This window comes from Mustela erminea, chromosome 12, assembly GCF_009829155.1.
Source record: "Mustela erminea isolate mMusErm1 chromosome 12, mMusErm1.Pri, whole genome shotgun sequence".
NCBI classification, from domain to species: domain Eukaryota; kingdom Metazoa; phylum Chordata; class Mammalia; order Carnivora; family Mustelidae; genus Mustela; species Mustela erminea.
This window is the reverse complement of record NC_045625.1, coordinates 26,698,536-26,770,624: the sequence shown is the minus strand read 5'-3', so window position 1 is coordinate 26,770,624 and position 72,089 is coordinate 26,698,536. Positions and strand designations below refer to the sequence as shown.

General features: G+C 40.8%; 1 long non-coding RNA gene and 1 other non-coding gene across 2 annotated transcripts; both read left to right on the top strand.

The window, feature by feature from the left end:
- Nucleotides 1-17,617: 17,617 nt before the first annotated feature.
- LOC116571100 lies at nt 17,618-53,645 on the top strand. The gene is made up of 3 exons (XR_004277708.1): nt 17,618-17,771; nt 52,043-52,213; nt 53,331-53,645. It is a non-coding gene; the product is annotated as an uncharacterized LOC116571100 (long non-coding RNA).
- Nucleotides 51,196-51,302, top strand: LOC116571198. The gene has a single exon (XR_004277767.1). It is a non-coding gene; the product is annotated as a U6 spliceosomal RNA (small nuclear RNA).
- Nucleotides 53,646-72,089: the final 18,444 nt, after the last annotated feature.

Genomic DNA, 72,089 nt, shown 5'->3' with positions numbered 1-72,089 from the left:
GAACTTGGTGTCACTTAGCACAAAACATGGTTACCTACATGTATCTCTTCGTTAAGGCCTGTGGCCCAAGCAGATCCCCCAAAGAGCCAAGGGTATAGCATATTCATTGTCTAACCTGGTTAATATGCTAATAAAGTATGAACAGTCACGGGCCCAGGGCCAATGCCCTACAGCAGCCACTGGGGATCGGATTCCTTATCACTATCCATCCATTAATTGGCATCCACTGGATACAGTTACGAAGTCACTGCATGATATCTGTATCCAGCCCATCTTCCCACGTCTTGCCTTCAACAATGTCACAAGAGACACGCCTTGCTGTCATCTGGATATTCTGTGCTCATTCCACATCCCTGCTCAGCCATTCTAACGGCCTTAATCAAAAAAGGAAATTAGATTACTCTGGCATGACCTGTTTTGCTGAAACACTACTGGCTTAGAGAGATTGCTGCTTAATTTGTAAGCGCTCATAAGCCATTAGTAGAATAATCTTTTACGGAATTTTGCCTAGGACTGGTGCCAAACTCACGAATTCCTAGTTGGTGGAAATGAGGAGGGAAAAATTAATTGTATTTCCTAAAAATCAGGACATTTGCCCACCCTCAGTCCTCCACGATGATTCCTATTTTCTGAGTCCCTCAGATGATCAACAGTGGTCCTATGGTCTCACCAGCAAATCTCCCAATAGCTTGAACAGGGCTTGGTTTGGTCCAGGAAACATGGTCTCTTTGAGGACAGCTTTTACACCATTTCTCCCCCCTCAGGGGCTTTAGTTCCCTCTATTAGTTTCCCCCAGTCTTTTTAGTCAGAATAGCCTTGTCCTTAACAAAGAAGAAAGAGAAAAATGAGTTATCCATTAATCTTTCTGGTTCTTTCTTTTGCTCCATTTCTTCAACAGCTGTTATGTGTTCTTGGTGACTACAAATTTTTTTAAGCTTTGCCTGGCTCAGAGCATTAACTCTCATATTCCATACATTTTGTTTCAATGTTAAACATTCTCCAACATTTAAAATGCACAAGACAAGCACTTCCAAAGAGACAATTGATGGACCCTGAAACCAACCATTTGAACTCAGTTGGAGTCACACAAGGGATTTAGTGCCTCACGAATTCTCTCAGAGGTTATACATCATGAGGAAGTCTACAGGGGAAAGAACCTTGCAAATCAGCCTTGACAGGAGAGAGCCTTTGAACTCATCCGCTTCTGTACAATTCCACTTCAGTATGTCTCCTTTGTATTAACAGAGTATAAAGATAAATTTAGAGTTAAAAAGATAGATTAGCTCTATGAACCTCAGTCTCTTAATTTGGAAAATGAAGAATTCTAGAAAGATGACTTCTAAGATCCCTTCCAATTGAAAAGTTCCACAGCCCCAGAAAACTGAAGGGAATAAGAGAATTAAAATTCATGGAAGGTCGCTTTTGTGAGTGCTGTGAAGTGTGTAAACCTGGCGATTCACAGACCTGTACCCCTGGGGATAAAAATATATGTTTATAAAAAATTAAAAATTAAAAAAAAATTCATGGAAGGTCTATTATAGACCGGGCACTGCACTAGACTCAACATCTGTGACCTCATTTAATACAGACAATAATCTTATGAGCTGGCCCTATTTGACAGATAAGGAAGCTGAAGTTTATAGATTTATGTAGCTTGTCTAAGACCACATAACTATCAATCCTAGAAGGGTTGAGTAAGAATTGAGAATTAATCCATTCACATCATTCTCAACTGGGTTGATTTTGCTCCACAAGGAATATTTTGCAATGTCTGCAGGCATTTTTCGTAGTCACACCTAAGAGACTGAGATGCTGATAAACATCCTACAATGCATACACAGTCCTTAAAACAAGGAAATATATGGCCCAAACCCAGTGTGCTGAGATTGGAAAACTTTATAGCAGACCCAAGTGATATGCAAATAACTAAATTCACTTTTTGAATTCAGAAATTATTAATTAGTCATCGCTACACACAAAGTTTTCTATTTAAAGACCCCCAGCCACAGAGAAGAACAAACACATATCCCCAGAAGAGATGTAGCTATTGTCCAAATTTGAGAATTTTGCACCATATTCCATAAAAGGTCCACAATTATAAAACAGAAAACACAATTTTTGAAGGCTTTCCTCCCAAGTCTTTGCATAAAATCCTGGAAAATACACCATTCTTATCCTATGGCTTCATATATCCACTAATCTAAGACTCATACGCCGTGAGTGTGGGAGTCCCACCTTGGAAAGCATGGCTTTGGGTGGTAAGAGGGAATAAACTACCTACTGACAAAACTATCCACCTCCTAAAGGTCTCTGACAGCAAATATGATAGCTCTGAATATAAAAGAGAGAAGAGATAAATGAATGGGATATGAGGAAAGACCTCAAAATCATCTACTTTAGCCATTTCATTATAGAGATATAGAAGCCAAAATCTAGAAAGATCAAATCACTTGCCAGAACAAACAGCAAGTAATGGGCAGACTCAAAGATCACACAGCACTTCACACTAATGAAAAAATTACTTTTTGAGCAAAGAAACAAATGACCCCAGACCAGAAGCCTGGTGTCCATTATGGCAGACCCTGTCCATTTCTATCCAAAAGCCACTGCCACACACCTTTTCCTTGATACAAAACTCAAATTTTTGTTCAGGTATTTAGCAGAAAGCAAAGTACTCAGAAAAGGTAGGATTCACCCTCCTCCAGGTGACAAATCATTTAAGTCAGTCATGGTAATCCCATTCCTATTTGTTGGTGATAGGTTTAGGGGAAAACCCATTACACAGCTATAACCATTGAGACTTTTAAAAGCCAGTAAGTTTATGGAAAGAAGACTCCGTTTTGCAGTCATACCCAACTTCCTACTCTGGAAGCAGTCTTGAAAGGACAAGATGCCTGCAACTATCTAGCGCAGCCATTTTGTCAACCTGAGGCCAAAAATCCAATACTCTGTAGCTGTAGAATAAAGATACAAAATCCTAGGTCTATGATAATATGGAGATACTCAAGCAGACTGGGAACACTTTACTTCCTGTCTTCTTGTTAAATGACATAACAAATACGTGTAAGATGTAAGGCACTGCTTCTTGAGGTTTCTACTGTTTGCAGCCAAACGCATCCTAACCAGCACAGCCCAGTACTTGGTTCCTTGTACCTGCCACCTGATAATGTAGTGATTTCAAGGGTGTCTTCTTGTTCCACTTAATCTTTCAAATTTCAAATCCATCTATATTCCCACTTCCCCTAGCCCAAGTTAATCATTCTCCACTCCTTTACTCATTGAGGGCAGACTCAGGCATGGGATACAGTTTGGACTGGGCGGACTATACGCCTATACAATGAGCTTCTCCAACAGCAAGATAGTTTAGGATAGTTATGGAGAGAGTCAAATTTGGAGTCAGACTGGCAGGGTTCAAAGAGCTGCTCTAACCCTCACTGGCTGTATGACCTTGGGACACTTTCGCTTCCATTTCCTCACTAGTAAAACCAATCATTTGTAAATGAAGTATTTGTGTAAAGCACCTAGAAGGATGCTTGGCACAAAATAAAGGCTTACTATGTATTTGTAGAACAATTTTTTTTTTAAAGATTTTATTTATTTATTTGACAGAGAGAAATCACAAGTAGACGGAAAGGCAGGCAGAGAGAGAGGGAAGCAGGCTCCCTGCTGAGCAGAGAACCTGACGCGGGACTCGATCCCAGGACCCTGAGATCATGACCTGAGCTGAAGGTAGCGGCTTAACCCACTGAGCCACCCAGGCGCCCTTGTAGAACAATTTTGCTGCCATTGCATAACCTTTATTTTGAGGTAATTAGTTACTTATTTTAAATAGAAGAAGGAGCTTTCTGTTGCTTGCAGTCATGCTATAACAGAGAAGTGGTATATCATTTAGGGATTTTAGTTGCAAACAGAATCATTTGAGCTAGTTTAAGCCAAAAAGAGAGTTATTAAAGGCTATTAGGAAACTCACAGAATTCCTGGGGGGTGCTAAATGTTATATCTACAGGAATAACCCCCAAATCACAGTGTAGAGCTGCCCCCAGGAGACATAACTGCGGCACCACTGGGCAGAGAGCCCAAGCCCATCTCAGCAACATAGGCAGAGAGATGCCGAGTCTGCAGATCACTGGCAACATTCTTCCCTCTAACTCATGCAGAAACTGCATCTACCTGTGACCACCATCATTCAAGTGGATTCTATGGCACCTCTTCTCTGTGTCACTTAGGCTCCAAAAAAAATTCTTTTCTTTTTAAAGATTTTATTTATTTATGTGACACAGAGCAGGAGCACATAAGCAGGGGGAGCGGCAGAGGGAGAGGGAGAAGCAGGTTCCCAGCTAAGCAGGGAGCCCAATGTGGGGCTCGATCCCAGGACCCTGGGATCATGACCTGATTGGGAGGCAACTGAGCCACCCAGAAGCCTCTCCAAAAAAAAATCTTATCTGATTAGTGGAGTTGGATTCCTGTGTCTAGCTACTGGCTGTAAGGGATGCTGGCAAGTTTCTGGCTTTCTCTTGGGTTGGCATGGTGGGGAATTCTTCAAACCAGGAAAGTATTTAATTTAAGGACAGCTAGATTTCTAAAGAATAAAACTGGTTTAAACATCATCCTGATGTTATCAAGAAGTAAAGGAAAGGGAGATACAATTTGGGAGGTCCACCATTTACTCAGTTACCCAGCAAGAAACCTCATTCCCCGCTGGTATCCTCTGACCTCTCATGTTAAGTCCTCCCACTTTTACTCTTGAACTCTCTAGTGTCTGATCCTTCTCCCCAGCCCCTCTGTTGTGATCTAGGTGCTGGACTGTTGAAATAGCCCACCTCACTGGTATTCTCACCTCTAGTCTGATTTCTTACACTGCTCCAAGAATGATGTTTGTGCAACGTTAAGTCAGATCATGTCACACTGCTACTCATTTCTCACAGGATAGTATGCAAAATCCTTCGTTACCAGACTGTGTCCATTTGTCCAGCTTCATCTCCTACCATATACATTCTACTGTAGAGGTCACTTACCCCAGCCACAGGGAACTTAGCAGAATCCATTATATTTTTTGTTCAGATTGCTTTCTTTCTGTTTCCTTTGCCTGGAGTTCAATAACTAATTGAACTAGGTTCTAATAACTGGGTTAAGTGTCATTTCCTCTGTTCTCAGAGAATTTGGGACTCCTTTCTCTATGTATTCACATTTTGCATATAAGTCCTCTATAACATATCTCGAAGAGTGCCTCTGGCTTGATTCCGTGGATGTTCCTTCTCTAGGTCATGAGCATCTTTGGGGCATGGGTCTTATTTCAGCACTCACTGAGCTCCCACTGTCTGGAGGAATGGATGACGGCTGTAGTGTATAACCACATGGGGAGCAACCTGGATTCAATCTGACCTCTCTTCATAGAGTATTCTAGGTTTTTGAGGGAGGTAGGGAGGGATGAGTTTAATTGTAATAAGTGACTTAAATTAGTTAGGTTTGATGTTATCTGAATTAAACAATCCATTAAAGATAGAGGCCTGGTAGATCAATAGAGCACAAAAAGGATCCCTTTCAGAATATCCCAGTTTTAAGACAGAGGCTTTAGAAATTTGACTTTTCAACCTACTCTTTTTATGCAAACACAAAATCAATTAACTTAACATTTTAGAAAAACTATTGTGCTGAGTGACATTTTTAATACTTCATTGTGTCAGCAGCTGGACACATGCCCACTACCAGGAAGCAACCTACCTAAGCAGTTCTGTAAAGTGCTTTGCGTTTGAGAGGGCAAACTTCTCCTAGTGTGCAGGGTTAGGAAGATTAGAATTAAGACTGTGTTCGCCTTAATGCTTAGGACCCACATTAGTGATTTTTGCTTATTATGTTCACAGATGTACCCTCAAGTACCTAGAGTAGTGCTTGGTGCATGGTAGGCTCTCAGTAAATATTTACTGAATGAGTGAATGAATTAGGGGCTAGTCAAGATCGAGACTTTCTCTAAATCCATTAAACTTAACACGACTTCACAATCCACTGAAACTCAGGTATAGAATTTCCACGTTGAGGAGGAATTAAAGTAGACTGATTGGGATTGGTATAGTAGTTCTACTAGTCAGAGAAGGCTTCTCTAAGGAGGGTCCATCCGAGCACAGACCTGAATGATGGGAGGGAGGAAGGCACAAGTGTCTGGAAGAAGGGTGTCTGGCTTCCCCCCACCACCCTGCCCCACCTGCTGCCCCAGCAGCTAAATTAAGACATAAAAGTGCATCTTATTCTTACTTCCACAGCTTCCCTGGGAGATTTGCTTTAATGTCTAATATAATTCAGATACCAGGGGGAAGTTGATGCTCCTCCAATAAGTTGGTCTCAAAGTCCCCACTCAAGTCCCTGCAACAGTTCAAAGGCCTCCCTGGGGAGCCAGAGGCTTCCAATATTCCAAGGGTCTCTCCTGAATCTTGTTTTCACACCTGTGATCTCTAAGTGGCCCCAAGTGTTCAACAAAGTCCTTTCTATAATGCCGCCCTCCTCAGAGGCACACACAAACCAACTCACAGTAATTCATGAATATTAATAGACTTTACTAAAGATTGAGAGGTTGGGGGGAAGAGGTTGGAGAGGTTTGCCTCACTTAAAAATGAACAAACAAACCTGACATTAAATATGTGGCCTCTCGTTGCTGGAGGGGAAGTGGGTGGGCAGAGGAAGTAACTGGGTGATGGCCATTAAGGAGGGCATGTGATGTAATGAGCACTAGGTGTTATGTAAGACTGATGAATCACTGATCTCTACCTCCGAAACCAATAATACATTATATGTTGATTAACTGAGTTTAAATTAAAAAAAAATACAAATAAATAAAGAAAGAATATGTAGCGGGACGCCTGGGTGGCTCACTTGGTTAAGCGGCTGGCTGCCTTTGGCTCAGGTCATGATCCCAGTGTCCTTCAGTTCCACATCCGGCTCCTTGCTCAGCAGGAAGTCTGCTTCTCCCTCTGCCTCTGCCTGCCACTCTGTCTGCCTGTCCTTACTTTCTCTGACAAATTAAAAAAAGAAAGAAAAAAAAAAAGAAAAAGAAATAATATGTGGCTTCTCTATTTCGAATGCCTTTTGGGGACCCACCAGAGAGGACTCTGTCCATGACTGTCACCCCACAGAATCCTTTACATCATCTCCCCAGTTCCTCTCAGTCCCTCCCCGACAACCCACTTCTTTCTCTGTTCCTCATCTCTTCATCCCTCCCATCTCTTTGCTCTTAGAATCAAAAAAACAAATTCTTCCCCTTGTCTCATGCAAAACAGTTCAGCCAGCAGCCTTTAAGTCTTAGTTCCTGCTCTCTGACATTCCACCCAGGCATATTCTCAAGACATTTCTAGAAAAATGTCACCCAGGAGCAAACTTACAGGGTCAGCTGTTTAATGCTTTTTTTTTTTTTTTTAACTTTGTTACACCAAAGAATGACAGTATCAGTTCTACCATCAGGACAAACAGAGAGGAGCACACAGGAGGAGCCCTCATGTCCATCTTGGAGGCGGTGCTGAGAGCGAGGTCTGCAGAGGAGGTGATGCTGAAGTGGGAAGAGTGAAGGGGGCAAGAAGAGAAACAGCACAACTCATGGCACTTGGCAAACTTAGCATTTGATAGTGTACAACATGCATGTGGGGAGGTGAAGCTGGAGAGGGTGGCAAGGGCCAACCTAAGAAGTTCAATGCCTTGGCTAAAGGTTTTAGTTGCATTCAGAAAGCAATATGGAGCCAGTGAAGGATTCTTAAAGTTAACACAAATAGATTTCCACTTTTTTTTTCCTTTCTAAACATCACTGCAGGGACCCCACTGAGGATGGATACTGGAGGAGGGGGGAGAGCCTGGAGCCAGTGTCTGGGGACTGGGGAAGGAAGACACAGTGCCAGAGTGCCAGCTGTGGAGACAGAGAACAAGGGACTATTAGAGAGTTACCTAAGAAGTAACAGACCAGCCAGTGAGGGGAGGGGCTGCAAGGATCACAGTGAGTACTCAAGGTTCAGGAATGTAGCAGGTTTCCAGCTGGGCAGCTGACAGATGGAGGGGCCATCCCCCGGGAGGCAGGGCTCAGAAAGAACCACAATCAGGTTTGGGGCAGCTGATGGCCTGATAACATCTCGCCCTCCCCTGATGTCCTCCACATCAAGTGTCGACTTAATGTGCTCCCAGTTGCAGGACATGTGCTCCTTGCCCATCCCTGCCAGCTGCAGGGGGAACCGCCATCCCCTCTCCCCACAGCCCTCCAGCTCAGCCATGCCCTCTCCTCACAGCCTTCTCTCAGCAGCAGTTGCTGAGCAGTTGCTCTGAGCACTTCCTCCCCTGGCTGGTAGCCGGTGGCCTCCCCTCAGAGACAGAAGGCTGGAGCAGCTGAGTTTTGGGAAGAAAGCACAGAGGGTCTGTTGAGAAAGTTTCAGCTGCTTAATGACCATACGACCCCAAGCAATTCATTTGCCCTCTGAACTCTTAGGTTCTCTATCTACAACTTGATAATGGGAGGGAATAGTTACTTCAGACCTGTGTTTCAAAGATGATTCTGTAAAAAGTAAAATCCTGTAGGGGAGTGAGGGAAAATAATATTGGTGGCTATATGAACTGAGATTCTCCCCCGGCAGCCAACTCCACTCAAGGAAAATCTGGGGAGCATGGAGGTTTCTGTGGAAGTTGCAACTATCTGCATTGACTCAGGGTCCTTCTGTAGTGAAAACAGGCCTGAGAGTAGTGTGGACCATTAGCATGATAATGTCAAGACTAATACTTCACAACACGTAGGGTCAAAGTCACTTTAACTGGAGGAATTTCATGTTATACTGAACTGTATGCTCTTCCTAAGAAAAATATTCTTGTACAGACATTTGCCTTAAGATTAATCAGAAGAAAAGTGGGCTTAGTCATCACTGACAGAGAGCAACTAAACTGAAGTCCAGTTCCCACCCTCCCCTCCCCTGACAGACCCAGGAAGTCTGTCTTGCATGTCACCCATGCATGCTACCCCCTTCAGCATTTGCAGGAGCCTGGGCAGAGATGTCTGGTTGCCTCCAGAGGCAGCTTGCAGTGCATAGTCTGCAAAACAAGAGGGACAAGGTACTGTAACTCTGCAATGTAGGGAAGAACACAGTGTGTGGAGGAAGGAGTCATGGGAGGTCCTACGGGTGTTGGGCGGGAGGGGGCGGCAAGTGAAGGTTGGGAGAATGTTGAGGGAACAAGGGAGCACCAGGTAGACCTTCTTCAAATATCTAAACAGAAAAATTTGTCCCCAACCCTGATTCAATTCAAGGGATGGCTTAGCCAGAGTCCCACACTTCTGTCACCCATCCTGATGCTCTTTGCAAGAATTTATACATCCTTTAGTAAGGGAATAGCTCAAACCTCCAGCAGAACTCAATGCAGATTTTGTTTTAGAAAGCTAGGCCTCACCTGTACGTAATCTCCTGGCAGAAGCTTCCCTGCTGCCCTTGGGGATCTCAAGGCAGAAAAGATTAAGGAGCAGCAAATGCCAGTTCCAGCCAGGAGATGCTAAGCCAGTCTCCTTGTACCCCCACCTCCTTGCCCCTAGGCAGGAAGGCTCTCTCCCAGTCTACCCAGGATAGTCCAACACACTGGTGAAAGCTGCTCCCTCTAAGGATAAAGCAGCTCAGAAAAAGAGTCCACATGAGCACCGTCTCATCCAGAGAGTGCAAGAGGGAACAAGAAGTCAAGGCCACAATCTTCTGTGTACAGAACCTTCCTGACACACCAGACCAGCTGTGTACACATTTGCTAAACAGGAGAGCCAACCTGGCACGTTTGCCCCTTTCCAGACTGGGTTGACTCTGGATCCCTTTCTCCTAAAGCTCATTCCCCTCCCACACACCACACACTACACGAACACCACACACACACACCATACATTCAAACACACATGTGTATGTACAGCTCCCGCGGCCACCTCCACCCACAACACCAAGTTCCAGCCCAATAACTGGAAATGGCCTTCCCTAAGGAAACATGACCTTCCCCAACACCATCCCTGGCTCTGGCCCTGTGCTGGCTCAGGGAAGGGGAGGCGCTGAGCCGCCTTACCCAGAGCAGTTCTCAGTGCAGTAAGAAGACAGTCTTAGAGGCATGTGACAGTGACCTGTTCTCAAAAAGCATCTCAGTTTTAGAGTTCTGGAACTCCTCCACAAAGACCCTCCCTCCTGGGAAGCAGGCACCTGGGAAGAAGGAATGTTCCCAGGTAGCAAAGGAGATACATGGGGAGCACTAGGAGAAGGAGTAGAGAATATCCCTAACACCTGATTATCTCCATTCGACTAGGGGCCTCAAGCTGCCCTCCCCCAGCCCAGCTGCCTGCCATCCTAGGGGCCAGTGAGGACTCAGGCACTGAAGACAGTCAGTGTGGCCGGAGGGAACCCACAGGGTGACCACTAGTAACCCAGCTGCACGTGCTGGTGGCCAGCTGCCAGTCGGCTTCCTCCAAGAGGCTTCCAGCTGGTAGCAGCTCTGAAATCAGACAAGCAGGGGCCTACGCTGTCCCAAGAGGATGTAAGTCTGGGGCCTACATACCAAACTGGCTTTTAACACTCCACCTTTATAAGAACTAAGTCCAAGCAGCACTTCCTGAAGGCCTCGAGGTCTCAGGCCAGCTGGTGTGTCTAGACTAGAAAAAAACAACACAGAAAGCTTACCCACCCCTGGCTGAAGCAGGCAGAACAACAGTTCACAAAGCAGTTTCTATTCCATCATGTCATTTCATCATTACACCTGCCTAACGACAACCTAGTGCCAACTCTGACACTAGGCACACCGCTCAGCTGCTCTCTGCCTCAGTGGCCGTCTTTGCAACATGAGGAGAATAAAAACAACTATGTCACTTTCTAGCTCTGCATCCTTGGCCGTGTACTCAACTTGATTGTGCTTCAATTATTCTCATTTGTCAATTGGGGTCTAAAACAGAACCAATCTCACGGGATAGTTGGGGAAATTAACTAAGTTAGCTCAGTTAAAATATCAAATACATTAAAACAATGGCTGACTGCATAGAAAGGGTTCAGTAAATGCTAGCAACTGTTACTATTTTTGTTATTATTAGTCATAAGATTGTTATGAGGATTAATAAATAACAAACAGCAGTGTTTCTTGCATACTGACCATATGTTTCTGGCACTGGGCTCAATCTTCCATAGGAATTACCTCACGGATAATGTTGCGAGTACTAACACAGCGAGAGCCCTCAAGATAGGCAGCCACTATCATAATCCATCCTCTCCCTATTCTACAGAGGAGGAAACTGCTCAGAGGTTGAATGACTTGCCCCGAGCTACAAAGCAAATAAGTAGGATCACTTTGACTTAAATTCAGGTCTTCTGGGAAATAGATCTCCATGATCCTATAACCCTCACCTCCTCCTCCTACCTGGTCCTCAACATGTGCTTGTAGCTACAACTGGCTTCCCTCCAGGAAAGCTGCCAGAGGACGACACATTGGCCACTCCGTTGGAAGGCGCCTGGGCTGCTCTGCACACAGTTGCTCTCCGTGCCTCCACCTCCCTTCATGGCTTTTCCCCTTCAAGAGCCAAGAGGCAGGCGCACATCCATGCAGAGAGTGAGATGGGGTTGTGAACACTCCCAGGGAGCAGACCTAACCCCAACTCCAGCTCTCGCTGTATACCCAAATGTCCCTCTGCTGAGATTCTACGGTAGAGCCCACCAGAAAAGAGCTCTGAGCCTCCCTAAATCAAGCAAAACCAGTCCACAATGAGCAGCAGCCTGAGAAGGGATGACAGGAGTTTCTCTGCATATTACATCTCAAAGGCAATGTTTCACTAAAGATATGGCTTTTGGACTTGGGCAAATCACTTCCGCTCTTTAGGCCACAGTCTCTTGGTCTGTAATACTGAAGGACTAGCATGCATCCAGCAGGGTCCTTAAGAGAGTAAGTGTCAGAGCACAGGGCGTGACACCCAGTACAACAAGCAGGAAGGAAGTTAGCACACAGTTTGCACTGCACAAATGCTCACTGAAAAGCTGAAATCTGATAGCCCAGCACACCAGGGCAGTACATAGTAAAGGGAGCACAAACATCAGGGGCTAGAGGATATGGGGATGTATGACCTCAACCTCTACTGAAGAATAAAAGCATGAGCCCAATGCAGGTGTTGCCGACCTAGAAAACACTTTCCAAGAATTTATAAAACCCTACTTACCACAAAAGGCAGAGACACTATGTGGCAGACAACATAAGATGGCAGCCATAAGGAGATGTGAGCAAGGGAGCCATCTTTACATTTGATACCCAAGTATTCATGGCATGAGCTGGTCTTTGTCTAGGAACAGGCACACACTGAGAAGAACCCAGAAGGGCCACGGCAGGCTGGCACTGTGGCACTCTGCACACAAGAGGCAGTTGTTAAGTTTTCAGAACTTTTGCAAACTGGTATTAAACACTATTAAAAACTGTATAAACTGGGGCACCTGGCTGCTCAGGCAGAAGAGCACGTAACTCTTGATCTTGGAGTCCCAAGTTTGAGCTCCACATTGGGTGTAGAGAACACTAAAACAAAACAAAAAACAATCATATAAACTTAGAGTTATATAAATTATATTAAAAACAATGATAATAAACCCTCAAAACTCACCACTTTCTAACGGTTTTACTATCTGTTATTACCATCTATATTCTTGAGGTTATTTACATCAAAGATATCTGTATGAAGAAAATATTATATCATACTGCGTTATTGCATATCTCTTCCCAAGCCCACCTTCAGTGATATCACATTTTAATTTGAAATCATCCACAGAGTCTTTAGACCACAGAAATGGTGCAAACTTCCAAATCACAATCCTCTCTCTGCCTTAGAGAGCCAACTGCTAGACATTTTCCAGCACACCACTGACAAACAGCCTCCCCACTGTTCCAATGCCTCCAAGGGAATGGGACTTTGTGAGACTCTGAGTCGTGCTGTGTTTAATGCTTAGGTTGTATTTTCTCTGTTAATTAAATCTCTTTCCACATCTTTGCATTAAGAGTACTTACCAGGCATTTCATGAAGCTAATAGTCCCATGAGGACTTATGAGGAAAGGGCACATTTCCACGATGAATTATATGATATGGGGGTGCTTCATGAAGTGTACTATTAAAATGAAGTTACATAGGAAGACACGAAAAAAAAGAAGATAAACTTAGAGCCTTTTCTTGTCCTTCTTTAATATTCTTGCAAGTGTTCAATAAGCAGTTATTCTATGATGACCGGAGTTGAGGCATTAGGCTTGGGAAGAAGGGAAAAGAAGGAAGACACATAGTCCTATTCTCAGGAAATTTGCCGCACGCTGAGGGAAGCATGCTCTCTCACCATCAGACTGAGGCCTATGCTGACGTCCCTATTTTAAAGATTATTTATGTACTTATTTATTTGGCAGAGAGAGAGAGAGATCACAAGCAGGCAGAGTGGCAGGCAGAGAGAAAGGGGGAAGCAGGCTCTCTGATGAGCAGAGAGCCCGATTCAGGGCTTGATCTTGACCCTGAGATCATGACCTGAGCTCAAGGCAGAGGTTTAACCCACTGAGCCACCCAGGCACCCCCGATCTTTCTATATTAAATCATAGCCTCCACCCTGCACCAGCACATCTAATCTCCCTCACTTCCATAACACTTGTCGCTTTCTAGCATACTATATAATTTCTCTCTCATGATTGAATTTACTGTCTTTCTTCCCCCTCTAGAATGTAAGCTCACAAGAGCAAGGACTTTGGTTTGGTTTGTTCTAGTGTCTCACACATGGTAGGCCATCAAGAAATTTTTTTTATGTTTATACCTAATTACAGGAAACCCAACTAAGTTAAATTCTGACTTCTATCTTTTTTGGTGGGAATTTGGCAGAGATAAAGAGTACAAGCAGGAGCTGGAGGCAGAAGGAGATGGAGAGAGAGATCTTAAGCAGGCTCCACACTCAGTGGGGAGCCCAACTTGGGGGCTCCATCTCACAACTCCGGGATCATGACGTGAGCCAGAAATCAAGAGTCCAATGCTTAATTGACTGAGCCACCCGGGGACCCCAAATGCTAATTCCACCACTTACTACATGACTTTGGGCAAGTCCCTGTACCTCTCTGAGTTTCAGATTCTCATACATAAACTATAGGATTTGGACAAGGCTATGTCTAATTTGCATAATGAAAAGTCCAAAATTCAATGAGTCTCTACCAGATGTGCCAATTAAAGCATGTCTGCTACATCATTGTAACTTCTATAGGAAATTATCTTTCTGTAGCCCCCAGCTCCAGGCAGCCATGCTCTAAATTCCATCTTGAGGCCGTCTGGCTTCCTTCAAACTCTCAACTCCTCCCTCCTGCCACACCAGCATGAGCGCCTGACCCCGGGGTAGCCAGAGGCTTATCATATGGCCCAGGAAAGAGACCTGCCCAGATAAGGAAGACTGGACCAACCCACTCTACTCCCAAGAATTTAAATTGGTAAATATAGAATATAGAATAATATATTTAATAATATAATTCTATAATTCTTTTATTTTCGTTTATTTATTATATTTTATAATAAATATAGAATATAGAATCAGGGAGTATACAGAAGCTTAAAGGTCACACGTTTGAGAGAAACTAGAGAGGCCATGCATGATAAGCCATAAATGAACCAAGTTAGAAATCAGCAAAAGATATGAGGTAGAGAAATGACACAGAAGGTAGAGAATTTAGTTTGTAGAAGGAACACAAGTAGACAAAGAGAAGAAGACCTAAGAGGCAATGTGTGTGCCATTTCCTGGGGAGCACTTTAAGGACAACTAATGTTTATTTAGCTCCCACTGCCTACCAGGCACTATGCTACACTAAGTGTATTTCACTTTATCTTTGCTACAACCCTGTAAGGTGGGTATCATGCCCGCTTTCCAGAAAGTGATTTTTTGTGTTTCTTCTTTTCCACTGAGAACTCTGAAATTCTGCTGTTATTCTCCTGTTGGAGTTCCAGTTTTGATCCCAAGATCCAGTATGAAATAGAAAATACGGGGAACTCCCCAATAATGTCCCTCCCTCTTTTAGTCTTTGGGAGCCCAGGAGAGACTAGAAGCTGGCAACAAATTTGGCCCAATGAACCCAAGCACAACTGAGAAGATCCCCCTGGAGAGTACAGGGACCTACCTCCCAGGACCCACTTGAAGTCTAGGCCTGGGGGTGGGGGGTGATCTGATGCCATGACTCCAAGACATACAGACAAGGTGACTCAATCCAATGGAATGTAATTCTCTGTGAGCTGTCACTCTACTCTGCATCAGATGAATAACTCTTTGACATTAAAATGCCTATGACTCTTCCTTATGCCTTGCATGCCCACAGACCGCCAATATAGGCCAGGATGGAAGTTTGAGAAAAAAAAATTAAATGAACTAGCCACATGACACTGACTATCCACAAAAGACAAGAAATCACACCCTTCCATATTCTTCCAAAGTGGGAAGAACTGGATATGGCTGAGTAATTCTACTACAGCCAGTATCACAGTATGTGGCATTACTGTGTGATGACTTTCTTACTTCAAAATTTATGTCAATCTGACAGACTAAGTTTACATTAAGCTGGGGGAAGGCTCTGTAACTTGTACAACTGCTCGTCAGAGAACTGCATTCCCACTTCTTTCATACCCTTAATGCCATTCCCAATGAACCAGCTCAGTTCACCAGCTTGGACTTATTGTGTCCATGGCCCTTCTTCTTAGTCAGTATTGCCCTACTGTCCTGCCTGATTTTCTAAGCTCCACCTGCAAGTTTGGGCCCTGCCCTGAGAAGAATCTGTAGGACTGGAGGCATTACATCTTGTCCTCCTTTTGTCAGTTCTCTTTAAGACCAGTCAATCCATGTTTTTAGCAGTGACGTTATCTTGGACCCTCAACTTCTAAGGGGCCAAGGGAACAAACAACCCACAGTCATAATAAATCTACTGCTGAAGATATAAGCTGTCCTAAAGAAGTGACTGGGTATGCAGAGAAAGATTGTGTACAAAGATGCTTATTGAAGCCCTGTTTATAATAGCAAAACATTGGGAATAACCTAAAAGTCCAGCAAAGGAGAATGTTTATAAATCATCTACTGATGGATATACTGGTTCTGCCTGCCAAGTTCATCAGAATAAAAAGAAAAGGCAAGCTCAGATTACTCACCGTGGTGGATTAAACTGGGAGTTTGCTTATCACTGTGGGCCTCCGTGTGACCTGTTCTCATTTTGTTTGCCTTGCAATTATACTTTCCCCAGCAGATTTTTATCAGCTTATCTTGGGGTCATTCTATAGTGAACATTTCTACTGGGAAGCCTATATATGGATGGACAACCTTTGCCAGTACCTTGGTCTCCAATCCAACCAGCTGTGTTTAGGGGAACACCTAGTGCTCCTCCCAAGAAGGTTGCTCTGATCTCAAATGAATCTCCCTTCAGTCTGTCTAACTCAATGGAATATTATGCAGTTTTTAAAAATGGTATTTACCAAAGGCTTTTAAATACCTGGGGAAATATGTAAAAAATATTACAAAGTTTAAAAATTTATAAAAATTTAATCTATAGTCTAATACGTGCTACAACATGGATGAATCTTAAAGCCAATATGCCAAGTGAAATAAGCCAGTCACAAAAGGACAAATAATGTATGATTCCACTCATATGAGATAGCTAGAACAATCAAAGTCATAAAGACAAAAAGGAGAATGGTATTTGCGAGGGGCTATGGGGGGCAGGTAATGAGGAGTTATTATTTAACGAGTCTAAGGTTTCAGTTTTGCAAAATGAAAAAAGTTCTAGAGATGAGTATTTGTTATGGTTGCACAACAATGTGAATGCACTTAGTACCACTGAACCATATGGTTAGAAATGGTTAAATGGTAAATTTGTCATACCTACTTTACCAGATTTTTAAAAATTGAATCTACAGTATTATCTTATGTGTGTGTGTGTGTGTGTGTCTGTCTGTCTGTCTGTGTAGGTCCAGTGATCCATCTTTGATAATGGAGAAAAGATGCTAGTTTCTTCCCAAATGTTCTTCCTTTAGCTAGCATAGGGCTTGAGAAACTGTGGCCCTGCAGCCAAATCTAGCCTCCCATCCATTTTTCTAAAAAAAACTTTTACTTGGGGCGCCTGGGTGGCTCAGTGGGTTGGGCCGCTGCCTTCGGCTCAGGTCATGATCTTGGGGTCCCGGGATCAAGTCCCACATCGGGCTCTCTGCTCAGCGGGGAGCCTGCTTCCTCCTCTTTCTCTCTCTCTGCCTGCCTCTCTGCCTACTTGTGATCTCTGTCTGTCAAATAAATAAATAAAATCTTTAAAAAAAAAAAAAAACTTTTACTGGAACACAGTCATGCCCATCATTCACATACTATCTATGTATGCCACTTTTGTGCTACACGCAGTTGAGTGTTAAGACAGTGTTGTTTAGAAAGCCCAAGATATCTACTATCAGGTCCTTTACAGATAAAGTTTGCCAACTCCTCTTACAGTGCATTTAGAGCCCACATGGAGGCCAGAAGAATGATCAAACCTTTAGAAGGTTTCCAAGTCTTATATTTCAAACCGAACAGAATCCACAAGCCTCGAGATTCCAGAGTTGGCATCTCCTCTCTATTCAATTGTTCTTCAACTTCTCAACAGGCTCAGAACCTTCATTCTAGACTCTCAGGACACCTGATGTTACCCTGGACTCTATAGGTGAAGGAGGCAAAAAGAAAAGAGGGTCATGTGGTGGATCTGATTTGTTCTCTTCCTGGAGTTGCATTGCCCAACACGTTCTTCAGTTACCCGAAACTTGGACTATAGTAAGAAGAGGGGAAAAGGACATCACGTTACACTTGCAAACATAGATCGAGTTTAGAAATCTGGAAGGGTGATTACCAACAAATTTACTGTGTTATCTTTCAATTATGGGATTTAGATAATTTAAAAATTCTTCCTTATAAATTTTTATATTTTAGGATTTATTACAGTGAGCAAGTATTGCTTTTATAATCAGAAAAAATAAGTTATTTTCATAATTTAAAAATTATTAAAAGAAATAAACAGAAGCATGGCAGGTTGAAACCCAGGGAGAATCATCACATGGGAGATGTTTCAGCAGGGTCAAAAATCTGGGTAACAATTAGCCAATCTCAGTTTGTTTTCAGAAAGAGCTGAAATCTGGCAAGCTCATATTTTCATGGCATGTTAGCCACATGGCTCAGAAATTTCATTTGTCCTGGCACTCTCTGGTCCTCTGAGAACTCCTGTGCCTTGCAGGCCTTTATTTATAAGCAGCCTCTAAGGAGCCATATCTTTTCCCTCTGTGTGGCTACAGGTTCTCTTTTCAAAGACCGCAGACATTGGTTCTGCGGAGCTGAAAACATCTAGACAAACCTGGGTTGAACATAGGTTCTGCTGCTTAGCTGAACTTAGACCAATTACTAAACCTAATATCTATAAAAGGGAAGTAATCCTCCTTTTGAAAAAGAAGAAATCGTCCACTCTTCTGCCTACTTACCTCCCTCTTCTCCCTGGAGGACCAAACACTAATCTGAATTGTGAACAGTGACTAGATGGGTTCAAAGCTCATTGAGACTGATGGCTCTCTTTTTCTGCTCTTCTTTTCCTGACTTAAGAGTTATCAGAGGAGCAAGACCTTCTCTGGAAGGCCTTCTATGGAAGGAGGCACAGCCATCTTGCACTCATTCCTTTGGTTCCTGTGAAGTAGCTGGTTACAGAAGGTAACATTCTACAATTTGGATTTAAATCTAGGGAGAGGAAAAAAGACTTCAAAGACGTTGCCTTTCCTACAGCACAGAGGTTTGCACTGGGTTTTTGACACAAGGTTAGAGGTTTTGTTCATATTATAAAATCAAGACCTGTTTCTTACATAATTTGAGAGACTGTTATCTTAATCCATTAAACTCTACCACCACTCTTTCCAATACCTTCCTCAGAGAGAACTAAATGAAACCAAATGGGATAAAGAAGCTCATAAAAAGGGGCACCTGGGTGGCTCAGTGGGTTAAAGCCTCTGCCCTCGGCTCAGGTCATGGTCCCAGGGTCCTGGGATCGAGCCCCACATCGGGCTCTCTGCTCAGCGGGGAGCCTGCTTCCTCCTCTCTCTCTGCCTGCCTCTCTGCCTACTTGTGATATCTGTCTGTCAAATAAATAAATAAAATCTTAAAAAAAAAAAAAGCTCATAAAAAGCCAGGTACATTGCAAAAGCTTAGCATCAAGCTTATTCACCATTTAATTCCCAATGCCAAGCATAATGCCCAGTATAGAGTAGCTACTCATCTAATATTTGACAATTTGGAGAATGAATAAATGGAAAAAATAATGATTCTACTCTGAGATCAGACCTAAGCCAAAACCAAGAGTCGGACACCGAACCAACTACAGCACCCTGGTGCTCCTGACCAATATTTTTTTTCTTTTTTTTTTTTATTAATTTATTTATTTTCAGCATAACAGTATTCATTATTTTTTCACCACACCCAGTGCTCCATGCAATCCGTTCCCTCTCTAATACCCACCACCTGGTACACCCAACCTCCCACCCCCCGCCACTTCAAACCCCTCAGATTGTTTTTCAGAGTCCATAGTCTCTCATGGTTCACCTCCCCTTCCAATTTACCCCAGCTCCCTTCTCCTCTCTAACACCCCTTGACCTCCATGCTATTTGTTATGCTCCACAAATAAGTGAAGCCATATGATAATTGACTCTCTCTGCTTGACTTATTTCACTCAGCATAATCTCTTCCAGTCCCGTTCATGTTTCTATAAAAGTTGGGTATTCATCCTTTCTGATGGAGGCATAATATTCCATAGTGTATATTTTTAAAGGATCACTCTAGCTGGTGTGTTAGAAACGGACTTTAGGGGGCGCCTGGGTGGCTCAGTGGGTTAAGGCCTCAGCCTTCGGCTTGATCATGATCCCAGAGTCCTGGAATCAAACCCCACACCAGGCTCTCTGCTCAGCAGGGGGCCTGCTTCCCTTCCTCTCTCTCCCTGTCTCTCTGCCTGCTTGTGATCTCTGTCTGTCAAATAAATAACAAAATAAAAAACTTTAAAAAAAGAAAGAAAGAAAGAAATGCACTTTAGAGGAGATACTGGCTGTCAGTGATAGTCACAGTGAAGGTAGATGTTTGCATTCTGGATATATCTTGAGTCAACTGGATTTACTGATGGATTGGATATAAATTATTAGAGAATGAGAGAATCAGGATAACTCTATGTTTGGCCTGAGCAACTGGAAATACTGAATTACTGTTACCTGGGATAGGAAATAGTACAGGAGGAACAGGTTTAGAGAATCTTGGTTTCAGCTCAGGTCTGATCTCAGGGTTGTAATATGGAGCCCCGTGTGAGGCTCCGGGTTTGATATGGAGTCTACTTGAGCTTCTCTCTTCCTCTTCCTCTGCCCCTCCTCCCTGTGCTCTCTCTCTTACTGAAATAGATAAATCTTTAAAAAATAATAAATAAAAATATTGGTCATGTCAGGCTACTCCTCTGCTCAAAATGTTTCAGTGGTTTCTCACTTCACACAGAAGATGAGCCATGTCCAGTTTCAGAGTCCTGTCTGAAAATCAGCTTTCTATGACCACTGTAGATACCAAATGTCTTACTCTGGTTTCCCCATAAGAAGCAGACCCTAAGATAAGACCTGGCAGGGAGAGAGAATGAGGAGCAAGAGAGAAAGAAACAGAAAAAGGAAAAGGCCAAAGTGTTTTTGAGTTGGTCACCACTTGCAGCAACCAGAGCTGAATCCTACCAGGACCTTAATCCTACTAGAAGGCATATAGAATGCAACACAGAAGAGGGAAATTGCCTGAGAGTAGAATGGGGATGTGGCGTTTATCCATCAGCTCCCACCACACATTGTCAAGGATTGCCACATAGGGTATTAAGGACTTGCACATTGAGGCTGCACACCGGTGAGTGCCAGGCAGATTTCCATGGGCGGGGGACTGGAGGGGGGAGGGGGGAAGGAATGTGGAGGCAGAAAGCAAGGGATACTCAGTGCAGCTGAAGTCAAATGCTGTCAGGTTATACCTGTGTCAAGCTCGCTGCCACAGCAATTTGATAAAGAGTGAGTTAAGTCGGCTAACTTTTTCTGTACAGGGCCAGATAGCAAATAATTTAAGTTCTTCAGGTTACATATGGTCTCTGTCACATATTCTTCGTTACTTGACAAATCCTTTGAAAAATGTAAAAAAAAAAAACCAAACTCTAGTTTGTGTGTCTTATGAAGGTAGGCCACGCTCTGGTATGATCTACTGGTGGAGAGGCCTTCCATGACTACGTTATTTATGAGAACACCTACCCCTCATCCCTTCTGATCTCCCTTCTTGCTTGATTTTTCTTTTTAGCATTTATCACTTCATAAAATGTCATCTATAATAACTTCCATATTCATACAGTTTATTGTTTGGATGTTTCAGTAGAATATAAGTTCATGCATGCAGCATTTTTATCTGATTTGCTCACTGCAGTAGTCCAACAGTGCCTGATTAGTAGTGCCTGATTCATAGTAAATTCTCAATATATTTTGTCAACTAAACTAATACAGTAGCATACTTTTGTTTACAACCTTAAAAATGACCACGTCTTTGACACACAGTTTCATACCCATCTTGCTTACTTTCACAATCACCCTTCAAGGAAAGCAAAGTAGGTATTATTACCTTCATTTTAAAAATAAAGAAAGGTTAAGCAAAAAGACAGCATTGGAATAGAAGAAAAATTAGGGACTTTGAATTCTGGCTCTAACACCATATATCTTGCGTAGGTTGTGTGAGCTCTCTGCAACCAGTTCCTTATCAGTGAAATGGAAGTAATAATACTTTCCTCACAAGGCTGTGTGAAGATTAAATGAAATAATACATTTGGATAAAGAGTAGTACAATTTAGTACAGAAGTTATAAACTAATAGCTCTTGGGCATGAGTATGGGGCATGACATGAATATGGGAATGACTTAATGTGCCATTCCATAGGAAAGTGACAAAAACACCAGTCTGCTAACTCTAGCTCCATCCATAGGGAGAAAAGGCACAAATACAGCTCAGCTGTCAACAGGCCATCTTTATACCATCAACACTACTGCTCTCAGCAGAGTTTTGTTTGACTGGTTAGTTTGGTTTTGTCTACAAGTATGTTGAAAGGCAGTTTCTTTAGGCAAGTGTTCAGCTTGGTTGCAATATAAGCTGCTTCTTGATGGCTGTCTTACTCTAGCATTTATTGACCTTTTAAATATTTATTTATTGAACTTCTCTGGCCTGTGTGGACATTTTGAATTCTACACCCTGGCTTAGTATTAAGAGTTTTTCACAGCAGCCAGACCAAGAGTTGAACCTTTTTTTTAAAGATTGTATTTATTTTTTTGAGAGAGAGAGAGAGAGACAGAAAGAGTGCATGTGCAAGAGAGCATGAGCAAGCAGAGCTGGGGGGTGAGGGAGGGGCGGTGGGTGGAGGGAGAGAGAGAAGCAGACAAGCAGGCTCCCCACTGAGCAGGAAGCTTTGACAGGACCCAGGACTCAATCTCAGGACCCCAGAATCATGACCTGAGCTGAAGGTAGACACTTAACTGACTAAGACACCCAGGAACCTCAGATCTGAATCTTAACATCATATTTATTTAATCTCTCTAGCTTCAGTTTTTTCGCTTATATGAAACTGAGGTGTTTTTGCCTCCCTAACGCCATGTGCCCTAAAGTAGAACACTTAAGCTCCCAGTTTGCAAGACTCCCACAGTCCAGTCCCTTTCCTGATTTTCCAAAGGGACCCCAGTCTGCAGATGTGAGGATGAAATTAAGAGCCAGTCTGATCTATTTATTCTCAGGCTGTGGTCTTTATCTACAACAGAAACTCAGCATTCCAAAGAGATGCCTCCAAGCCTTGCTGCTGCCATTACCAATGCTAGAATAACCACCCCTACAGCTTATGGTTGTTAGTCTCTAAAGATGGCCCCCCAACAATCCACTGCTTTGGATATTCACTCTCTTCCAACTAACTTTTGATCAACAGATGTGGCCAAACTGATGCTGCATGTCTTCCAATATGATACAGTTTCCCTCTGACTTCCCTGGAAAATGTATCCGTGGGGCAATAATAAGCCTTTAGATTAGAACTCAAACATCTCTGAGAGAACCATACTATGAAATATGTGAATATGCCCTTTGGATAAAAATCAAGCATGACAGACAGCTGCAGATTTTCTCCTATTCCATCACCAACTTGTCAAACAGAGAATGAAGAAGCCATTTGGACATGGAACTCACACTTTCAGATGACTCTAGCTGCAACCTCCAACTAACTGTTACTGAGTGACAGACCACAAGTGAGACTTTTCTTTTGAGATCAGAACAATGGGAGGTAATAAAATGCTGTTGTTTTAAGCTACTTTGCCCTGAGGATACTTGATATGTAGCAATAAATGAGTTCAGGATTGTACATGCTGTTGTTGCCTGGCCCACCTGAAGCTATACAGCTATAGCCAACCTTCTACTTCTAGTTGCTTCTAGCATCACTGGTAGATATTCCTGCCCAGAAGATACTGCTCAAAAAAACAAGAAGGATGACTCATCACTCTGTATTATATTTGGACAAGGTTGCCCAATGACAAAACTGCTGTGGGCTTCCTATGTTATAAATCCTTCAAACCGTTCCTTCAGCCATTTCCCCAAGACATAAGCTTGTCATCAGGATGGCTAGGTTGGAATAGGTTCTGTGATCCACTTCCAAACAGACTGTATCAAGCAAGGTCACAACAAAAAAATACACGCTACTTTCAAATTAGAAAAAATTAGAGACTTAATAAAGGACTATTTACAAGGAGTGGTTATAGAGGACCCACAAGGAATATTGGAGTAACTCCATATTAGTAATCCCAGTGGAACATTACTACCTCTTTGCCCATAAGGATGAGAGGAAAGAGTAGTTGATGAAACCTGAATAGAGTCATACAGAGAAGGTTACCTTGAAAGGAGTTGTGTCATTCAACCCAGAAATGTAGTCAACTCAGCAGAATACACATTATTACTCAAGCTCATATGAAACATTCACCAAGATAAAACACATTTGAGGCTATAAAACACATCTCAACAAACTGAAAAGAAGAGAAATCATACAATGGTGCTCTCAGATCACAATGGAATTGAACTAGAAATTAATAACAGAAAGATAACTGGAAATTCCCCAAATATGGGTAAACAACATACTCTGAAATAACACATGGTTCAGACAAGAAATCTCAAGAAAAATTTTTCAATATTTGAACTAAATGAAAATGAAAACACAACTTATCAAAAATTATGGGATGCAGTGAACATAATGCTTACAGGGAAACCTACAATATTGAATGCATACATTAGGAAAAAAGAATGATCTAAAATCAATATCTAAGTTTCAACCTTAGGAAAATAGAAAAAGAAAAGCAAATTAAATATAAAGTAAGCAGAAGAAAAGAAATAATAAAAATTAGAGCAGGGGCACCTGGGTGGCTTAGTGGGTTAAGCCGCTGCCTTCGGCTCAGGTCATGATCTCAGGGTCCTGGGATCGAGCCCCGCATCGGGGTCTCTGCTCAGCAAGGAGTCGCTTCCTCCTCTCTCTCTGCCTGCCTCTCTGCCTGTCATCTCTCTCTGTCAAATGAATAAATAAAATCTTTAAAATAAATAAATAAATAAAAATAAAAAATAGAGCAGAAATCAATGAAAATAGGAAATCAGTAGAGAAAAATCAATGCAACCAAAAGCTGATTCCCTGAAAGGTTCAAAAAAATCAACAAGCAGCGAGGGCAGGTGGGGAGTGTTAGGTGAGCCTGGTGGTGGGTATTAAGGATGATAGGTATCGCATGGAGCACTGGGTGTGGTGCATAAACAATGAATCTGGGAACACTGAAAAAATAGAATTAAATTAAAAAAAAATCATCAAGCCTCTAGCCAGGCTAAGAAAAGGGAGAGAGAGGGGGAGAGAGGGAGAACACAAGTTCCTAATATTGGAAATGAAAGAGGTGACACCACTACCAAACCTATGGGCATTAAAATGATAACAAAGGTATACTATGAGCAAATCTATGCCCACAACTTTGATAACCTAGATAAAATGGACCAATTCCTTGAAAGATACAATTTGCCAAAGCTCACACAAGAGGAAACAATTTGAATAGGCCTATATTTATTAAAGAAAATGAATTAGCAATTAATAGCCTTCCAAAACAAATATCACCAGGTCCGTATGGATTCACTGGTAAATTCTGTCAAACATCTAAAGAATAAATTATTCTAGGGGCACCTGGGTGGCTCAGTGGGTTAAAGCCTCTGCCTTCAGCTCAGGTCATGGTCCCAGTGTCCTGGGATCAAGCCCTACATCGAGCTCTCTGCTGAGTGGGGAGCCTGCTTCTCCCCACTCTCTCTCTGCCTGCTTCTCTGCCTACTTGTGATCTCTATCAACTAAATAAATAAAAATCTTTCTTTAAAAAAGAATAAATTATTCTAATACTCTATAATCTCTTTCAGAGGACAGAAACAGAGAGAATCCTTCCTAACTCATTCAAGGAGGCTACCATTACCCTAATAACAAAACCAGACAAAGATATTACAAGAAAAGAAAACTACAGAACAGTATCTCTTTTACATCTCTTGAAGATGTAAAAATCTTCAACCAAATATTAGCAAATTGAGTCCATGAATGTATAAAAAGAATTACATACCATGACCAAGTAGAATTTATCCTAGATATGCAAGACTGATTCAACATTTGAAAATCAGTTAATGTAATCTATCACATCAATTGGTTAAAAAAGGAAAATCACATGACCTTCTCTTTAGATGTAGGAAAAGTATTTGACAAAATCCAACACCTGTTCCTGATAAAAAATTTCCCAATAAACTAGAAATAGAAAGAACTTCTCCAACTTGATGAAGATATATACAAAAATCCTATAGGTAACATATTTAATAGTAAAAACTCAAAGCATTCCCAAGATCAAGAACAAGGTAAGGATGTCCCCTCTAACATTTTTCAAAACATAGTGTAAGTTCTAGTTAGTGCAATATTACAAGAAAAGGAAATAGGGGCACCTGCATGGCCAGGTCCTGGGATCAAGTCCTTTATTGAGCTCCCAGCTCAGCTGGGAGTCTCCTTCTACCTCTTCCTATGCCACCCTCCCCTGCATATGTTCTCTCTCTCAAATAAACAAATAAAATCTTTTAAAAAATAATAAAAGAAAAATAAAATTGTACACCTTTAAAAAAAAGGAAATAGAAGATATACAAACTGAGAAGAAAGAACTAAAACCTTGTTTATAGGTGACATAATTGTCTGTGGAGAAAATCCAAAAGAAATGACAAAAAAATCCTGGAACAAATAAATGACTATAGCAAGGTTATAGGATATAAAGGTAATACACACAGATCAGTCAATTTCTATATACCATCAAGGAACAAGTAGAATTCGAAATTAAAATCACAATACCAGTTAAATTAGTGACCAAAAGATTAATATACTTTGATGTAAATGTAACAAAATATTCACAGTATCTACATGAGGAAAACTGCAAAACCCTGATGAACAAAATAAAAGAACTAATAGATAGAAAGACTCCATGTTGTCAAGATGTCAGTTCCTCACGACTCAATCTACAGATTCAATGCAAAATCTCAGCAATTTTGTAGATATCAACAAATTGATTTTGACATTTGTATGGAAAGGACAGAATACCAATAAAATATTGATAAGCATAGTTGGAAGACTGATAGTACTCAACTTCAAGACTCACCATAAAACTGCAGTAATTAAGACAGTGTATTGGCAAAACAATGGGTATATAGATCAAAAGAACAAAATAAAGATCCCAGAAATACAGTAAACTGATCTTTAACAAAGGAGCAAAAACAATACAATGGAGCAAAGACAGTCTTCAACAAATAATGTTGGAACTGGACATGCACATGCTAAAAATAAATCTAAAGTGGATCACAGATCTAAACATAAAACCATACAATTTTTGGGTGGCTCAGTGGGTTAAGCCTCTGTCTGGGCTCAGTTCATGACCTCAGGGTCCTGGGATCGAGCCCCGTGTAGCGGGGAGTCTCTGTTCAGCAGGGAGCCTGCTTCCCACTGCAACCCCCCCCCCACCGCCTGCCTCTCTGCCTACTTGTGATCTCTGTCAAATAAATAAATAAAATCCCTTAAAATAATAAAATAATAAAATAAAATTCCTAAAAGATACCTTAGGAGAAAACCTAGATGATCTTGAGTGTGGCTATGACTTCTTAGATAAAACACCAACAAAAGTTTGATCCATAAAAGAAATAACTGATAAGCTGGACTACATCAAAATTTAAAAACTTCTCTGAGAAAGACAATGTTAAGATAATGACAAGACAAGCTACAGAACTTCTGTTCAGAAAATACATGCAGACAATACGTGCTGCAGAAAATACGTGCATAAGACACATCTGATAAAGGACTGATATCCAAAACGAACAAAGAACTCTTAAAACTCAAGAAAACAATACACTAAAAAAATATATCAAAGACATTAGCAGAGACCTCAGAGTTTCTTACAAAACTAAACCTACTTTTCATATGATCCAGCAATCACACTCCTTGGTTAATGTACCCAAAGGAGTTAACAACATATGTCATATAAAAACCTCCTTAGGGATGTTTATAGCACCTATATTCCTTTTTTTTTTCCCCTCCAAATTTTATTTAAATTCTATTTAGTTAACATATAGTATAATATTGGTTTCATGGGTAGAATTTAGTGATTCATCACTTATATATAACACCCAGTGTTCATCATAACAAGTGCCCTCCTTAATACCCATCACGTATCTAGTCCAATTCCCACCCTTTTCCCTCCATCAACCCTCAGTTTGTTCTCTATCATTAAGTATCTTATGGTTTTATTCTCTCTCTCTTTTTTATCTTTTAATATGTTCATCTGTTTTGTTTAAGTGCATATTACTAGTGAAAAAAGCCAGTCTAAAAATATACATACTGTATGATTCCAATAATATGGCATTTGGGACAAGGAAGAAATATGGAAATAGTAAAAAGATGTTTGCTTTTTACTGGTTTCCTTTTAGTGGTTGCCAGAGACTGCAGGGTAGGATGAAAAAAATGATTAAGTAGAGCACACAGGACAATGAAGATGGGTACCTGTGATGATACATTTGTGCAAACCCAAAGAATGTATGCAAGAGTGAACCATCATATAAACTATGTGCTTTAGGTGATTATGATGTGTTAATGTAAGTTCATCAATTGTAACAAATGTACCACTGCGGTGGGAAATGTTGATAATGGGGGAGGTTTTAAGTGTGTAGAGTCAAGTAATACACAGGAAGTCTCTGTACCTTCCCCTCAATATTACTGTGAACCTAAAACTGCTCTAATAAATCCTTAATTTTAAAAAAATAGTCCCCCCCCAAAATAATAATGGCCCCATAGCTGATTGATGTTTTATTTTGTTTGTTTTATAGTTTTCTGTTCTCTGTGTATTTCATTTCTTATATTTTCTTTTGCTATGTTAAGTTCACTTATTAATTCTTATGCAATATCTAATCTGATATTAATTTTGTCCAGTGTATTTTTCATCCCAACTATTATAATTTTCTTTTTTTAAAGTTTTTATTTTAATTCCAGTTAATTGCCATACAGTGCTATAGTCGTTTCAGGTGTATGATACATTGATTCAACAGTTCTATAGATCAGTAATCACTGTCACAAGTGCACTGCTTAATCACCATCACTTATTTCACCCATGTTCCCACCTACCTCTCCTCTGGTAATTATCAGTTTGTTCTCTATAGTTAAGAGTCTGTTTCTTGATTTCTCTCTCTCTCTTTTTTCCCTTTGCTCATTTGTTTTGTTTTTTAAATCCTACACATGAGTGAAATTATTTGGTATTTATCTTTCTCTGACTTAATTTTTTAGCATTATAATTTCTAGCTCCATCCACGTTGCTGCAAATGGCAAGATTGCATTCATTTTCATGGCTGAATAATATTCCATTGTATATATATGTATGTATAACATATTCAATTATATATAATATATATACATACATATATATACACATTATATATATTATGTAATATATATACATAAACACACCACATTTTGACCCACTGAATTGAAAATCTTGGCTCTACCACTGACTAATTGTATAATTTTAAACAAATTACTTAATATATTTGGGTCTCAGTTTCTTAGTCTATAATATCAGGGATCAGAATAAACCACAGATAAGGATACCTGGGTGACTCAGTTTGTTAAGCATCCAACTCTTGGTTTCAACTTGGGTCATGATCTCAGGGTCATGGGATTGAGCCCTGTGTTGGGCTCTACATTAAATGCAGAGTCTGAGGGGAGGAGTCAAGATGGCGGAGAAGTAGTAGGCTGAGACTACTTCAGCTAGCCAGAGATCAGCTAGATAGCTTATCTAAAGATTGCAAACACCTGAAAATCCATCGGCAGATCGAAGAGAAGAAGAACAGCAATTCTGGAAACAGAAAAACAACCACTTTCTGAAAGGTAGGACTGGCGGAGACGTGAATCCAAAGCAACGGGAAGATGGACCCCAGGGGGAGGGGCCGGCTCCCGGCAAGCGGCGGAGCAACGGAGCACAAAGTCAGGACGTTTACAAGTCTGTTCCGCTGAGGGACATCACTCCAGAGGCTAAACCGGGGCGAAGCCCACGCGGGGTCAGCGTGGCCTCAGGTCCCGCAGGGTCACAGAAGGATTGGGGGTGTCTTGAGTGTCGCAGAAATTGCGGATACTGGAACAGGAAAGCTGGCTACAGAGACAGAGCCGACAGTAAGCTCACAGCTCGGGGTTACCTTGAACTGGTCGCAGGCTCGGTGAGCTCGGAGCGTGGACGGAGGTCAGGCAGACGGGAGTAGCTGGGCGCTGTTCTCTGAGGGCGCACTGAGGAGTGGGGCCCCGGGCTCTCGGCTCTTCCGGGCCGGAGACCAGGAGGCAGCCATTTGTATTCCCGTCCTCCGGAACTCTACGGAAAGCCCTCAGGGAACAAAAGCTCCTGAAAGCAAACCCGAGCGGATTACTCACCCCGGCCCCTGCTAAGGGCGGTGCAATTCCGCCTGGGGCAAAGACACTTGAGAATCACTACAACAGGCCCCTCCCCCAGAAAATCAACAAGAAATCCAGCTGAGACCAAGTTCACCTACCAAGGAGTGCGGTTTCAATACCAAGGAGAGCAGCAGAATTCCAGAGGAGGAGAAAGCAAAGCACGGAACTCATGGCTTTCTCCCTGTGATTTTTTTTAGTCTTGCAATTAATTTAATTTTTTCTTTTTCATTTTTTTGTTTTTTTTCTCGTTTTTTTTTTAACTTTTACCCTTTTCTTTTTTAACGTTTTTTAACTAGTTTATCTAATATATATAATTTTTCTTTTTTATATTTTTCTTTATTCGTTTTCTTTTTTTTAATTCTTTTCTTTTTTTTCCTTTTTCTTTCTTTCTCCCTTTTTGAACCTCTTTTTATCCCCTTTCTCCCCCCTCACGATTTGGGATCTCTTCTGATTTGGTTAAAGCATATATTCCTGGGGTTGTTACCACCCTTTTAGTATTTTACTTGTTCCTTCATATACTCTTATCTGGATAAAATGATAAGACGGAAAAATTCACCACAAAAAAAAAGAACAAGAGGCAGTACCGAAGGCTAGGGACCTAATCAATACAGACATTGGTAATATGTCAGACCTAGAGTTCAGAATGACAATTATCAAGGTTCTAGCCGGGCTCGAAAAAGGCATGGAAGATATTAGAGAAACCCTCTCGGGAGATATAAAAGCCCTTTCTGGAGAAATAAAAGAACTAAAATCTAACCAAGTTGAAATCAAAAAAAGCTATTAATGAGGTGCAATCAAAAATGGAGGCTCTCACTGCTAGGATAAATGAGGCAGAAGAAAGAATCAGTGATATAGAAGACCAAATGACAGAGAATAAAGAAGCTGAGCAAAAGAGAAACAAAGAGCTACTGGACCACGAGGGGAGAATTCGAGAGATAAGTGACACCGTAAGATGAAACAACATTAGAATAATTGGGATTCCAGAAGAAGAAGAAAGAGAGAGGGGAGCAGAAGGTATACTGGAGAGAATTATTGGGGAGAATTTCCCCAATATGGCAAAGGGAACGAGCATCAAAATCCAGGAGGTTCAGAGAACGCCCCTCAAAATCAATAAGAATAGGCCCACACCCCGTCACCTAATAGTAAAATTTACAAGTCTCAGTGACAAAGAGAAAATCCTGAAATCAGCCCGGGAAAAGAAGTCTGCAACATACAATGGTAAAAATATTAGATTGGCAGCTGACTTATCCACAGAGACCTGGCAGGCCAGAAAAAGCTGGCATGATATTTTCAGAGCACTAAACGAGAAAAACATGCAGCCAAGAATGACTATATCCAGCTAGGCTATCATTGAAAATAGAAGGAGAGATTAAAAGCTTCCAGGACAAACAAAAACTGAAAGAATTTGCAAACAGCAAACCAGCTCTACAGGAAATATTGAAAGGGGTCCTCTAAGCAAAGAGAGAGCCTACAAGTGGTAGATCAGAAAGGAACAGAGACCATATACAGTAACAGTCACCGTACAGGCAATACAATGGCACTAAATTCATATCTCTCAATAGTTACCCTGAATGTTAATGGGCTAAATGCCCCTGTCAAAAGACACAGGCTATCAGAATGGATAAAAAAACAAAACCCATCTATATGTTGCCTCCAAGAAACTCATTTTAAGCCTGAAGACACCTCCAGATTTAAAGTGAGGGGGTGGAAAAGAATTTACCATGCTAATTGACATCAGAAGAAAGCAGGAGTGGCAATCCTTATATCAGATCAATTAGATTTTAAGCCAAAGACTATAATAAGAGATGAGGAAGGACACTATATCATACTCAAAGGGTCTGTCCAACAAGAAGATCTAACAATTTTAAATATCTATGCCCCCAACGTGGGAGCAGCCAACTATATAAACCAATTAATAACAAAATCAAAGAAACACATCAATAATAATACAATAATAGTAGGGGACTTTAACACTCCCCTCACTGAAATGGACAGATCATCCAAGCAAAAGATCAGCAAGGAAATAAAGGCCTTAAACAACACACTGGACCAGATGGACATCACAGATATATTCAGAACATTTCATCCCAAAGCAACAGAATACACATTCTTCTCTAGTGCACATGGAACATTCTCCAGAATAGATCACATCCTCGGTCCTGGATCAGGACTCAACCGGTATCAAAAGATTGGGATCATTCCCTGCATATTTTCAGACCACAATGCTCTAAAGCTAGAACTCAACCACAAAAGGAAGTTTGGAAAGAACCCAAATACATGGAGACTAAACAGCATCCTTCTAAAGAATGAATGGGTCAACCGGGAAATTAAAGAAGAATTGAAAAAAATCATGGAAACAAATGATAATGAAAATACAACGGTTCAAAATCTGTGGGACACAACAAAGGCAGTCCTGAGAGGAAAATATATAGCGATACAAGCCTTTCTCAAGAAACAAGAAAGGTCTCAGGTACACAACCTAACCCTACACCTAAAGGAGCTGGAGAAAGAACAAGAAAAAAACCCTAAGCCCATCAGGAGAAGAGAAATAATAAAGATCAGAGCAGAAATCAATGAAATAGAAACCAAAAAACAATAGAACAAATCAACGAAACTAGGAGCTGGTTCTTTGAAAGAATTAATAAAATTGATAAACCCCTGGCCCGACTTATCAAAAAGAAAAGAGAAAGGACCCAAATAAATAAAATCATGAATGAAAGAGGAGAGATCACAACTAACACCAAAGAAATACAAACTATTATAAGAACATACTATGAGCAACAGAAATAGAAAGCCTGAACAGACCCATAACCAGTAAGGAGATTGAAACAGTCATTAAAAATCTCCAAATAAACAAAAGCCCAGGGCCAGACGGCTTCCTGGGGGAATTCTACCAAACATTTAAAGAGGAACTAATTCCTATTCTCCTGAAACTGTTCCAAAAAATAGAAATGGAAGGAAAACTTCCAAACTCATTTTATGAGGCCAGCATCACCTTGATCCCCAAACCAGACAAGGATCCCATCAAAAAAGAGAGCTATAGACCAATATCCTTGATGAATACAGATGCGAAAATACTCAACAAAATACTAGCCAATAGGATTCAACAGTACATTAAAAGGATTATTCACCATGACCAAGTGGATTTATTCCAGGACTGCAAGGTTGGTTCAACATCCGCAAATCAGTCAATGTGATACAACACATCAATAAAAGAAAGAACAAGAACCATATGATACTCTCAATAGAGGCTGAAAAAGCATTTGACAAAGTACAGCATCCCTTCCTGATCAAAACTCTTCAAAGTGTAGGGATAGAGGGCACATACCTCAATATCATCAAAGCCATCTATGAAAAACCCACCGCAAATATCATTCTCAATGGAGAAAAACTGAAAGCTTTTCCGCTAAGGTCAGGAACACGGCAGGGATGTCCATTATCACCACTGCTATTCAACATAGTACTAGAGGTCCTAGCCTCAGCAATCAGACAACAAAAGGAAATTAAAGGCATCCAAATCGGCAAAGAAGAAGTCAAATTATCACTCTTCGCAGATGATATGATACTATATGTGGAAAACCCAAAAGACTCCACTCCAAAACTGCTAGAACTTATACAGGAATTCAGTAAAGTGTCAGGATATAAAATCAATGCACAGAAATCAGTTGCATTTCTCTACACCAACAGCAAGACAGAAGAAAGAGAAATTAAGGAGTCAATCCCATTTACAATTGCACCCAAAACCATAAGATACCTAGGAATAAACCTAACCAAAGAGACACAGAATCTATACTCAGAAAACTATAAAGTACTCATGAAAGAAATTGAGGAAGACACAAAGAAATGGAAAAATGTTCCATGCTCCTGGATTGGAAGAATAAATATTGTGAAAATGTCTATGCTACCTAAAGCAATCTACACATTTAATGCAATTCCTAGCAAAGTACCATCCATCTTTTTCAAAGAAATGGAACAAATAATTCTAAAATTTATATGGAACCAGAAAAGACCTCGAATAGCCAAAGGGATATTGAAAAAGAAAGCCAACGTTGGTGGCATCACAATTCCGGACTTCAAGCTCTATTACAAAGCTGTCATCATCAAGACAGCATGGTACTGGCACAAAAACAGACACATAGATCAATGGAACAGAATAGAGAGCCCAGAAATAGACCCTCAACTCTACAGTCAACTAATCTTCGACAAAGCAGGAAAGAATGTCCAATGGAAAAAAGACAGCCTCTTCAATAAATGGTGCTGGGAAAATTGGACAGCCACATGCAGGAAAATGAAATTGGACCATTTCCTTACACCACACACAAAAATAGACTCAAAATGGATGAAGGACCTCAATGTGCGAAAGGAATCCATCAAAATCCTTGAGGAGAACACAGGCAGCAACCTCTTCAACCTCTGCCGCAGCAACATCTTCCTAGGAACAACGCCAAAGGCAAGGGAAGCAAGGGCAAAAATGAACTATTGGGATTTCATCAAGATCAAAAGCTTTTGCACAGCAAAGGAAACAGTTAACAAAATCAAAAGACAACTGACAGAATGGGAGAAGATATTTGCAAACGACATATCAGATAAAGGACTAGTGTCCAGAATCTATAAAGAACTTAGCAAACTCAACACCCAAAGAACAAATAATCCAATCAAGAAATGGGCAGAGGACATGAACAGACATTTCTGCAAAGAAGACATCCAGATGGCCAACAGACACATGAAAAAGTGCTCCATATCACTCGGCATCAGGGAAATACAAATCAAAACCACAATGAGATATCACCTCACACCAGTCAGAATAGCTAAAATCAACAAGTCAGGAAATGACAGATGCTGGCGAGGATGCGGAGAAAGGGGAACCCTCCTACACTGTTGGTGGGAATGCAAGCTGGTGCAGCCACTCTGGAAAATAGCATGGAGGTTCCTCAAAATGTTGAAAATAGAACTGCCCTATGACCCAGCAATTGCACTATTGGGTATTTCCCCTAAAGATACAAACGTAGTGATCCAAAGGGGCACGTGCACCCGAATGTTTATAGCAGCAATGTCCACAATAGCCAAACTATGGAAAGAACCTAGATGTCCATCAACAGATGAATGGATCAAGAAGATGTGGTATATATACACAATGGAATACTATGCAGCCATCAAAAGAAATGAAATCTTGCCATTTGCGACAACATGGATGGAACTAGAGCGTATCATGCTTAGCGAAATAAGTCAAGCAGAGAAAGACAACTATCATATGATCTCCCTGATTGAGGAAGTGGTGATGCAACATGGGGGCTTAAGTGGGTAGAAGAAGAATCAATGAAACAAGATGGAATTGGGAGGGAGACAAACCATAAGTGACTCTTAATCTCACAAAACAAACTGAGGGTTGCTGGGGGGAGGGGGTTTGGGAGAAGGGGGTGGGATTATGGACATTGGGGAGGGTATGTGCTTTGGTGAGTGCTGTGAAGTGTGTAAACCTGGTGATTCACAGACCTGTACCCCTGGGGATAAAAATATATGTTTATAAAAAATAAAAAATTTAAAAAAAAATAAAATAAATAAATGCAGAGTATGCTTGTCCCTTTCCCTCAGCTCCTGCCCTGTTCTTTCTCACTCTCTCTCTCTCAAATAAATAAAAAAAAATCTTTTAAAACATAAATCAGAGATGAAACCTCTTATCAAGGGCTCTCAGTAAAATCCACTTATTCTTCCTTTTTATTATTTTTCTTTCTTCCCTATAGTGAAACTGCCAGTCCCAATTGTGAAGAAGGCCCTGCTTTGTGAGGACACATCTAAAACATTTTTTTCTGTACCCTTGACATATTTCTTCTAGCATTATTTCCTACTATTTCTTTCATTTTACTCATGCATAGTGAGTATTTATAATCCTCACACTAGGTTGATCAAGATTCAAAAAGCAGTAAGATATAGATCTACTCTCATTCAAACCAGGAGTGATAAAAAGCTTCCAGGACAAAAACTGAAAGAAACTGCAATCATCAAACCAGCCCTACGGGAAATACTGAAAGGGGTCCTCTAAGCAAAGAGAGAGCCTAAAGGGTACATAGACCAGAAAGGAACAGAGGAAAATACACCGTAACAGTCACATTACAGGTAATACAATCACACTAAATTCATATTTTTCTACAGTTACCCTGAATGTAAATGGGTTAAATGCCCCAGTCAGAAGACACAGCGTATCAGATCGGATTAGGGAAAAAAAAAGACCCATCAATAATACTGTCTGCAAGAAACTCATTTTAGACCCAAAGGCACCTCCAGATTGGAAGTGAGGGGGTGGGAAAACATTAGTCATGCCAGTGGACATCAAAAGAAAGCTACGGTGGCAATCCTTGTATCAGACAAATTAGATTTTAAACCAAAGACAGCAATAAGAGATGAGGAAGGACAGTGTATCATACTTAAAGGGTCTGTCCAACAAGAAGACCTAACTATTGTAAATATTTATGCCCCTAACATGGGAGCAGCCAATTATATGAGCCAATTAATAACAAAATCAAAGAAACCCATGGATAACAATACAATAGTAGTCGGGGACTTTAACACCCCCCTCACTGAAATGGACAGATCCTCTAAGCAAAAGATCGACAAGGAAATAAAGGGTTTTGAATGACACACTGGACCAGATGGTCTTCACAGATATATTCAGAACATTCCATCCCAAAGCAACAGAATACACATTCTTCTCTAGTGCACATGGGACATTCTCCAGAATAGATCGCATACTGGGTCACAAATCAGATCTCAACCGGTACCAAAAGATTGGGCTCATTCCCTGCATATTTTCAGACCACAATGCTTTGAAACTGGAACTCAATCACAAAAGGAAAGTTGGAAAGAACTCAAATACATGGAGGCTAAAGAGCATCCTACTAAAGAATGAATGGGCCAACCAGGAAATTAAAGAAGGGTTTTAAAAAGTCATGGAAATAAAAGAAAATGAAAACACAACTGTTCAAAATCTTTGGGATGCAGCAAAGGCGGTCCCAAGAGGGAAGTAACATGGCGATACAAGCCCTTCTCAAGAAACAAGAAAGGTCTCAAATACACAACATTACCTTATACCTAAAGGAGCTGGAGAAAGAACAGCAAAGAAAGCCTGACCCCAGCAGGAGAAGAGAAATCATCAAGATCAGAGCAGAAATCAAGGAATCGAAGAAAAGTAGGACAGATCAACGAAACTAGGAGCTGGTTCTTTGAAAGAATTAATAAGATTGCTAAACCCCTGGCCAGACTTATCAAAAAGAAAAGAGAAAGGACCCAAATAAATAAAATCATGAATGAAAGACGAGAGATCACAACCAACACCAAAGAAATACAAACAATTATAAGAACATATCATGAGCAACTATATGCCAACAAGTTAGGCAATCTGGAAGAAACAGATGCATTCCTAGAGATGTGTAAACTACCCAAAGTGAAACAGGAAGAAACAGAAAACCCGAACAGACCCATAATTAGCAAGGAGATTGAAACAGTAATCAGAAATCTCCCAATAGACAGGAACCCAGAGCCAGATGGCTTCCCAGGGCAATTCTACCAAGCATTTAAAGAAGAATTAATACCTGTTCTTCTGAAGCTGTTCCAAAATATAGAAATGGAAAAAAAAAAAAAAAAAGAAATCTAAACTCATTTTATGAGGCCAGCATTACCTCGAGCCTCAAACCGGACAGAGAGTCCACCAAAAAGGAGAATTACAGACCCATGTCCCTGATGAACATGGATGCAAAAAATCTCACCAAAGTACTAGCCAACAGGATCCAACAGTGCATTATAAGGATTATTCACCATGACCAAGTGGGATTTATTCCTGGGCTGCAGGGTTGGTTCAACACACACAATCAACCAATGTGATACTCTATATAAATAAAATAAAGGACAAGAACCATATGATCCTCTCAATAGAGGCAGGAAAAGCATTTGACAAAGTAAAACATCCTTTCTTGATTAAAACTCTTCATAGTGTAGGGATAGAGGGAACATACCTCACTATCATCAAAAACTTCATGAAAACCCCTTTTTCCCTAAGGTCAGGAACACAGCAGGAATATCCACTGTCACCACTGTTGTTCAGCATAGTACTAGAAGACCTAACCTTAGCAATCAGACAACAAAAAGAAATAAAAGGCATCCAAATTGGCAAAGAAGTAAAACTCTCATTCTTTGCAGATGACATGATACTCTATATGGAAAAGCCAAAAGACTCCACCCCAAAACTGCTAGAATTCATAAAGGAATTCAGTAAAGTGGCAGGATATAAAATCAATGCACAGGAATCAGTTGTATTTCTATATAACAAGAACAAGACAGAAGAAAGAGAAATTAAAGAGTGGATCCCCTTTAAAATTGCACCTAAAACCATAAGATACCTGGAATAAATCTAACCAAAGAGGCAAAGAATCTGTACTCAGAAAAGTATAGAATACCCTTGAAAGAAATTGAGGAAGACACAAAGAAATGAAAAAAATGTTCCATGCTCATGGATTGGAAGAACAATATTGTTAAGATGTCTATACCACATAGAGTGATCTATACATTCAATGCAATCCCTATCAAAATTCCATCAACTTTTTTCACAGAACTGGAACAAATAATCCTAAAATTTGTATGGAACCAGAAGAGACCCTAAATAGACAAAGAGATGTTGAAAAAGAAAACCAAAGCTGGTGGAGTAACAGTTTTGGACTTCAAGCTCTATTACAAAGCTGTAATCATCAAGACAGTATGGTACTGGCACAATAACAGAAACATGGATCAATGGAACAGAATAGAGAGCACAGAAATGGACTCTCCACTCTATGGCCAACTAATCTTTGATAAAGCAGAAAAGAATGTCCATTGAAAAAAGACCGTTCTTCAACAAATGGTGGTGGGAAAATTAGACAGCCACATGCAGATGAATGAAATTGGACCATTTCCTGACACCCACACAAAAATAGTCTCAAAATGGATGAAGTATCTTTATGTGAGGTATACACACACACACACACCCCTACATACATACAATGGAATATTACACAGCCATCAAAAATTGAAATCTTGGCATTTGTAACAACATGGATAGAAGTGGAGGGTATTTTGCTAAGTAAAGTAAGTCAATCAGAGATCATATGATCTCACAATTATCATATGATCTCACTGATAGGTGGAATTTGAGAAACAAAACAGGATCATCAGGGAAGAGAAGAAAAAACAAAACAAGATGAAACAAGAAAGGGAGACAAACCATATGACTCTTCATAAGACTTTTAATCTTAGGAAACAAACTGAGGGTTGCTGGAGTGGAGCGGGGGGTGGGAGGGATGAGGGGCTGAGTGATGGACATTGGGGAGGGTATGTGCTATGGTAAGCACTGTGAATTTGTAAGACTAATGAATCACAGACCTGTACTCCTGAAACAAATAATGCATTATATGTTAATAAAAATAAATTTTAAAAAGGTATTTTTTCATACTCTTCAGGATTTAAAAAAATTTGAGAATCATTGATACATAATGTTATATTAGTTTTAGATGTAGTATAGTGAGTTTATATCTTATGCTATACTCACCACAAGTGTAGCTAGCATCGGTCACAATACAACACTGTTAGAGTACCATTGACTATATTCCTTATGCTGGGCCTTTTAGTCCCATGATTTATTCATTTCATATCTGAAAGCCTGTATTTCCCACTCCCTTTCAACCATTTTGCCCAACTCCCTATCCTTCTCCCTTCTGGCAACCATCAGTTCTCTGTATTTATAGATATGATTCTGTTTTTGTTTGTTTTGTTATTTGTTTTTAGATTACACATAAGTAAAATCATATAGTTATTTGTTTTTCTCAGTCTGACTAATTTCACTTAGTATAATACCCTCTGGTTCCATCCACATTGTCTCAAATGGCATGATAAAATCCGTTTTTATGGCCAGTAGTGTTCTATTTACTTACACACACACATACACACACACACACACACACCCCTTCCTTAACCATTCTTCTGTTGATGGACACCTAGGTTGCTTCCGTATCTTGACTATTATATATAACATTGTAATAAACAGGACTTCAAATATCTCTGAATTTGTGTTTTTGTTTTCTTTGGGTAAATAGTGGTGGAATTACTGGGTTGTATGGTATTTTATTTTAGTTTTTTGAGAAAATTCTATACTATTTTCCACAGTGGCTGCACCAATTTACATTTCCACCAACAGTTTATGAAGGTTCTTTTTCCCCCCACATCCTCATCGAAACTTGTTGCTCCTTGTCTTTTTGATTTTAGCCACTCTGTCAGGGGGTAAGGTGATGTCTCATTGTGGTTTTGGTTTCCATTTCCCTAATGATTAGTGATGTTGAACTTCTTTTCAAGTGTCTGTTAACCATCTGTATGTCTTTTTTGAAACATGTCTATTCAGGTCCTACGCCCATTTTTGAATCAGATTGGGTTTTTTTGTTTTTGTTTTTGTCTTTGTTTGTTTGTTTTGGTTTGGTGGTGAGTTGTGTAAGTTCCTGATAGATTGTAGATATTAACCCCTTATCAGAAATATCATTTGTAAATACCTGTTGGGCCCCAAGAGGCTAAGATGGCGCTGGGTGGCCTTCTCTTCCGGATCGGGAACCCACATGGCCGACCACAAAGGCGCCAAAGTGGCGGTTTCGGTTTCCCATCAGTTTCGTTTCCCACGAGTCTCCACCCCCTGCAGGGCGTGTCTCTCCCAACTCCCGCCGACACGGCACATCCCCATTGGCCCCCACTTTGCTGACCTCACTTCCCTTCCCTCACCCCATATAAGCCGCTGCCCTGCTCCATAAAGCGAGATCCTGCTTCGACAGACCTCCCGAGCCCGGTGTCTTCTGTGGGTGCGTTCCGGGTTCGCGACACTCGCCATCCCGCTCAGCCCCAAGGAGAGGCCTCCGGCTGGCCCGGGCGCCTCCTCCCCTCGGCGGGGAGCCCAACAAATACCTCTCCCATTCGTAGGTTGCCTTTTGGTTTTGTTAATGCTTTCCTTCTTTGTGCAAAATCTTTTTATTTTGGTGTAGTCCGAATAGTTTATTTTTGCTTTTGTTTCCCTTGTCTTAGGAGACATGTCTAGAAAAATGTTGCTATAGCTGATGCCAGAGAAACTACTGCCTGTGTTCTTTTCTGTTAGTTTTATGGTTTCAGCTCTCACATTTAGGTCTTTCATTCATTTTGTGTTTATTTTTATGTATGATGTTAGAATATGAATCTTCATTCTTTTTTATGTAGCTGTCCAGTTTTCCCAGCACTGTTTATTGAAGAGACTGTCTTTTCCCAATTGTGTATTCTTGACTCCTTTGTCATAGATTAGTTGTTGACTATATAAGTATGAGCTTATTTCTGGGTTTTGTATTCTGTTCCATTGATCTATGTGTCTATTTTTATGCCAGTACCATTCCATTTTGATTACTGTAGCTTGGTATTATATCTTGAAATCTGGAACTATGATACCACTAGCTTTGTTTTTCTTTCTCAGAAGTACTTTGGTTATTCAAAGTCTTTTATGGTTCCATACAAATTCTAGTATTTGTCCCAGTTTTGTAAGTTTTCTGGATTTGTTCATTTTTATCTTATGTAAGTTTTAACATATAAACAAAAAATACACAGGCATTGCAGTATATATATTAAAACTTTTTAAAAAGAAATTCATAGTGATATATGATACAAAAGTCCAAAAACTATTGTGCTGGTAGGGAGGCATTGTGGCATTGCCAAACATTCATAAACTTTGGAGCCAAACAGATCAGCTGTGATTACCAACAGCAAGTACCATTTAATAAATTGCTCCTAGGGGTAGGCATCATTAGGTTGCAGCAGACATCTCATTCCGTTCAAAACCACATGTGGGAGGGATGACATGCCTGCATCTCCTTTTATGTCCACCTAGAAAATTTCCGAAGATGCTTTGGGGTAGGCTGGGTCTTCTGCTTACATGAGTGCCTTGGCCCTCAGATTCTTAAAATTTGAAATTGTTGGTTGAGCTCTTGTCTCTGACACTCTAAAAATCACTAAAGGGATTTCATTAAAAGGGACTTCTGTGGCATACATTGAACAAAAGAAAAACAATCCATAAAATCACCTCTTAACATTATTGTTGTAATTAAGTCAATGGGGGTATTGGCAGAAGGGGATGGAATAATAGGTTAAGAAAAATCCACAACCACAGTTAAAACTAAATTATAGTTAACCCTCTGTTATCTAGAGATGTTATCTGGAGATTATAATGTTGGCTAAGCCTGGGTGGGGTTTATTTTCCCAGTGGGCTGGGCTTTGGGAGGGGCGACGCCAAGTCCATTTTTCAAGGAAACCTCCAAAGGCAGGTGGTCCCCTCACATCCTACTTCTTGTTGGGGTAGAGGCTAGTAATCTGAACTCATTCATTTGCCACCCAGTTACTTACCCTTTAGGCTGAGGAGGCCTACCACTCTCAGAGCACTGCTACACTCTGACCACTGTTGATCTACTCTGAATAATTGAGCAGGGACTAAATATTACCATCTTACAGATGAGAAAACGGAGGCTTGAAGAGATTAAGTAACTTGCTCACTGACTGAAAGCTGGAGTCAGATTTAGGATTGGAGCCCAGGTCTGGCTGATTCCAAAGCCTCTGTGTCTTTCATTGCTTCCCTGCCACTTAACTTGTGGGGTTTGGTCCTACTGGGACAGAGATATTTTTGGATGGAGAGACTTTCAAAATATATCATATTGGCAGCTGCCAGTTCTGCCTATTCCAAATGATACCCTGTGCTTTTCTTTTTGTGTGTGTGACTTTGTTGAGAGTCATAAAGGACTTTTAAAGTCATCCATTCCAATGCTCTCATTTTATAATGAACAAAATTAATACCCAGAAAGATAAAGCAATTTACCCAGGATCCCCATGGTAATTAGTGATGGCTATAAACCTGCTGTATTTGAACTTTTGAACTCCTCACATTTTGGGAAAAAGATCCCAGAATATAAATGTGTGTGATTCAGCTCAAGTTTTCAAACATCTATAATTGAGGAACAGAGTTATAATTTTCTGAAGAAATAGGCCAAATCATGGTTTTCCATCAATCTTGTTTGAAACTTTAAGCCTGCTTGGAGTGGCACTTCCACTTACATTCTACCAACCCTGGGTTGGTTCTTATTCTTGCTTGCCTTGATTTAAAAAGATGAGCCACGTGACTACCAAGAGTTTGGAAGCTTTTCTGTTTTCAATAAAACAGCATGTAGAACTAGAACTCTTCTATTTAAGGATTTTTTTTTTCTGGTCATGAGGCAGTGAGTAACCATCACTAAACTCTATTTCTATCTGAGATTGAATTTATGAAAAACTCTGATTAGTTTTTTTTAGCTTGCACCTGAGCCTGTAGAATTACACATGGTTTCTAACTTGTCCTTTCTTCTTGTTATGAATAACAAGTGATCTTACTAAATAGGAGCTAAAAGCAGAAGAATTATTTTTTTTGTCTTCATTCATTTATTCAAACAATAAAAAATATATTGAGCACCAATGGGGTGCCAGGCCCTGTGTTCATCCTTGTCTTTGAAAAGGCATTTTTGGTCTAGTAGAGGAGACATACTCATGCGTGGTGTTTGAAATGGCACATGATGAATGTTGTCATAGAGACATATAGCACTGAGAAGCTTCTTTTTGCCCAGAGGAGGTGAGAAGACACTGACAAAAGTTATTTTTGATCTGGAAATTAAAGGATGAGTAGGAGTTCATTAGGTGGAGAAGAAAAACCAACACAAAGATAGAAATGGGGGCGCCTGGGTGGCTCAGTGGGTTAAGCCGCTGCCTTCGGCTCAGGTCATGATCTCAGGGTCCTGGGATCGAGGCCCGCATCGGGCTCTCTGCTCAGCAGGGAGCCTGCTTCTCTCTCTCTCTGCCTGCCTCTCCATCTACTTGTGATTTCTCTCTGTCAAATAAATAAATAAAATCTTTAAAAAAAAAAAAAAAAAAAGATAGAAATGGATTCCAGTTGGGTGGTAAATTCTCGGTGGCTGGTAATGTAAATGTGAATGACTGGTATTTCAACATATTGGGTTTGGAAACTGATTTCAAGCTTTTAAAATCAATTTTTAAAAATTAACTTTAAAAAAGATTTTATTTATTTATTTGAAAGACAGAGATCACAAGTAGGCAGAGAGGCATGCAGAGAGAGGGAGAAGTAGGCTCCCTGCTGAGCAGAGATCCTGGGATGAAGGCAGAGGCTTTAACCCACTAAGCCACCCAGGTGCCACCTAAAATTTAACTTTTAAAGCTAAATTGTAATTATTTGGCATTTCTGGCTACCATTGTGCTTCACTGTCAGGTGCTTTAAATAGTTAATCCTCACAACAATTCTATCCTGTGGCTATTGAGGAGGAAATTGAGTCTCAGGGAGCTTAAATGTCTTGCCAAGATCACAAAGCTAGTAAAGAGGCCTAGCAAGAGTTTTGTTCTTCAAATATGCTTTCACTCAGTGAAGTTCTTATTGTTAACCAAAATAGTAGCCTCTACTGTAAAGTATAAAACAAACCTTCAAGAATGATTTATTAGATGAATTTTATTTTTTTTAAAGATTTTATTTATTTATTTGACAGAGAGAGAACACAAGTAGGCAGAGAGGCAGGCAGAGAGAGAGAGAGAGGAGGAAGCAGGCTCCCTGCTGAGCAGAGAGCCTGATGCAGGACTCGATCCCAGGACCCTGAGATCATGACCTGAGCCGAAGGCAGCGGCTTAACCCACTGAGCCACCCAGGCGCCCCGAATTTTATTTTTTGAAAGATTTTTATTTATGGATTTGAGAGAGAGCATGAGTGGGGGTGGGGTGATGGGTGGGGGAGGAAGGGGCATAGGGAGAAGCAGGGCTCCATCCAGGACTCCTGGATCATGACCTGAGCCAAAGGTAGATGCTTAACATACTGAGCCACGGAGGCACCCCTATTAGATGAACTTTAAAGTATTATATAGGAGAATTTATTAAGATCTTACTTGGTCCAAGGTCTTGAGGTATATATCAAGAACTATTCACTTGGAGAGGTTAGGTGACACACTTTTATGACAGGGCTACTTAGGATAGCAACTGATACTTGATCTTTTGCTTCCTTCTGGTTCTTTGACATTGAATGCCAGTTATGCATCTTGGAGATATAAAAGTGAATAAGAAATAGTTTCCACAGAAAAATTTAATAACTTGCCCGAGGCTCATAAGGAATAGGGCTGGCGTAGAACCCAGGCAGTCTGGCTCCAGAGCCCATGCTGTTAACTTTGCTCTTAGAGAGGATGGTGATGGAAGTGAGAGGGGCAGCCTCACTTCAGTTCTGTTGTTGTTTGCTCAAAGAAGTTTCTCACATATATTTAGTGCCCCATGTCCCTATCTGTAGTCATATTTGCCTAACATGTCACCATTTATAAAGTACATTAATAAGCTTGACTTTGATGGTACTTCACAACAACCCTGGAGGTACAGATGAGGAACCAGGGGCAGAGAGGCTAAAGAAATTGTGTAACTCTCAGGCAAATGAAATAAGGTGCTTAAAGAGTTTTGAGAAGAGGACAGGACTGGAAGGTGGGCTGGAACTCAGAGCTGCCTGAGTAATTAACTGAATAGGACCAACTGTGTGAACAACAGCTGGTGGCCAATGGTGAGGGCAAGAAATGGCATCCATGGGTGCGTTCATGGAAAAGCAAGGGCAGAGATATTAGACTGAGAAGCAGGAAGCCTAATGGGCATGATCAGATAACCAGGACAATAGAAACCAAAACTACAGGGCCACAGCCTTAGGAATATCAGGATCCCAGGGAACATGGTGGAAGCTTTCTAATCTGAAAGGGAAAAAGCCAAGCTAACTGCCTTTGTCCAGACTAGGCTGGACAGTCTTAAGTCTTCAAATATAGTGATGAATGAACCAGCTGTCAGGAATTAAGGGTGAAACAGAGGCTCACCTACTAAGTCTCTACTCAAACTCCCCCTGAATACCTATCCATGTCCTTATCTTTCCATATCCTTTATAACCTAGCTCATATCCCTTTCCAACAGAAAGCCAAGAGGACATGATTCACTTGTCCTTTGAACCTTCTGAATCATCTTACTCTATACCTCTGAGAAAATAATTACATTTTGTTTTTCATTTGCAGACATGATTTTTCCTCATCTATATTATAAGCATCTTAGGGTCATTGATTACTTTTTTCACTTTTCAGTGTGTTCAAATCCCATCACTGCATAGAGGTACATAAAGCTGAACACTTTCTATTTTTTGGAACAGCTTCAGAAGAACAGGTATTAATTCTCCTTTTAAGTGGAAAGCATCTGGCCCTGGGTTCCCGTCTTTTGGGAGATTTTTGATTACTGTTTCAATCTCCTTGCTAATTATGGGTCTGTTCGGGTTTTCTGTTTCTTCCTGTTTCACTTTGGGTAGTTTACACATCTCTAGGAATGCATCTGTTTCTTCCAGATTGCCTAACTTGTTGGCATATAGTTGCTCATGATATGTTCTTATAATTGTTTGTATTTCTTTGGTGTTGGTTGTGATCTCTCGTCTTTCATTCATGATTTTATTTATTTGGGTCCTTTCTCTTTTCTTTTTGATAAGTCTGGCCAGGGGTTTAGCAATCTTATTAATTCTTTCAAAGAACCAGCTCCTAGTTTCGTTGATCTGTCCTACTTTTCTTCGATTCCTTGATTTCTGCTCTGATCTTGATGATTTCTCTTCTCCTGCTGGGGTCAGGCTTTCTTTGCTGTTCTTTCTCCAGCTCCTTTAGGTATAAGGTAATGTTGTGTATTTGAGACCTTTCTTGTTTCTTGAGAAGGGCTTGTATCGCCATGTTACTTCCCTCTTGGGACCGCCTTTGCTGCATCCCAAAGATTTTGAACAGTTGTGTTTTCATTTTCTTTTATTTCCATGACTTTTTAAAACCCTTCTTTAATTTCCTGGTTGGCCCATTCATTCTTTAGTAGGATGCTCTTTAGCCTCCATGTATTTGAGTTCTTTCCAACTTTCCTTTTGTGATTGAGTTCCAGTTTCAAAGCATTGTGGTCTGAAAATATGCAGGGAATGAGCCCAATCTTTTGGTACCGGTTGAGATCTGATTTGTGACCCAGTATGCGATCTATTCTGGAGAATGTCCCATGTGCACTAGAGAAGAATGTGTATTCTGTTGCTTTGGGATGGAATGTTCTGAATATATCTGTGAAGACCATCTGGTCCAGTGTGTCATTCAAAACCCTTTATTTCCTTGTCGATCTTTTGCTTAGAGGATCTGTCCATTTCAGTGAGGGGGGTGTTAAAGTCCCCGACTACTATTGTATTGTTATCCATGGGTTTCTTTGATTTTGTTATTAATTGGCTCATATAATTGGCTGCTCCCATGTTAGGGGCATAAATATTTACAATAGTTAGGTCTTCTTGTTGGACAGACCCTTTAAGTATGATACACTGTCCTTCCTCATCTCTTATTGCTGTTTTTGGTTTAAAATCTAATTTGTCTGATACAAGGATTGCCACCGTAGCTTTCTTTTGATGTCCACTGGCATGACTAATGTTTTCCCACCCCCTCACTTCCAATCTGGAGGTGCCTTTGGGTCTAAAATGAGTTTCTTGCAGACAGTATTATCGATGGGTCTTTTTTTTTTTTTCCTAATCCGACCTGATACGCTGTGTCTTCTGACTGGGGCATTTAGCCCATTTACATTCAGGGTAACTGTAGAAAGATATGAATTTAGTGTGATTGTATTACCTGTAAGGTGACAGTTATGGTGTATTTTCTTCTGTTCCTTTCTGGTTTATGTACCCTTTAGGCTCTCTCTTTGCTTAGAGGACCCCTTTCAGTATTTCCCACAGGGCTGGTTTGATGATTGCAGTTTCTTTTAGTTTTTGTTTGCCCTGGAAACTTTTATGTCTCCTTCTATTTTCAGTGACAGCACTCTTTGGCATTCTTTGCTGCATGTTTTTCTTGTTTAGTGCCCTGAATATATCATGCCAGTCCCTTCTGGCCTGCCAGGTCTCTGTGGATAGGTCTGCTGCCAATCTCATTTTTCTACCATTGTAGATTACCTCTTCTTCCAAGTTGCTTCCAGGATTTTCTCTTTGCCTCTGAGATTTTAAAGATTTTTAAGATTATCTAAGTTTTACTGTTAGATATCAGGGTGCTGACTTATTTTTATTGATTTGGTGGGGTTCTCATGCCCATTTCCTTCCCCAGATTAGGGAAGTCCTCCTCTATAATTTGCTCCAATATCTCTTCTGCCCCCCCCCTTTTTCTTCTGTGATCCCAATTATTCTAATATTGTTTCACTTTATGATATCCCTTATCTCATGAATTCTCTCCTCATGATCCAGTAATTGTTTATCTCTCTTTTTTTCAGCTTCATTATTCCCCATCATGTAGTCTTCTGTATCACTAATTCTCTCTTCTGCTTCATTTATCCTAGTAGTTAGAGCCTCCATTTGTTTTTTTTTTTTTAAGATTTCATTTATTTATTTGTCAGAGAGATATAGTACAGACAGGCAGAGTGGCAGGTAGAGGCAGAGGGAGAAGCAGGCTCCCCACAGAGCAAGGAGCCTGATGCGGGACTCGATCCCAGGACCCTGCGATCATGACCTGACCTGAAGGCAGCTGCTTAGCCACTGAGCCACCCAGGCATCCCAGAGCCTCCATTTTTTATTGCACCTCATTAATAGCCTTTTTAGTTTCTACTTGGTTAGATTTTATTTCTCCAGAAAGAGATTCTCTTGTATCTCCTATGCTCTTCAAGCCCTGCTAGTATCTTTTTAATTGTCATCCTCAACTCTAGTTCTGACATCTTACTAATGTCTATGTTGATTAGGTCCTTGGCAGTTAGTACTGCCTCTTATTCTTTTTTATTTTTTATTTTTGGAGGTAAGTTTTTCTGTTTTTTCTTTTTGTCCAATGAATAGATGAATGAAAGAACAAAATGCTAAAAGGGTAACAATGACCCCAGGAAAACACACACTAAACAAATCAGTAGAGACCTGAAACCAGGAGGAAAAGGGGGAAAAAAAAAAAAAAGCATATGATCAGGCTTGTGAATAGAACAGGGCAACACACTAAATTTTGGGTGTATTTCAGTCTGTTAGAAGAAACTGTCTCCCAAATTTTTAAAGAAAGAAAAATATATGTATGTGTGTATATATATATATATATATATATACACATACATATACAAAAATAAGGGTAAATACAATGACAGGAAGGAATATGACTGTAAAAGTGAAAATTTAAAAAGATTTTTAAAAAGGAAATGATAAGAAGTTGGTTGGGAAAGGAAAGAAGAAAAAATAAAGAAAAAATAGAAAAAGAAAAAATCAAGAAAATTTTAAAAATTAACTTTGAAGGAGTAAAGAATCATGGGAAAATAAGCCATGAATTCTATGTGCTGTCCTGCCCTAGTGCTGGAGTTTTGCAGTTCTTCTTAATCGGTAAACTTGGTCTTGGCTGGATGTTCTTGCTGATCTTCTGGGGGAGGGGCCTCTTGCAGTGATTTTCAAATGTCTGCTCAAGGTGGAATTGCACTGTCCTTGCCAGGGGCCAGGCTAAGTAATCTGCTTGGGTTTGTTCTCTGTAACTTTTATTACCTTAAGGATTTCTGAGGATAAGAATGAAAATGGCACTAGAAGAACAGAGAATTTGGAGCCCCGCTCCTCAGTGCACCCTCAGAGAAAAGCAGCCAATCATTCCTGTCTCCCTGGTCTTCGGCTACATTCCATGCTCAACTGGCCTGTGACTGATCATTTCCATCTCTGGCACATGACTATTTGGAGTTTCAAAACCCAGCAGATTCCTGCAGTATGCTCCCATGCTGATCCTCCCGATGGAGGAAGAGGAGTCTCCCCAGATCTGTCACTTGTTGGGTCCCTGCTTGAAGAGTAGTGGCCTGACTGTGCCTTGGATCACAGTATATAGCAACCTCGAGCTGAGAGTGCACTCCTTGGCTCACTCTTTGCAGTCAGTTTCCCAGCTCTGGTACCTGGGAGCATTGGCATCAGGCACCCTCAGTGCCTGGCATCAGGCACCCTCAGTCTTCCTGTGACCCAGAGGGTCCTGAACCACAGGGTTCAACCCCTACCAAGCCACTGCAGCAATGTCCCTCAGGGGAGCAGACTTCTAAAAGTTGTGATTTTGTGCTCTGCTGCTCTCACTTGCTGATAGCCAGCTGATGAACGCTCCCTCCCCACCATAGTCTATCTTCCCATAAATCGCCTCAGATTCACTTCTCTGCACAACCTACCTTCCAGAAAATGGTCGTTTTTCTATTCATAGTGTTGCCACTATTCTCTTTTTTGATATCTTGTGAATTCATAGGTGTTCAGAATGGTTTTTTAACTATCTAGCTGAATTCCTGGTACCAGACAAAATTTAGGTCTCCTACTCCTCTGCCATCTTGCTATCCTCAAAAATAACTTTAAATAATCTGTATTTCACTACTTTGTAGAACAAAGAAAAACTGTAAACAATGTATTTGAATATGGCTAATTATTTTTAGAACCTTGGTTTAATATGTGGTGTCATAGCTGTTTGAAGGCTTCTGTTTAAGTTTGGTTTATAGCAGCATTTAATTGTTATGGTTCTCATAGCTAGAAAGAACTTCACATAGAAATTCCTAATGGAACCAAATATCAGTCTCTCATTGACTTCACTTACTAAATCACAATACTCATTTTTCAATCCTAACCACCATTTATACAGAAGTTTTTGTTGAAGTTTGGCTAATAAATTTCTATTATGCCTGATGCCAAAAAAACTACTCCAGCAAACATATTGGAAGGATTGCATATTTACATTTTTTAACAAATAGATCCAAAACCCACTAAAACTCTTCGGGAGACTATTAAACATATGGAAAAATTCTGTTTCCAATTTTATTAAATATGTGGGTGACAAATGTATATAATTCCTACAACTAAACAATATAATAATACAAAAAACATTCCCCAAAAACCATTTTCAAAAATGTCCTCTGAGTTTCTTTTAAAAAGTGGGGTTTTTTTCCCATTATTAAATGTCACTTTCACCTTGAAGAAACAAGCTATTTAATTTGTCCTTATTTTTCTTTTAATTTATCTGGTATATTGCACACTACTGGCCACCACCTGTCATCATATAAAAGGTCAATAAATTGGAGATCTGTGCTCACTTCAGTAACACATATACTAAAATTGGAACGATACAGAGAAGATTAGCATGGCCCCTGCGCAAGGATGACACGCAAATTCGTGAAGCATTCCATATTTATAAATAAATAGATAAATAAATAAATAAATTGGAGATTGGTCTTTAACTTTAGCACCCTTCTTAAGGGCTTTGATATAAGATACATGGTGAACTTCTTAGGTTCATGGCTAGTCCTTGCTCATTATAAAGCAGGGGTCAGCAAACTACAGCCTCAGATCAGATCCAGCCCACCACTGTTTTTATAGATTTTTACTGTAACACAGTCACACTCATTCATATAAATATTGTCTATGACTGCTTTCACCATACAGGAGTAGATCTGAAATGTTGTGACAGAGACCATATGGCCTGCAAAGCCTAAAACATTTACAATTTTCCTCTTTACAGAAAAAAACTGCCAACCCTGGATCATCATAAAATTTTTGCTAGTACAAGTTTTCTGTTTCACAAGATTCAGCACATAAATTCCTGGAATTTTAAGCACTATAGCTTTGAATTCCTTCCTGCAATAGCTTTCTATGAATGATGCAGTGATTATATTTCTCTTGTGGTTCTGTCCCTCTAGCCTTACCACTTCTTTCATTAAAGAAGTCATTAATATATTTATAATTAATATATTTTTCCCAGGATATCTCTGCATCAGTGGAAAGACAGAGAGAATAGTTTTTCATGTATTTCATTATTGAAACAGAATGTAGCAAATGTCATAAACTGAGACAAGTTAGAAACATCTGTACTTTCATCCAACCATATCAGAAACTTCCCACAATGTCATATCTATCCTAATGCTTGCTTTTTCAGATCTTCATCATTGTTTTCCAGGCATCTCCCAAGGATATCTGCTGACAAAGGAACACATTTTTGCTTATTATTTCGGCCAATTTTTCCTATGGCAGAAGATCGTTTCCCTAATAGTATGCAGCTTTTTAACTTCTGTCCTCAAGCAAAACCCATAAAGTTAGTGAAATTATGGTAAGTGAACTTGAGCAGTGCCTGACTAAAACATCACTGTAAAAAAAGCTGTAGAGCTCTGCCTTTAATGTTCTGAAAGCTTCATTTCCAAATGTCACAATAATCATGACAGCTGCACAGATAAAACTCAAACTCAAGTACCCTTTGGGTCAAATTGTCTACTGTTGTCTACATTGTCCACTGTTAATGGTATTATTTAAATCCATAGTTCCAAGAGGCTCCATGAAAATGTCTAATTTTTTGGATTACTACTTATCAGATCTGACTATATCATCCTTGTTTCTTTATCCCAACAAGGGTCACAAAGAACTCATAACAGGAGCAGATCTGTTTGCTCAGCCATTTTGTTCATTGTTTCCTTACTAGGTATTACCTTAAATTCATAATTTCTTTAGAGATATCTTTTCAAGAAATTTATTCATTTTGTTATTTTAATTTAAACTATATAACATACTACTTTCTGAATCCACCTTAACCCATATGAACTGCAATATAATCACAGTACGCTGAAAGCCAATACCCACAAGAAAATAATTGGTCAAACCTTCCATGTTATGGAAACCTCATTCTTCCCTCAGAGCACTCTATGAACTACACTTCATATTTGACTGTGTGAAGGCACCAATGTCAAGCTGTTTATTATATGTTAGTAATAGTTAATTTTTCTCATTATTTAGATAAACACAGAGAGAGGTAATAATTTTTTTTTTCATACACAGTGAACTGTCTTATATACTCTACTTTGGTTTGGAGACCATACAATGATTCTGCCACTTTAAAAAGTAAAGACTCAGAACAAGGGAAGTGAGATTATTCTATTAATACTTTTGGAACACCTACCACGTACAAAAAGAAGTATATCAGGTGCTTTATGAATGTTACAAAGATCAATCAAATTAATCAGACATGGATCCTGCCTTCAGCTCCAGTCACTCATTCATTTACCCACTAAGCAATCATTTATTGGGTATCTTCCAGTTCTGAGGATGGGGGTAGGTGCTAGGGTTTTGGTGGCCTGGTGACTTTTACTTCAGATATGACAAACCATTTAGCCAACTTGAATTCACTTGAACAGATAGGTCATTATCGTGTAAATTTTTCATTTTTGTCTGCCCAGAATTCACTCTCCCTTTCTAGTAGCACTCCAGTTTCCTTCTGGGTAACTACTTCTTCCCACTGTGAGACACTAAACCAAGCTGAAACTACAGGATCAAAGACACCATGAATAAGAAGTCCATCCTCTACAAGGAAAACCACAACAGACAGAAGCAGAGAAGACCAAATGATCCCAGGAAAACAGCAGCCTTATTTCCTTAGTCTTTATTTCCCTTTTGCTTACCCTCTAAGGTCATTTCTTCTCCACAAATACCTATTACACCTGGGCCTCAATGTCCAGGACAAAAAGTGTTAGAATCATATAATAAACATACCATTTTACTTGAGCTAATTTGAGTGTTCCTCTTCTCTGAGAATTATTTGGACCCAGAAAAGAGAGTTGCAAAAAACAAACACCAAGGAAATTAAGAATGAGTATTTTAGGGGTGCCTGGCTGGTGCAGTTGGTAAAGCATGTGACCCTTGAGCTCAGGGTTATGAGTTTGAGCCCCACACTGGGCATAGAAATTACTTAAAATCTGAAGAAAAAGAAAAGAATGATTATTGTAGTCAACTAGGATGTTCTCCAACCTTCCCATCTTCATTCTCCACTCTAGATGATGAGTTAACAGACTGAGATATACAGTGGAGAATCAGCTGGTTAAACTTTTACCTTGAATCTCTTTGCAACCCTAGGCAAAATATCAATAGAAAGAGGAAAGAAAAAACTCAGTTCCATGTTGTCTGACTTGAAACAGACTGAGAAAAAATCCATTTATTGTTATTACGAGTTGGGGCCTCAGTGTGGAAATTCCTCATCATTTCCCTGAGGGCCTAGGGATCCCCTTTAATCTAATAATTTTAGTAGGGACACTACAATGGGTAGCCAGTGGCAGACACAGAATTACAGTATAAGCTGGAAAACTAGGCACTGCTTCTGCTGGAAGGAAAGCTTTGGCAGATATCTGACGTGAAATGATCAAGGTTTCATAAAGGTTGAATGCTTGATCTTCACAAGTCCTGGGAACAGGTAATGCAAGGCTTTCAGTCCTATAGATACTGCACAGTCAGCTGGAAAAGTTTCTGATCCAAGATGACTCCAGGGCACAAAGACAAGGCCCAGCACACAAGTTTTCTGAATTCACTAGTCCAGATTTTTCTTAAGCCATTTTTTTGACTGTGGGTCAATGACCCTTCTTACTTTCTTATCACATCCCTTTCATCTTTTCATACCTGAAGCCTTAGTCCCTCTTTTCCCCCACCTCCTCGCTAAAGTCCTTAATGACTGTACTCAGTATTATTGGAAAGAACTTATATGGTCAATGAAAAAAAATCAAAGCTGGGTGAGAAGGATAAGAAACCAGTAGCACCCACCTCTTCCTCAATAGCATGAAAGCATGTTTGAAACAACAGTCTTCAAAATACAATTGCCTAAATTTTTATTTCCTAGAAAGGGACAGATACAGATTTATAGATGTATTTAGGAGATATATAGATATAAATACATGTGATATATGTGAGATGGATAAACACATATATTCTATTTTGAGGAACATGTCCACTACTCAAAAATGAGCTGAGTGATTCCTTCTAATTCAAAACAGTAAAGACAGAAAAGTCTGGATCTCCATTTTAATACAAGTTAAACATTAAATGAATAGATATATGTAACATTACTGCAAAACCATTTCTACTTACAGTGTTTTAAAACAGACAACATAAATGCTTTTATTTAAAAAGACTGAAGCTCCAGATATTGGAATGGGGATATCTGAGAAGTACCAGAGGGACTAAGAAAGCTTGACCTCTAGCCCTGCATAAGGACTTCACGTTGGTAAGATTCCTTTTATTTGGGAGAACCTGAAGCTGCCATAATGTGTGTCTAAGAAACTCATTCCTTTGCCAGATAGGTGAATCTTTGCTGTTCTTGCTCAGTAAGAAGTAATATTTATCATAGAAAGATTACCACCACAGATTGTGTTCCCCTTTTAATCCTTCCTAAATTAGAGCTTTTCACTGAGGATATTTTATTCCTCAATTACACATGCATAGCTGAACCAAGAAAAGTCTCATCCAAACCCTCCTGAGAAGAAGGAAGATCTCCCAGGGATTTGGACTTGGAGCTATATCAGGAGAGAGTAAATGTATTTTAGGGATCTGTATGATGGCTATGTTGTGTTGGCCTGGAACATTCTTAGGATACTAATTACAGGAAGAACGTATTAGACTGGGCAGTCAAGAAGTAGATTGTAGTGGACTGGTAATTTATTTTTTTCCTCCAAAATGCTTTCACATGTTCCTTCTCTTATGAGATTTTTCTACCCTGGCCATGCACTGGGCAAATTATCCAGGTCTGACCAACTCCTCTGGCAACTGCAGTGGTTTAAGGTGAAGCATGTGACACAAACAAAACCCAGTAGAATGCTTCATCAAGACTGAAATAGAAACTCTGGAAGAAAGGTATTTTCCCCCCTCTGGGGTTCCTAAGCTAGGAGTACCAGCAACCATGTCCATATTGAAAAGCAGGAGAGATCTGGCAGCAATATGCAAAGAGAAGAAAATGCAAGTAGAAATGATAATGAGAGCGGGAGAAAGAATTCCTGGTGGCATGGAGGCTTTAATTCTACCCCGAGACCCTAATTCTTGCAGTTCTTCCTGTAGTTCTAGAAACTACCCCATCCCTGCTCTGTGACCCAGTAAACCACCTCCCTTATCTGTGGAGGCCAATTTATATGGGCTTCTATCACTTCAAAGAGTTCTGAATAATAAATGCTCAGAACTATGTGGTACTCAGAGAATTAAACAAAAGTTTAGTTTATTGTTGTTGTTGTTATATTTGTTTGTTTGTTTACTGAAACTGTAATACATGCCTTATGTAAAAATTCAAACAGTACCCAAAGGTATATTACGTAATTATAATTCTTCCTTCTACTACCCCCAGAGTTCTTCTGCAGTGGCAAAAATTTAATCATTTCTTATGTATCCTTCCATGAATTTTCTTGAATTAACCTTATAGTACCCTAAAGGGACAAGGAGAGAATAAAGGGAGGGAGATGTATGGTGCCAGACCTAGCTCAACAAAGCAGGGATGCATCAATATTATCTCTACTTTTTTTCCTTTCCACTGGTAATAAGTTTAAATCTGCAGTTTTGAGAATGTCCTACCATAAACTTTTACATTTTATATTTTTAAGTAAAATCTCAACAGGGAAGAACTAGTTAATGAGTTTTCTCTTGTCATCAGGGAGGGCTTTTACAACACACTTTAAAACACCCCAAATCTTGAAACAATTAACAAAACCATTGAACTTCACAAAAGTTTGTTTGTTTTTTTAAGGCCTATAAACAGAGGTTTTTTTTTTTTTTAACTCTTTATCTAAGCTGCCTGGTTTGAGATTTCCCTCCTGTAAAATAGTCAAGAGTTCAGACAATCTATGTTGTCAGAGTGGTTTTATTTTTTATCTTTAAATTTGTGGCACAAAAGAAATCGCTGGGAGACCATGTTTAAAGGTACTGCTGATTCAAATATATTTTGGAAGTTGTTACACAATACATAAAGGTATGTCCAAAAATAAATGCTGTACAACATTGTGAATGTACTAAATGCCATTGATTTGTTCACTTTAAAATGTTTTATTTCCTGTTATGTGACTCTCACTTCAACAATAAAAAAAAAAAAAGATGGTGCTTAAGAAAGTTCTACATTTTATAAAGCAAGTCTAAACTAGAAAAATGTTTTAAGTCCTCATCTCTGATAAAACAAACAAACAAACAAACAAACAAAAACAAGAATTAACCTTTGTTGCCAATATATTCTGGGCAAGACTCTGTGCTAAAAGTTTTCCAATAAACAGCAGAAATAATAAGTAAGTTATTGTAGTATGTGAAAAGGTGATACGTACTACAAGGAAAGAAGCAGAATCGGTAAGAAAGATGAGAAAAGATAGCAGGGCGGGGGCAGTATTTAAAAAGATGGTCCTATTGGCCTCATTGAGAAAATAACATTTACGTAAAGATTCAAAGAATGAGAGGAAGTTGATATAGCTAATATCAGATTTCTGGGGGAAGAACATTCCAGAAAGAGAGAACAGCCAGTGCCAAGGCCTTAAGGCAGAAACATGACTGACATGTTCAAGAAACAGCAAGGGTTGCATGGCCAGAGTAAAGTTAACAAAGGAGAAAGTGATAGGAGATGGGATCAGAGAGCTAATTAAGGGCCTGAAGATCTTCCAGGCTATGATGAATACTTCGGCTTTTACTCTGGGTAAACTGGGGAACTATAACAGACTTGAGGAGCCATGACTGCAACTAAAAACTACGTTGAGAATGAACTGGCAGGAAGGAAGAAGAGGGGCAATGGTAGAACCAGAGACCTGTTAAGAGGCCCTATCTGTACACCAAGGAAAAGACCATGATAGCTAAGACTGGGGAAGTAACAATGGAGATGGTAGGAAATGGTCAGATTCTCAAATTATTAAAGTGAGGCTCCCAAAATTTCCAATAGGTTTACATATGATATGTGAAAGAAAGAGAAGAGTCAACAATGAGCTCAAGGTTTGGGACTTGAACCACTCAAAGGAGAAAGCCATCACACACTTAAATAAGATGGCTTAGAGTGAAGCAGGTTTGAAAGAGAGATGGGAAGAGGGAGGGGAATGATGGACAGGAAGGATAATCAGGAAGTTCAGTTTGGAACAGGTTAGATTTGAAATATCCACTAGAAAACCATATCTCATAGAACTGAGGTGGATTTAGGAAGTTCTGAGCTATCCTGTCACTCAGTCTCCTTACAAAGCAATAATATTTAATTATGGTGGTATCTGTCAAACCCAATCGCTTTCTTTCTCCCTCAGGAATGAGGTCCTGACGATGAACTATTGTCAAACCATAACATGATTCTTCCATACTTCTCTTCATTCTGCAACCCTTCACCTGTTTTTCTAGATGGAACATTAATTTATCTGAACCAAATCACTCTTTACAAGACCAGTGCTCTAACCCCTGAGCTATGGAGCCTCACTCTTTAAAAAGATGTTACTACATGGGGCACCTGGGTGGCTCAGTGGGTTAAAGACTCTGCCTTCAGCTCAGATCATGATCTCAGGGTCCTGGGATCAAGCCCCACATCAGACTCTCTGCTCAGCAGGGAGCCTGCTTTCTTCTCTCTCTCTACCTGCCTTTCTGCCTACTTGTGATCTCTCTCGCTGTCAAATAAATATATAAATAATTAAAAAAAATAAAAAGATGTTACCACAACTTACTGCTATTTTAAGAAAGCTATGACTAAATCTTCTGCAACAATTATGTTAAAAGGACCCACAAACGGTGATTACCAAGGTGTATTTTCCCAGACTGTGTAGGAAATCTAGTCCAGTGAAGTGACGCCTTCCAAAAAGAAACTGGACCCTTATGACTAAGATATATCTGACTTGAGTTAGATCAAGTATATTAGTTTCCTAGGAGGCAATATTTGGAATCTGAATGTGGGCAAAAAATTGATAATAATAGAAACAGGCCAGATCAATAAAAATCATCCTAATCATTAATCTTTAGTTTACCCAATTAGTTTCAATCTTTCTTCCATGCCAAACCTCTTAAACAGCACAGTAAGATGAAATCAAATGGATTTTTAGCTTGGGTATGCACAAGGCACTATGGGCATCTCACAGCCATGCCAAACAGGCAGAGAGGACAAAACAAAATCCTGGCCCTGTATATACACAGATCTTTAGCAGAAGGAATAGGCCCAGCTGCAAAGGCAAATAACAGACTGGCAGCCAGATGGGTGAGGCACAATGGCCAGAGGACACAGCAAGCTCAAGCATAACTGAAACAACTGGCCCAAACAAATGAGTGGAGCACAATGGAGAAGAATCCAAGCATCCTGTCTCCCCCCTCCACCTCCGCCCTGCCCCCACCCCCATCAGGCAGACAGACAGGTGGGGAGTTATTTGTAGACAAATCATCCATGGGCAGTAATAGACTGGTATATAGATCTAGGCTTCTGTCCGCAGGAAAACAGTTGGCAAGTGCTACATCAGATGTCAGGGCTCAGTCTCAGGCTGAGTTCAGGGCCAATGTCCAGTCCTAACAGGAGACAGTGCCTTTGAGCAGCAGAACTAGAGATCAGAAATAAGCCAGTTCTGTGGCTCAAGCCAACAATGGACAGGAAGAGGACAGATGTCACTTGGAGAACATGTCACTAGACCATCAAAGTCCAAGTTTGGGAGAATGACTGGCCTTCAAGTCCACCAATGGTACTGAGGTGGCTGGTCTACTTCCTCAATTGGTTTAGTCTCAGAAATGATAGGTGGGGGTCAGGAAGGGAGGGCAACCGGAAGTGAAATACATCAGTGGGCTCAAAAGAGAGTAGCTGGGCAACATAAAGACACAGAAATGAGGAAGGAGACCAATAGTCTTATGTTATTCTGCCTGATCATGCACCATGCCCAAAAGATACGTCTACAGTTGAATTACCCACTTGGAAACCTAAGTGGGAAACATGAAGAAATAGTCATTCATTCCTCCAACATTTACTGAGTATCTACTATATTCAAAACTCTTGCTATGGAGCACACAAAGACCCCAGAGACATGGTATCTGCCCTCAATTAACCTACAGCAGAACAAGCATGATAAAAGACCCACAAAAATAACTATGTGATATGTCCTAGCCAAGTGCTGTTGAGCACAGATGAAAAAAATCAAGACCAGCCAAAAGAACAGAAAAGCCTCATAAGCTTCTTGGGAAGACAGTCTAGCCATTTCTGCCTGGACTGCACAATTCTAGCCATTGCTTTATCAGAGATTTCAACCACCACTGAGTGTTGCCAGTTGCATCCAACTCCAGGTATGAAGACAGCCATTTTTACCTTATCCACATCCCCCTCAACTATCTAAGTCTTGGGCATTGTGATCCTATTACAGAGGGGGCCTAATATTCCAAAAAAAAGAGTACTGAAAGTTCCCAGCTCTGACACATACAAGATTAAGTAGCCTCGACATGTTATATTCCCCATAAAGTGAGCCCCTAGACAAAAGTACTTCAAAGGACTATTTCACAGATTAAGTGAAAGAACGTTCTATAAAAAGGTTGTGTAAACTGGAAAGAACTGGAAAAACATTTATCATTTTAATGGGGTCCCAACTTGAGCCTAACTGATTTCAGCCATGCCTGATGTATTTGAAGAACTGGCATGTGGGGCATCTGGGAGTCACTCCATGTGAGGATGAGGAAGTGGTTTTGCTCACATGCCAGAAAAGAGACAAAGATGGGTAGGAAGCTGCAGCATGTATGCCAGCCCAGTGCCATACCCAGAAGTCAGAACTCAGCAGGAAGAGGGGCTCCATGCAGAAGCTAGGGGAGCTGTTTTCACAAGGGGACATTACCACTTTAGGGCCTAATGATAAATTAAGATGCAAAATGGGGCAGGAGTGGGGGGTAAGGGGGTGTAGGTAGGGAGCAATGGAGGGGAGAGTGCGCTTCCCAGCGCAGGGAAAACTCTAGAGCATTTGAGGCTGTTTAGTCACCTGAAGAGTTTCCACAGGAGGGGAAAGCATTCTTGGTGCAGACATGAGCACATAAGATACCCACTGTACCTCACCCACAAGCTTCCAGGTGATCCAGAGACAAAACCAATATGGGCATGAGAGGAAGAATGAAAGGAGTATTTGTGAGTGGCTGTGAAATGCTTCTCGGGCACAAAATCTCAGGGGCAAGGGTCAGCGAAATATAGGCCATAACTCCTAATATGATCCCAACAGTGATCCTCCCAGGTTGGTAAGACCTGGAGACATCATGCAAGTTCAGGTACCATTAGATGTTGTTTCCGTCACCTCTTCTGTTTCATTTTTCATTCTCAGGAGGCCTGAAAACGGAGGTGTGTTACCCAGCAAGGCTAGAAGCCCCTTCTCTTGATGAAGACCACCCAAAAGTGAGCCACAGCATTGTGAAGCACCTAACTTGTGCTTTCAACAAACACTGCTCAAATCAGCTGCAGCATCACTAAACCATTTCTCCTGACTCTCATCTCAGTGTTTCCAAGTCTGGAAGAGGGAAAGCCAAATGGAAGGCTATGCAAGATTACAACACAGGAGCTGCATGGCAAGGTGGCAGAGAAGCGGAGATGGGCAACAACTACACACCAGTAAGAAAACATAAAATTTCCCTTTTAAGTGGTAGTGGGGAGGGGGGTGGAAATGCAGTACAGGGAGCTGGGGGCAAAGGTGAATGAGAGAGAACAAAATGTACTCCCCCCAAAGATATGGCAGGGATCTGGTCAAGGGTGGGGACACTGGGTTTTTCCCCTTTCCTGGCAGCTCACTGCCATTATGTCTAGAATTCTGGCCCAAGCATCTTGAGAAGCTCCTTGGACGTGCCCAGCATTGGACACACCACACAGAAGCCCGTATTCACTCAACAAGGACAGAGTAAACAATTCATCCAAGGTCTGCCAAGAGAGCTCTCCGGCACTATAATGGTCTCTGAGGCTGAGGGTTGGCTCTTGCCAGAGAAGGAGGAGCCCAGCAAACAACAGGGGTCTCCTTAGCAATTTGGGATCTCTGACCAAACGTCAGCGCACAGGCTGCTCTGACCAGTCCAGCAGTGCCTGGCCCTCTGCAATATGCCTTGGCTCAACTTCATGCCTAAACTTGCTGCTTCTTCCAGAGCTGATGCCTGTTTCCCCAGCCCATACTGGGTGCCAATCCTGGAAGAGCTCAGTGTTAAGACAGGTTGGGGTGGGAGGTGGCAAACCCATGTATCCCAAAATGGATAGTGAGTGGCTAATTGGTGAGTGGACAAGTGTGGGTTTGGGGAAAGAGTAGGGTTTCACAGAGGTGGAGCTATTTCAGCAGAGTTTTAAATAGTAAATAGGAGCTTACCAGGCAGGAAAGGAAGTGAAGAGGTGTAACTCACTTTGTTGGAGCGTACCATGTGCCAGGAAGTGTGTCAAGAGCATTTCTGGCAGAGAGAAGAGCAGGTACAAAGTTGCAGAAATGTGAAACTGCATGATATATTTACAGAAGCGGAACTCTGTAGAAAATGGTTAGTTACATCATGGGAGTTGTCAAAGACAAAGCTAGAATGGCAAATTGAAACAGCAAAGGCCTTAAAAACTTTTTAAATATGTATACATATCTTTTGGTTGTTATTTTACTGCTAGATTTTATCCTGGGTTCACTCTATAAAACACTTGTCACGATATATGCAAGTCAGAATTCAGAGGATAATGAGTCTTGTCTTTTTTGTTGCATAGCTGAACTTATTCAAAGGCCAACTTGTAAAAAAAAAATAAGTAAATAAAATAAATAAAAAATGAATAATGATTCAAATAAATTATCTACCTATTTTAAATATATATTTTTTTATATATTTTATATATACATGTATATATGTATACATAGGTCTGGAAAGATACATACTAACATGTCATGGTGGTGAAGATTCTGATGAGTTTCATTTTTACTTTTTTAAGTATCTGTATTTTCTTTCTCACCAACAAAAAGAAAGAAGGCTGAGGAAGCAGGTGGGTCTGAAAGTATGCACTAGATTCTGCAGGCACTGGGAAGGCATGGAAAACTCTTAAGGGAAAGAGGTGAGCCATCCAGACCTTCTTAGGTGGGAAGCCTTTGGTGACTCACTCATTTCTCCCTCCCTGGGACCCTCTTCCTTGTGCCACGCACAGACCCAAAAGTCAAGCCTATAGGATTAAACCTCTCAGTCCACAAGATGGGAGGCTGCCAGTAAGAAGTAGGGGCATAGTTAATGTGAGTACATTTCTCTGCCCATGCAGAGCTCCCCAAAACTTGAAAGCAAGCAGAAAACAACCTGGCTCTGCCCCAAGCACAGAAAAACAAGGGGGGAGAAAGGACAGGTGGTGAAGCATTCACAAAAGCTAGAAAAAAAGCAGATTATTTTTTTTCCCTACAATGTAGGAGCTTTTATTACTAGAAAATAAAATCCTGTCTGAGCAAATGCCAGGAAAACGATTAAGGGCTCAATTTAGACTGGGAGGCTTGGCTGGGCACTGCTGAGCAGAGAGCTAAACAATGTCAGCCCCACTCTCTGTGCACATCACGTTTGGGGTGAACGGCCCAAGCCCCAGCCGGGCCTCTTGCCGCCAGTTCTGCAGAATTACCTTAAGCTGTGGCCACTTGGTTTCAGTTAAAAGGATTGTGTGGAAGGAAGGATAAAAGGCTCTTGCGTGCAGACCAGCTACTGCATCTGAGAACTGAGAAGAAATGCAGCCCGGTTATTGCCAAGCCCTGCGGAAACACTTCTTCCCTGTGGTTCTCAGGATCCCCACCCTAACCCACGAGATGGTGGACAAGCAAGGCTGGCTTTGGAGTCTTGCCTAAAGATTTTAATTTCTCTAAGCCCCAGTGTCTTATCTATAAAGTGAAGGTAATAATTTATAGAAATATCATGAGGATAAAATGACATGATATATACAGAAGCACCAATAAAATAGATACTTTATAGATTCTTCCTTCCCCTTTTTTTCTTCAGGGCATCCTAAGCTAACGAATTCTGGTACAATGGGAAAGGCATGAGATCAGAGGTTGAGAAACCAGTATTCTAGTCCTTATTCAACTACTGAGCTGGGGTGACCTTGGAAGTCACTTGGTCTCTTTGGGCCTCACTTTCTCCTGCTGAAAAAATGTGGTCTTTACATTAAATAATTTCTAAGGGCTCTTTCTATCTTTGACTTTCAAAGTTAATTATAGTAACTATTACAATTAAGCAACTGCTATGTGCCAGGCATGTTGCTCAATGACGCATATATATCATCTTGTCAAGAATTATTATCCCTATTTTGCAAGTAAAGAAAATGTGATTTATAGAAGCTTAGGAACTTGTCCCAAATTGTACAGGTGATAAGGGAAAGCCAGGAAGTATTTGCTGTGACTTACTTTTTTTTAAACTAATTAAGGTATCCCCATGGTTCCAAATCTTTTCACAGAGCAAGTAATAAAATCCAGCCACTCTGCAGGTTCTAGGTCAGGTTTAAGAAGCTGCCGATTCTTAGAACTACAGCTGGGGTTTCAGGTCTGACAAATACTGATCTACTTGTAGCAGCATGAAACAGTCCCTACAGAGAAAGATCTCGTATCAGGAGGTAGGAAGGAGGTATTGCAAATGAATGTCCTAGAGCTTCTGATCTGGCCAGAGAGAGGACATTGTGGTGAGGACCCAAGGAACCAAGCAGATAGGCAGCTGTCAGCCAAGTGAGCAAAGAGTCGGCAGCCAGGGTCAGCACAGCTCAAAGCTAGCAGAGGCCTCTCAGTGCCCAAATGCAAGTTCAAGCAGAGATGCAGGCCATCTGGACTACACCACTGTGAAGTAAGTGGGCGAGAGGGAGAGCTGTGACTTGGCAGCCAGCTGCTATCCCTGGGGATACAAGGCTTAACCCTGGCAACAAGGAGACCCAGTAAGAAATATAAAAGCCTAGCACTCATGGCCAGGCTATGATGTCCAGGACTAGCTAAGTGAACTATTGTAAGCTGGTTATCATTTGTTCATTGCTGTGACAAACCTCCCCCAAAACTTGATGGTTTAAAACAACAGAGATACATTATTTCTCACAATATTGTGGGATGGCTGAGCTCAGATGAGCAATTCTTTAGCTCTGTGTAGTGTCATCTGGGTTAACTGATGTGGCTATATTCAGCTAGGAGCTTGGCTGAGGCTAGAACATCAAAGATGGCCTCGCTCACAAATCTGGCAGTGGATGCTAACTGCTGCTGGGACACTTCAGTTCCATGTCACATGGCCTCTCATTCTCCAGGGTCTCTCTCAACCAGAATAAAGTCGAGTTCTTTACAATGGCAAGTGTTTTCCAAGAGGGCAAAATCAGAAACAGATCAATATACGAAGAATTAATTATATTTCTTTATACTACCAAAGAACAATTAAAACTGAAATTTTCAAAACAATACCATTGATAAGTCCAAAGAAAGACTTAAATTAAGCTAAAAACTATAAAACACTGATGAAAAAAATTTTAAGAGTTAAATCCATAGAGGGGCACCTGGGTGGCTCAGTCGTTAAGCATCTGCTTTCGGCTCAAGTCATGATCCCAGGGTCCCGGGATTGAGCCCCACATCGGGCTCCCTGCTTCTGTGGGCAGCCTGCTTCCTCCTCTATCACTCCCCTCGCTTATATTCCATCTCTTCCTGTGTCTCTCTCTGTCAAATAAATAAAATCTTAAAAAAAAAAAAAAGAGTTAAATCAATAGAAAGATATGCCATATTCACAGATTAGAAGATTCAATATTGTTAATGTCAGTTCTCCCCAAACTGATGTCTAGACCACTAGAAATCCCAACACTGTCCCAGTAAGAAGGCAAGTTTTAAAGATATTTACAAGTTGATTCTTAGACTATAATAGCCAAACCAACTTCGAAAAAGAACAGCAAGTGAATGGTTAATCAATTTCTAGTACGTTAATATAATGCAATGCTACTGAACAATAAAAATGAATGACAGACTGAAGTACACAACAACTTGAATGAATTTCAAAGACATTCATTACTCTAAGAGAAATAAGCTAGACACAAATTTTATACACTGTATGATCCCACTTATATGTCATTCTGGAAGAGCCAAAAGTATAGGAACTCACTATAATAGGTAGGATAAATATATATATCAATGAAACAGAATAGAGAGGTCAGAAAAAAACACAGATGGTCACTGATTTTTTTTTTAAAGATTTTATTTATTTTATTTGACAGACAGAGATTACAAGTAGGCAGAGAGGCAGGCAGAGAGAGAGAGGAGGAAGCAGGCTCCCCGCTGGGCAAAGAGCCCGATGCGGGGCTCGATCCCAGGACCCCAGGATCATGACCTGAGCTGAAGGCAGAGGCTTTAACCCACTGAGCCACCCAGGCGCCCCTGGTCACTGATTTTTGACAGAGGTGCAAGGGCATTTAAATAGAAAAGGGTAGACTTTTTAACAAATGGTGCCAGAACTGAGTATCAATATAAAAAAAAAAAAGAATCTTGACCAACATCTCACACCTTGCACAAAATCTAACAAAATGGGTTAAAGACATAAATGTAAAATTAGAAAGATTTTAGAAGAAGACAGAGGAAAAAACATTTGTGACCTTGGGTTGGGCAGAAAGTTCTTGGTAGGACAACAAAGCACAATATATGTAAAAGAAAAATATTATTATGTTATATACAACTAATGAATTGTTGAACATCACATCAAAAACTAATGTACTATATGTTGGCTAACTTTCCATAATAAAAGCAAATAAAAATTTTTCAAAAATTTATACTACAACTTCAAAAAAAGAAAAATACTGTTAAACTGGACTTAAAATTCAAAAATCTTTGCTTTAGGGGCGCCTGGGTGGCTCAGTCATTAGGTGTCTGCCTTTGGATCGGGTCATGATCCCTGCATCCTGGGATAGAGTGCCATGTTGGGCTCCCTGTTCAGTGGGGAACCTGCTTCTCCCTCTCTAGCTCCCATATGTTTGTGTTCTCTCTCTCACTATCTCTCTCTGTCATAAATAAATAAAATCTTTAAAAAAAATTTTTTTTTGTTCTATTAAAGACACATTTTTATCATTCTGGAAAAGGCAAAAATATGGGCATAGAATAGATCAGTAGTTGCCAGGGGCTAACAGTTGGTAGAAGGTTTGACTACAAGAGGCAGTATATGGGAATTTGGGGGAGAAAACCTTATACTTTGATTGTGTTAGTGGTTACACATTCTGCATACTTGTCAAAATCAGAAAAATGTACACAATAACAGAGAAAGTAAATTTTACTGTGTTTCTTTTAATATTTTATTTATTTATTTGCGAGAGAGACAGTGAGAGAGAGTATGAGCAAGGAGAAGGTCAGAGGGAGAAGCAGACTCCCCGTGGAGCTGGGAGCCTGATGCAGGACTCGATCCCGGGACTCCAGGATCATGACCTGAGCCGAAAGCAGTCGCCCAACCAACTGAGCCACCCAGGCGCCCTGTATGTGTTTTTAAAAGAAACAAGTGCCATAAATAAAATTTAGCCTAAAAAAGATCAAGTCAAAATTCTGCCAGATCTACAGTGGAGAGGATATCAAGTATTATCATCTCCAAAGCAAACAAACAGTTTTAAATGTTTGATCCCTTTTGTAATAAAAAATGAAGCTATATTCAAAGAAATGCCATTATTTCTCTCCTTTATATATATTTTAAAACTCTTAATATTACCTAGTACTAGCAAAGGTATAATAAAATGAGCATTATCAATGCAATGAGTGGGCATGTGAATTGGTACATTCTTTTTGGAAGACGATATGGCAATACATATAAAGAGCCTGAAAAGTATTCTTAACCCTTAGAAAAGTAAAGCCACTTCTAGGAATCAAACCTCAGGAAATAATCAGAGATTCTGATGAGGATCATCATCTTTTCTGCATTAAAACGTTGTCTCCCTCAACACAGCGACAGATGTACAGCAGCTCCTAAACAAATGTTGCCGACTAACTGGATGGCAACTGACTTTCATAAAACATCAGCTTCCAGCCAGGAGCCTAGGAGGAAGAGAAGCCTTCTACCACCGGGCCTGTTTGGTCAGAATGCTGCCTTCTGTGCAACAGCATGGAATGACTGCCTATACTCACTGGGAACACCCAGAGTGATGGTTACATTCCTAATGAGTTAGCAAGTGATGCCCCTGCTCATGCCCCTAAAGACAGCAGGGGTCTCATCCAGGCTGACTGCTTCATGAGAGACAAACTTCGGAGACCAGACTGAAGACAATCAAAAAGGCAAGAGAGTTGTTCAGCAGACACTGGGGACTGCTGGGAAAGCCAGGGAACTTGGACTGAGAAGATACTTTAAGATGGAGAAAGACCCTGGCACAGGATACAAAGTCAAGGCCTTGTCTCCCGCCCCCACTAGTGATGACTATGCCCTAATAATTACTCTGTTTAATGTCGGTAACATTCCATCAATCCCCTGCACACTGCAACTCCACTCCCCAACTCTGGCTGAGTGACCACCTGTTTATACAGCAGCCTCCCTCCTGGCCACAGTGCTCCAGGGACCCCCTCAGTCCCGCTACCTCAGCTCTCTCCTCTGCTCCTGTGCTCCTCCAGCCCCCACTCCCGCCTCCATCTACCTCCCAGCACACCTCTCACACTCCCTCAAAGGTTACAACTGCGCAGGCTTGGTTGATAGAACCAAGTTACTGAGGAAGGAAGCAAGGCATCTTTCCATAATAGCATCTTTGACACAGAACGTTGATTCTGTATGCTGACTCTAACAAAGAGTAACCATTCCTAACATTCGTTGAGCAAGCACTAGCTGTGTGCTGGACACTATGGTAAGTGCCCTATATGTGCATTATACATTGTTACAATTTAACTCCTACGGTAACATGAGGAAATGATTCCTCTACTCATCATGATTAACATGCCCATTTTACATACAAGGAACTGAAAGCTCAGAAAGGAATTTTCCAAGGACAATATGGCTAATGAGCAAACCAGAAACTTAACTTTGAACTTGTTCATTTCACAAGTACTAACAGAGTCAGATACTACTATGCTAGGCAGGTAGCAACAGGGTGAACAAGACAGATCCAGCTGCCGCCCTCAAGAAACAAACTGTCTAGCAAATTAGGTAAATCTTTACAGCTGCCGTAATTGGCCACAGAGCAAGGATCCAAGGCCATGTTTTCTACACCAAAGCCCAAGCACACAATTATAACACTTCCTGTCTCTCTTACTGTAAATAGTCCCTCTTTGAGAAATAAAAAGTTCTGAAGTTCTCAGGCTGAAGTGAGCGACCTACCCCTATGACCAAGTGTTGATGATGAGCAGATGTTGCATACAAAGTACAGAACACATAGAATGGTTTTTAAGGCTTTACTCAAGTGTCACCTTGTCAAAGAGGCCACTCGCCCCATGTGCCTTCTGTCAGCACTGTCAGGCCATCTTTCCCTGCTCACTTTTTCCATCCTACTTATCACCTTTTTATAATATATTCTTTTTTTTTTTTAATTATACCTATTGTTTAGTATGTGCTTCCTTACACGTTAACATAATCTCCCCAAGAGGAGAGAATCCTTACTTGTTTGGTCACTGACGTATCCTCCAGGCCTAGACAGAACCTGGCACACAGAAAACACCAAATAATTATTTTTTGTGTGAATCAATGGCAGTGAAAATCACATATGGGTTTCACAGACAGATGGTACTGATCAGACCAGAGCCAGGATAGGGAAAGGAGAATGAACTTGGAACTAAGTTCCCACTCAGTAGGATGAGAGTGAGCCTCCTGGAGTCCCGAGGGGTGTGCTACAAGAACTGGAAGGGAGTGGCAAAGGCATGTCACAGCCTGGAAGCCAGAAGCCCCTGCAGGAGGTAGAGTAGATATGCTCTATGCTCAGAAGCACGTCAGATACTGGAGAGCCAGGAAGCCAGGGTATATCCAGGAAGTGTACAACCATCTGTGCTCCACACAAACTCAGGGAGTCAGGGGGTCAGATGAGCATGCAGGGGTTGGGGATCAAAGCAGGCAACAGCTGAGGTTTAGGAAGTCTGAAAGAGCAAGATAATGACACCCATCTAATGAAAACATAGAAAAGATCCTAATCTTGAGGCAGGGACTATGGGAGTTAAGGTTTACTTCAAGTTTTCTCCAGTGAGGTGTTCAAGCTTCAGGACCCCAAGAGTGGGCAGGGAAGGGGCTATGGCTGAATGGTATGCTATAGCTACGTGGAACTGATCGTGCATCTCCCTTCCCAGCTTCAGGTTCAGTGGCTCACATTTGTAGCATGAAACTGGCCATGGTGGAAGTACTGACACTACAGAAAGGAGCAAATGCTACCAATCAAAGATTTATAGAGAAGGGTCAGATGTGTGGTCACAAAGCCTCAAATATTTACTACCTGGCCCTTTACAAAAAGTGTGTCAACCTTTGATCTAGCAGCAGAGATAAGCCTTACTCCTTTGCAGCTCCCTCAATCAGCCATTAAAAGGATGAGGTCTGAGCCAGGACCTGGCCTGAGGAAAGACCCACTAGTAGAGGAGGTGATGCTAACACAGAAAACGAATGAGGCTAACTGTCTCCTGTACTACGGCTCAGAGTCAGCCAATCAGAAATGTATATTTGCAAATATGTGGCCGTGTGGGCCAAAAAACTAAGGCTGAGGCATATACATTGAGTACAAGGAGAGGGTAGGTTAAGGGTTAGCCCAAGAACACAAGATAGAACAAAGTCAAATGACCCTCATTGGAGTGAACAGCAAAGACAGAGAAAACAACAGCAACAACCAGCACTTCTAGAATGCCTACTGCATACCACATGCTTGCTGCTCCAAGCACATTACTCATATTAACACATTTAATCCTCCCAAAAGCTCTATGAGGCTGTACCTATAATTACTCCCATTTGACGGATAAAGAAACTAAAGCACAAAGAAGTGAAGTAAACTGCGAACAGTCACAAAGTTAAGAAGTAAAAAAGCCAGGATTTAAAACCAGATAATTTGATTTTAGAATCCACATTCCTTTTTTTTTTTTTTTTCTTTAAGATTTTATTTATTTATTTGACAGAGAGAGAGATCACAAGTAGGCAGAGAGGCAGGCAGAGAGAGAGGAGGAAACAAGCTCCCAGCCAAGCAGAGAGCCCGGTGCGGGGCTCGATCCCAGGACCCTGAGATCACGACCCGAGCCGAAGGCAGAGGTTTAACCCACTGAGCCACCCAGGCGCCCGGAATCCACATTCTTAACCATTACATACACACTCTCTCAGACAGACTGGTTGGAGAAGGAAGTAAAGCAGGTGGAAAAGGAGAACAGGAAAGAATGTGGTGACAAGCTGCATCTGAACCCAAAGAAGGAGTAGGGAAAAGGCAACAGTAAACATTTTCCTAATCCCTTGATAATCATTGCTGAGCCTTCCCTGTGCTGGGCTCTGTGCCAGATGCTGGGGGCACACAGATGAGTCCAGCATGGACTAGATGGCAAGTAGTCACAAGTAAAGAGGCTATTACAGTCTGGATTCAGTCCTACACAGCACTGTTGGGGCCCCCCCAAAAAAAAGCTTCATCTAGCAACCTTGAGAGCTGCACCAGTGACCTTGGAGTCAGGTACTAGGGAGGGATGTGGAGCTTGGGCTGCCTAGTGCCACCTGCATGAACAACCTCCAGAACAGGTCACAAAAAGAAAGGGCTCAAAAGACAGATCAAGGGACCACCGGAGAGCCCAACAAACATCCATGTGCCAGAAGAGAGAAGGAGAGGCATAAGTCCTGAATAAATTGATAGGTCAAAAGCTCAGCAGTGACTAGAAATGAGAGGTGGGGGGGACGGGCAGCTGGGGAGCCCAGATAAAGCAGCAGAAGCCAGAAAGGAGCAAGAAGAGATCAAACAAGAGGACCCAGGCATTTCTGGGTCTTCGTGCCACACTTCTTTCCCTACCTCAGAGATTTATCCCTCATCTAATTTTCTAACAGCAGACTCTCCACCAGCCTCATGAACCAGGAACTTACTGGTTTGGGTGCCCCTAGTGCTGGAGGAGACCTTCTAGAGTGAGGCATTTTATGCTAATGTTCCTAATGTTCCTCTTATTCCCTCCTGCCATCCAGCTGACCTACCCAGGATGAGCTAATGGCCCGCTTCTAAAAAGAAGGGTCAGGTTCCTCTGTTCACTCACATTTCTCCCCAGAAACATTCCATCCATCCAGAGCTTATGACTGCTGATAACCTGGCAGTGTCGGTGACTTCATATTCTCCCTCTGGGAAATGCAGTGACTCAGCAGTCACCAAGACCAAGATA